The sequence below is a fragment of the Hyla sarda genome, chromosome 11 (genome assembly GCF_029499605.1).
Source record: "Hyla sarda isolate aHylSar1 chromosome 11, aHylSar1.hap1, whole genome shotgun sequence".
Taxonomy (NCBI): Eukaryota; Metazoa; Chordata; class Amphibia; order Anura; family Hylidae; genus Hyla; species Hyla sarda.
Window position 1 is genome coordinate 15965242 of NC_079199.1, and position 62641 is coordinate 16027882.

Below are 62641 nucleotides of genomic sequence, written 5' to 3' on the forward strand. Positions count from 1 at the left end.
ACCATGACTGGATAACACCACCATACCATGACTGGATAACACCACCATACCATGACTGATAACACCACCATACCATGACTGGATAACACCACCATACCATGACTGGAGAACACCACCATACTATGACTGGATAACACTACCATACCATGACTGGATAACACTACCATACTATGACTGGATAACACTACCATACCATGACTGGATAACACTACCATACCATGACTGGATAACACCACCATACCATGACTGGATAACACTACCATACCATGACTGGATAACACCACCATACCATGACTGGATAACACCACCATGCCATGACTGGATAACACCACCATGCCATGACTGGATAACACCACCATACCATGACTGGATAACACTACCATACCATGACTGGATAACACCACCATACCATGACTGATAACACCACCATACCATGACTGGATAACACCACCATACCATGACTGGAGAACACCACCATACCATGACTGATAACACCACCATACCATGACTGGATAACACCACCATGCCATGACTGGATAACACTACCATACCATGACTGGATAACACCACCATACCCTGACTGGATAACACCACCATACCATGACTGGATAACACCACCATACCATGACTAGATAACACTACCATACCATGACTGGATAACACCATTAAAAGTTTGAACCAGCCTCCTTTTAAAAAAAAGTTCAAATTAAATAATTTAGTTTTTATTTTTTTTATTTAAAAAAAAGCCCTTCCTGTAATAAAAACTAAAAAAAACAACAAAAAAAAAACACACCCTTTTTCCCATTAAATAAAAAAAAACTGTCATTTGACATTGAAAAAAGTATCGGTAACTGGTATCGGTGGGTACTTAAAAAAAAGTTAAAAAAATGGTATCGGGACTTCCCAATAATTATACATTGGACGTATATGTAAAGGACTTTTCCGGCACTTGATGTGCTTTCCATGTTTGCTGCCCTCACTTCTGAGTGAGCAGCTGGTGCCACCCCCTGCAAGGTGCCGCCCTAGGCACTAGGCCTCCAATGCCTAGTAGTAAATACGGCTGTAGATGACCCTAGGATAGCTTATAGGTTGCAAATGGAATAGGTCCAAACCTCTATGTCCACCATTAGTAGTGGGACTGTGCCAGGAACCAGGGTAGATTGGTGTGGACAACACAGCCATCATATACTTCATTCTCAAGGTAGGACGTATGAAAAACATGGCACTCACCACTATATCGTCTTCAATGTGTCTTTATTGTAACATCACAAATAATACATCAGATCGGGCTGGCTGACACGCCACGGGAGGAGGTGCAGGAGCAAGGCACCATCCGTTTCGTGTCGGAAGGAGACCGGAAGAAGCGTCATCTGACACGAAATGGATGATGCCTTGCCCCTGTACCTTTTTTAGGCCATTTTTAGGTTAAGGAGTAATTTTTGTCTGGAATCACATAGGTTATCACGTAAAGGGAAGTTGTTTGAAACAACAGTGACCGTGTAAGAACGCGGCAATGCAAATAGGGGGAAAAAAATATGCTGTGTCTGTCATCCAGGTGGCATCCTTGAGGGTTTAAAGGTGGATAACTTTTGCTTGTTTAGCTTCTGTTTTATAGGGTAGATAAAGATTCTCTATCTATCAGTTATGTTTGCAGGAGAAAGTTGTGAGAACAAAAGATTAAGCTGCATTCACACCTCGTTCTACGGTTTTAGGTCCGGTCCAAAACCGCATATGGGTCAAAACTGAGCCAACCGGAGTCACCGTTTGACTCAGGTCGGCTCATTAAAGTAAATGGAGTCACGGGCTGATCCGGCTGGGGTACGGGAGCGCCCAGTTTTCCCCTCCCCCAGCCAGATCCGGCACCCGAATGTAAAAAACGAGGTGTGAATGCAGCCTTAAAAATGTTTACAGACTGTGTGCAAACCCTATGTAGTCTGTATTCTTGCTAAAAGCGGGATCACCTGTACTAACCTGAATATACAGTACAGACATATAGTGCAGGTGAGTCGGGGCAAAGTGACATTGTGAGAAGCTGCCACTCTCTGCAAGTACCAACAAGTCAGTCCCCAATAGTGAGTACCCTATGCCCCCAAAGACCATCTATTTATAAATTATTTTTTATTATTATTATTATTATTTTACTTTATTTTTTTAAGTCAGAGCCCTAATGACCAAATTATATAGCTACTGATGTTACTTAAAAAAAAATTTTTTTAAATCATACGGACCATAGATATTCTATTTAATTGGCCAGGTATTTTTTCCACGCAAGTAAATGCAAACAATGTCACATTATGTATAAAAAAAAATTTAAATAAAAAAGGTGTATATTAATAAAATATTAATAAAAAATATTCACTTTCAACTCCTAATAAATATTTATAACATTTTAACCATGCGTTGTATTGCAGTGAAATATTAATACACTTTACACAGCTAAAAGACTATAGGGGGAATTGATCATTGGTTATTGTCTTCATTTTGGGGTATATCTTTCACCTTTTTTTTTTTTTTTTTTGCATGTGATATTTTGTGCAAAAATTAAGCAAAATGTTAACATTTAATTTTAACATCCCTGCATCTCTGATTTTTTTGCAAAACTGACTTGGAAGGTGTTTTTAACAATTGTGCATGTAAAATTTATGAAGTGAAAATGTTGTGACATTTGGCACAGATACATTGGAAATGGTCCAAAAATTCATGCACCCCACACATCTGATGAAATGGTCCACTGCAGAACCTCTGATCTAGTGGCCACCAGTCAAGCGGTGTAGACTGATGTAAGCGGGGAAGTAGGCAGTAATAAAGAGAACATAGGCTGGACTTACCCAGACTTTTGATATGCTGAGTAAAGCCCCCTGGACTATTGCCATGCTGGGGCAATCCCCCTAGGCTCTTACCATGCTGAGGAACACCCCCTAGGCTCTTGCCATGCTGAGGAACGCCCTCTGGGCTGTTGTCATGCTGAGGAACACCCCCTAGGCTCTTGCCATGCTGAGGAATGCCCCCTGGGCTCTTTTCATGCTGAGGAACACCCCTGGGCTCTTGCCATGCTGAGGAACACCCCTGGGCTCTTGTCATGCTGAGGAACGCCCCCTAGGCTCTTGCCATGCTGGGGAACATCCCCTGGGCTCTTGGCATGCTGGGGAATGCCCCCTGGGGTCTTGCCATGCTGGGGAACGCCCCTTGGGCTCTTGCTATTTTAGTAAATAACCCTGGATCCCTGGACTTGCTAGGGCACGCCTCCTGGGCTTTTGAGCATTATTTGCATAATGACAAAAAGCCTTATATCTACAGTAGGTGGTGGAAAGGAATAGGGAGATAAAACAGGATGTCCTAAATCCTAGTAAGAAGCTCTATCTAGCCATGGGCTTATTTACACCCCTGTCCTTCTGCTGACAGATCTACTTTAAAGGGGTACTCAACTGGAAAACATTTTTTTAAATCAACTTCAATCAATCTTAATCCTTCCAGTACTTATCAGCTGCTGTATGATCCACAGGAAGTTCTTTTCTTTTTGAATTTCCTTTCTGTCCGACCTTAGTGCTCTCTGCTGACACCTCTGTCCATATCAGGAACTGTCCAGAGCAGGAGAGGTTTGCTATGGGGATTTGCTTCTACTCTGGACAGTTCCTAAAATGGACAGAGGTGTCAGCAGAGAGCACTGAGGTCGGACAGAAAGGAAATTCAAAAAGAAAAGAACTTCCTGTGGATCATAAAGCAGCTGATAAGAACTGGGAGGATTAAGATTTTTTAATAGACGTAATTTACAAATCTGTTTAACTTTCTGGCACCAGTTGATCTAGAAATGTTTTTTTTTCCAGTGGAGTACCCCTTTAAGTAGCTGAGGACTGTACTAAATGTATGGTGACCTTTTCATGCTCCATTTTCCATCTCTAATATAATCCCTGTCAGTTTTTAGCAAGAACGTTTTATAGATTTTGTGTCCTACGTTTCCAACTCCATCCTGCCTAACCGGATTCATGCCTTAAGGTCATTTTATTATCCAGTTTAACCAGGGGGAATCCCACATGGCAAGATGATTTCATCACAAGAAATAATAATAATGATTAATGATTCATTCAGGAACACAAAACATAAACTCTAGTTTGTATTCATTTGTGCAGCAACTTAAAATAAGCTAGTTTTCTCTGTTATCAGCCATGTCAAGCTGCAGAGAGATTGTAGTATACCGTACTTCAATGTGGTCATTGACAGAATTTCCAAAACAAACTCCTTTCCCCCAATGATCTGTACCTCACCTCATAATTTTATCCTTACATTCTTTACACATATTGTAAAGCAGAAATTTTCTGCATACAGGTAGAGATGAGCGAATTGTTGAAAAATTCGATTCAACTGATTTGCCGAATTTTCCAAAACAATTTGGTTCGGACCGAATTTATTCGCAGTGAATCACTATTAAAAACAACTATTTCTGGCCTACAGAGAGCCTCAATAGGTAAGAACACTTTGCCTTGCTGTAACACGCATTTGGTGTGCACTGGGTTAGTGAAATAATACTGTTATTCAGTATCTTGCAGATCAGAGGCGTCGCTATTAGAATCCCTGTCGCAGAGTGGCACAATGACACAGCGTGGAGGTGGCAGCAGCATGGGGAGACCACATAGTGGCTGAATGACACAACCTGGAGGTGACGAGAGCATGAGGAGACCATATAGGGGCTGAATTACACAGCGTGGAGGTGGCGGGAGCATGAGGAGACCATATAGTGGCTGAATGACACAGCCTGGAGTTGGCGTCAGCATGAGGAGACCATATTGTGGCTGAATGACACAGCCTGGAGTTTGCGGCAGCATGAGGAGACCATATAGTGGCTGAATGACACAACCTGGAGGTGGCGGAAGCATGAGGAGACCATATAGTGTCTGAATGACACAGGATGGTGTTGGCAGCAGCATGAGGAGACCATATAGCAGCTGAATTACACAGCGTGGAGGTGGCGGGAGCATGAGGAGACCATATAGTGGCTGAATGACACAGCGAGGAGGTGGCAGCAGCATGAGGAGAACATATAGTGGCTGAATGACACAGCCTGGAGTTGGCGTCAGCATGAGGAGACCATATAGTGGCTGAATTACACAACCTGGAGGTGGCGGAAGCATGAGGAGACCATATAGTGTCTGAATGACACAGGATGGTGTTGGCAGCAGCATGAGGAGACCATATAGCAGCTGAATTACACAGCGTGGAGGTGGCGGGAGCATGAGGAGACCATATAGTGGCTGAATGACACAGCGTGGAGGTGGCAGCAGCATGAGGAGAACATATAGTGGCTGAATGACAAAGCCTGGAGTTGGCGTCAGCATGAGGAGACCATATTGTGGCTGAATGACACAGATTGGAGTTGGCGGCAGCATGAGGAGAACATATAGTAGGCTGAATGACACAGCCTGGAGGTGGCGGAAGCATGAGGAGACCATATAGTGGCTGAATGACAAAGCCTGGAGTTGGCAGCAGCGTGAGGAGAACATATAGTAGCTTAATGACACAGCCTGGAGTTGGCGGCAGCATGAGGAGAACATATAGTGGCTTAATGACACAGTGTGGAGGTGGCGGCAGCATGAGGAGACCATATAGTGGCTTAATGACACAGCGTGGAGTTGGCGGCAGCATGAGGAGAACATATAGTGGCTGAATGACACAGCCTGGAGGAGGCGGAAGCATGAGAAGACCATATTGTGGCAGTATGAGACAGCTTGGAGCTTTCATCAGCATGAAGAGAACATATTGTGGCAGAATGAGGCAGCCAGGAGGTGGAGTCACCAGCATCAGGAGTCCTGAAAGTGACCTGGTGACAGAATGGTGTGGTGGGTGGCCCTTATGAGGGCAGGACAATGCGCTCCAGTATGCTTAAAACAGTATTTGTGTACAACAACAGCAGGTGAGTACTTTTGGCTGGCCTTTCACAGTATTTAGGCCCTTAAGACTTTAACAGGAACAAAATAGTACACCACTTAGATGTACATGTGTGGTATGCACTTATGAGTGAGGACAATGTGCTCCAGTACACTTAAAACAGTATTTGTGTACAACACCAGCAGTACACACCAGTGCTGCAGCAGACAGTCCCTGTATGCTACACGCAAAATTGCACTCTCTCTCAATCTCACTCCCTTCCCTCTCAGTGCTTCTAGGCTGGATTTGGGCTTGAGGTGAATCGCTGCTGTTCTGTGCAACACACTGCTCTCTGTCCCTCTCTGTAATAGAACACAGATGTGACTGGGAGGGGAATCACTGCAGTAAAAATGCTTTTCTGTGCAACACACACTGCTCTCTGTCCCTCTCTATCTCTCAGCAATAAAAGGCTGAAGTGACTGGCCGCAAGATGGCTGCCGATTATATAGGGATGTGACATCACAGGGGTGGCTGGCTGCTGATAGGCTGCATGCTGCATGTGATTGAGGGTCATCCCGCCTACCCTTGTTCCCGCCTTCCCAGGAGTCCTTGCCCCATGTCCTCATATGTGGATCCGCCATTTTAGATGCCCTGGAGCCTTGATCGCACTAAATGGAGTTTAATTAAGCGATTTGCGCAATCGAATCGCGGCGATATTTGCATCCGTTGCAAATCACATTTTTCCTGAAATTCGTAACGAATTTGGATTTGTCAGATTCCATTCTCTCATATCTACATACAGGTTTCCCTATATGTATGATATAGATAGATAGATAGATAGATAGATAGATATGAGATAGATAGAACGATAGATAGATGTGAGATAGATAGATAGATAGATACATAGATATGAGATAGATATGAGATAGATGGATAGATACATAGATATGAGATAGATAGATACATAGATATGAGATAGATAGATAGATAGATAGATAGATAGATATGAGATAGATAGATACATACATACATAGATATTAGATAGATATGAGATAGATAGATATGAGATAGATCGATAGATAGAAATTAGATAGATATGAGATAGATAGATATGTGATAGATAGATAGATAGATATGTGATAGATAGATATGAGATACATATGAGATAGATAGAAATGAGATAGATAGATAGATAGATATGAGATAGATTCTGTACTCAGAAAGAGACAAAAAACAATGGTAAGATTCCCAACTTTGGGAAAAAGTACCAAACCTTTTTTCCAGGATCTGGTACCTTTTAATTCCTTTATGTTCTGAATTCAATCTTTATTCTGTGGATAATACAATAACAATACCAGAGTTATATGGTTTTTGCTTTGCCTATGAAGCTCATTTTTTGTGAGACGATCTGTAGACTTTTTTTTTACTTTTCTGAGATGTGATATAACAAAAAAATCAGTAATTCTGGCATTGGGGTTTCTTTTGTTTACACCATTAACCATGCAGACAGGGATAAAAGAGTTTTTTGTGGAACGTCCAACCACTGGGACTTCCATCAAGAGGACGCACAAGAAAATACAGTGCTCGGCTATTGCCATTAAAGGGGTATTCTGGCTTTATACATCTTATCCCCTTTCCAAAGGATAGGGGATAAGATGTATGATCGCAGGGGTACTGTCGCTGGGGACCCCCACAATCTTGGCACAGGGGGTGGCCAAATCTTGGCCGGGGGCTCCGCCAAGATCGCGGGGGTCCCCAGCAGTGGGACCCCTGCAATCATACATCTTATCCCCTATCCTTTGGATAGGGGATAAGATGTACAAAGCCTGAATACCCCTTTAAGGAGTGAACCTACTTCTCCACTCACTTAGGGACTGTCATTCTTTTATGGGTGTAGGTGTTGGCGGGCAGCCCACTGATGATTAGCTAGAGAAAAGACTGCTTCCCCCTCCTTATGCCTTGCAATGCCAAGAATGGCGTTGATCGCTCCATCAGAAGGGTTAAATGGCTGGTTTTGGATTTGCTGTCAGTCACAGCGCCCCCAACCATAACTGTGTCACTGTAGAGCACTGGACCATAACTACAAGCAATCTGTGCCTCACCTTATGTCCAATGGCACTAAGAGGTTAAGAGGAAACTATCCCCTTTGTGATATTATGTGCCAACTGGAAGTTCACAAACCTTAAATATCTGTTATCTGATCATTTCTGATCATTCTCTATCAAACAAAAGTAACGGTCGAGGTTTCAGCATAGAAATCCCCATACGAGTTACATAATAAACAAAGTTGATGTCTGATGTTAGAAGGAACCAATACACAACCAAAAGGAACCTAAACCAAGAGGAAAGTCCCCGTACAGCACATGACACCACATATACATAAATCCTGTAATATCAGGTGCAGAAGAATGAAGGGAGGCATTGTCTGCTGGAGCGCACCTCAACAAGTAGGATTGTTCTCCCAAAGTAGGAAAAAGGGAAGCAGAGTTATGGGTATCATAAAGTAGATACCAGATGGGTTCGCAGCGCTGGATAGAGGATGTATTCATTTACTTTGGCTCCTTTCCTGAGTAAAGTTATACCTCACCATTAAAGGGGTCCTGCAGCCAAAACTAACTTATTTCCTATCCAGAGGATAGGGGATAAATAGCTGACAGCGAGGGGTACGACCTCTGGGAACCCCCGCGATTTCCAGAACTGGACCCGGTCTCGCTAAGTGAGGAGCGTGTCTCATCTACCGCTAGATGGCATGCGCTTCATTCAATTCGCTCAGGTCTCATCAAAGCTACCATAGAAATCAATGTAGTGCGTGTCGTCTACTGCACACGCTCACTCAGAGCCGGGTCCCATTCCAGAGATCAATGGGGTCCCAACGGTCGCAAACCCCCCAACCCGCCACACCACCGAACCCCAACTAAACCCTAAGCCGCGATCAGCTACTTATCCCCTATCCTGTGGATAGGGAATAAGTTCATTTTTGATGCAGTACCCCTTTAACTTCTTATGTGCTGTGGACACTAAGGAAATTTAAAGGGGTACTCCCCCCCCCACCCCCATGGACATGAATGGAGGGGGCTGCCCGAACCCAGTGTCCTGAATATAATTTTCAGAACATCAGAGGTGTCTGCACGAAGATAGCGGGGGCTCTCAGCGGCCGGTCCCCCACGATCAGACATCTTATTCCCTATCCTTTGGATAGGAGATAAAGTGTCTAGGGGCGAAGTATCCCTTTAATGGACATGTTTTGGTGGGTTTGTTCTCAAAGTGTTACCCTTAAAAAAGGGGTTATTTGGGGAACAGAAAAGAATGTACATGTTTTGCTCCCTGGTACTTACTTCCACCTTCCTGCTCTTCTCGAAGTTTACCTTCCAAGATGAAGGGCTGGGGGGGGGGGGAGCCGGTCACAATCATCACGTGTGAGTGAAACCATCCCACATGCCATGTTCAATAGCTGTACAATGTCTATGCGACATCATGACTGGCACATCCGAAATATGTAGGGGGCAGAAGGAAGCGCCGGAGAGCCGAAGAGTAATACCTTCTGTCAACCCCTTTAAAGTTGTTGAACTATGCACAGGAAAGGTGATAATTTTTTGATTGTAAAGGGTCTGACGCCTGGAATCTCAAGAACCGGAGCCCCTTGCTCCCTGAGAGAACAGAGTGGCTGCTACACTATTCCTTTGCTATGGGATTGCCGAAGATAGTTGGCTTTCTTTGAGAGTCCCATAATGCTTGACTTGGCTATCCTTGGCAGTCCCATAGCGAGTGAATGACGGACTCAACCTCTCTTAATTGGTTGAGGGGTCCCAGTGGTTAAACCCAAGGATCAGATCCTTGTCACCTATCCCTATCTTTGGATTCATTTTAAGTAGTTGTCTCATGAAGACGACAAGGAACCTTCTCTAGGACATCCATTTGGAATTTTTTTTGCACTGACCATGTGAAATTTGGAATGGGGTAATTTAATACTTTAATACCAAATTCATTTTTATTTCTTTTTCTTCCATTGTTTTTTATTTGGAAAATGAGAAGGGCAGGGGGGGGGGTGATTTGAATTTTATACTTATCAGAACTTCTCTCCTTTTTTTATTTTATTTTTTTTACATTTTTGCTACCCCTCCTTCAACTCTACCACAAGGGCCCTTTTATAAGCAATTGTTTGGTTGCTTATATAGAACCAATTGGTAGCCCTCGACTCCATCATGGTCTGCCAATCAGACCACTGGACCATTAAGTAGACCATAACTGTTTAATGAAATGTTGTGATTGCTGGTACCTGCTGCACATTACATGGGTCTGGCTCCTGAGTGCATTATAATTCCTCACCGGACCCATGACATAATTGTGCGTCGTTGGTCATGAAGGGGTTAACCCATGTTAGAAAGACCTGACAAAAACCTAGGCACCAGGATAAAAGGTGTCATGGCGCCTGGGATTTGTCTAACGCTTCCTTAATATGTCCAGGTTAACCTTATTTTGTGGGTCAGTAAGAATACTACAATACCAAATTTATATAGTTTTTGTTATGTTTTACAACTTTTATAACATAAAAAATAAACACTTTGCTTTCTGTCACCATTCTCTGTGATACATAACTTTTTTAAATTTTTTCGGCAATTGATCTGTGTCAAGGCTTGTGTCTCTATTGCGCGCCCCCAGCTATAGCTTATATTGCCCCTTTTTGAGGTGTATATGACTTTTTGATTACTCCTTTTTTTAGGTGACAAGTTGAACAAAAACAGCAGTTCTAGCATGATTCTTTGAACACTGACGCAGCGATAGCAATTATATTTATTTATTATAGTTCATGATTTTATTTATGTTTTGAACTTTTATTATTTATGTTTTGGCAACCAGTTTATATCTTATAGCAACTTTTTAATATGTTTTTGTGGCAACAATTTCCTCTATTTCCAAATGTGTTGTTGAGAGGTTTGGAAATCATTTCAGGCTGATGAAAGTCACCCTAAACTTCTCTAAAATCCAGGTTGTTGTCCAGGTTTTTGTTGTCCAATAGAACAATGATCAAAAGCAGAATTTTATATAATACCAAAAAATTAATGAGAAATAATTATACAGACCCACACGAAATCATTTGGGCACAAGGAAAAGTCAGGAAATTAGCAGCGGGAAAGACACAAAAAGAAACAAAATCCCTTCTCAGCTGTAGATATGTTTTAAACGTAGTACCATGTACCTGTGTGCTCCCTCTCCCCTCTCACAGGCTGAATTCTAGAGACTGCAGCATCATCCCCCTCCTCCCCTCCTCCTTTCCTCTCCTCTGTGTCTTGTTAATCTTGTAAAGAAGCATCTTAGTTTGTGAACATTTACAGGCATGAAAGGGGAATACTACCTAAAGATGGAAAACAAGTGTACAAAAAGTTGGATTTTTTTACTATTGTTATGTTTCCTTGAGATATCATCAAAAGTTGAAACAATAAGCATGTTTGGCTAAGTAAAAGCAAGAATGGCAGGAGTTGTCTGGTTTACAAGAATGGTGTCTCCTCCTTTTAGTCCCCTCGTGTATAGGCCTCATATACAGAGACGGAGAGCAGGAGGGGCCACCATACTGCGTATTACAGTTATCCCTGAGCTCATGTCTCATAGATGTTCATTCCCGTTCTCAGACAAGGATAAGAGACTGTGCCACCGGTGATGTAAGTGCCCTCTAATTCAGTATGCATACAACTTACCTACTTTATACCTGAGGGTTACACACAATTGTGGAAAATAGGATTGTGAGAACAAAGGAAGGAAGGAAGGAAGGAAAGAAAGAAAGAAAGAAAGAAAGAAAGGAGATAGATAGATATGAGATAGACAGTTAGATAGATATGAGATAGATAGATAGATAGATATGAGATAGATAGATGTGAGATAGATAGATAGATAGATATGAGATAGATAGATAGATATGAGATAAATAGATATGAGATAGATAGATAGATATGAGATAGATAGATAGGAGATAGATAGATAGATAGATAGGAGATAGATAGATAGATAGATATGAGATAGATAGATATGAGATAGATAGATAGGAGATAGATAGATATGAGATAGATAGATATGAGATAGATAGATAGATAGATATGAGATAGATAGATATGAGATAGATAGATAGATATGCGATAGATAGATAGATATGATATAGATAGATAGATTCTATCTATCTATCGCATATCTATCTATCTATCTCCTATCTATCTATCTATCTATCTCATATCTATCTATCTCATATCTATCTATCTATCTATCTCATATCTATCTATCTCATATCTATCTATCTCCTATCTATCTATCTCCTATCTATCTATCTATCTCCTATCTATCTATCTATCTCCTATCTATCTATCTATCTCCTATCTATCTATCTATCTATCTCATATATATCTATCTCATATCTATCTATCTATCTCATATCTATTTATCTCATATCTATCTATCTCATATCTATCTATCTATCTATCATAGATATGAGATAGATAGAAAGATAGATAGATATGAGATAGATAGATATGGGATAGATAGATATGGGATAGATAGATAGATATGAGATAGATAGATAGATAGGAGATAGATAGATAGATAGATAGATAGATAGATATGAGATAGATAGATAGATAGATAGATAGGTATGAGATAGATAGATAGATAAATAGATATGGGATAGATAGATATGAGATAGATAGATAGAAAGATATGGGATAGATAGATAGATATGAGATAAATTGATATGAGATAGATAGATAGATATGAGATAGATAGATAGATAGATAGAGATGAGATAAATAGATATGAGATAGATAGATAGATATGAGATAGATAGATAGATATGAGATAGATAAGAGATAGATAGATAGATATGAGATAGATAGATATTAGATAGATAGATAGATAGATATGAGATAGATAAATATGATATAGATAGATAGATATTAGATAGATAGATAGATATGAGATAGATAGATATTAGATAGATAGATAGATAGATAGATAGATATGAGATAGATATGAGATAGATAGATATGAGATAGATAGATAGATAGGAGATAGATAGATATGAGATAGATAGATATTAGATAGATAGATAGATATGAGATAGATAGATATGAGATAGATAGATATGAGATAGATAGATATGAGATAGATAGATAGATAGATAGATAGGAGATAGATAGATATGAGATAGATAGATATTAGATAGATAGATGGATATGACATAGATAGATATGAGATAGATAGATATGAGATAGATAGATATTAGATAGATAGATAGACATGACATAGATAGATATTAGATAGATAGATATGAGATAGATAGATAGATATGACATAGATAGATATTAGATAGATAGAGATGAGATAGATAGATATGAGATAGAGTAATGATATAGCATTTATCATATTGTTTATCTTTAAGGAAAGAATAAAGACAAATAAAGGAAGTTTCTCTATATTTGGCCTTTAGAGTCTGTTTTTTTCTTCTCGCAGCCTATAAATTTCCCAGGCGGGGTTAATCATTTTGGGATAACAGAAGAGAAGTGTACAGGGGCGGAGCAGACTGTGGTGCAGCAGCAGGCACGAGAGTCACAGCCTGTCTATACCCGGGACAGCAGAGATGCCACGTGCAGCCGGGCAGGGGGGCAAAAACATCATCAAGAAGGCGCTGAGAAGATTCATCAAGGGGCCTGCCCCCGAAGTGTGCCCCCTCCTGTCCAATAAAGACCGCTCCAAAGGAAATCAATGCCTGAAAAAATTCAAGGAACATTTAACATTTGAGGTCCCGATCACGAATTCCATAAAACGGAAAAACAAGGGGACTCTGGACGATGAAGTTCAGGAGGGCGGCATATCTAAAGGTCTGTTCCTTTAAATCTGTTTTATTCACACAATATTGGGGGAGGATTGCTAATGTGGGCGATTTCTATTTTCGCATTTTATATAAATGACGTTTATAATATTATATATAAGTATTTGGGAAAAGTTCTACAACTTTCTAATAGAGACTGTTTCTATCCCTCACCATTTTAAAGATCTCTGCTTGCTGTCAGTGAATACATAAATAAATAAAAAAAATTAAGTGTTGAAGCTGTAAACCAATATAAATCTATTCCTGCCCACATTATGTGAGTCAGTGTTTCCCAACCAGGGTGCCTCCAGCTGTTGGAAAACTACAACTCCCAGCATGCCCGGACAGCCGTTGGCTGTCCGGGCACGCTGGGAGTTGTAGTTTTCCAACAGCTGGAACCACCGGAGACATTGCTATGAGCTATACAACCTGGACTGATACATTGCAGCAGACGTGTTCAGCTGCCTATGTATGTGTATCACAGCATTGCCAAGATTGGATACAATTGTATCCACTTCCGTGCTGCATGCACAACGTTTGCTGCCTTGGCTGTAAAGGTGGCGGCGGGCAGCACTGATGTCAGAAATCAGACTAGGGAAACAACCCCACCCATCTCACAGACTGACCGGCCCATGGCACATCTGCCCGGCAGATGGTAAGTCCGGGCCAGCATATGTGTAATAAACATCTGGGCATGGCGCTTGGAAACAATGTATGAACAATGGACTGAGCCCAAAAGTTTCAACAGCAAGCAAGACATATGAGGACCGTTCTGGAGGGACAGCATTTAAAAAACAGGACTGTCCCGCCGGATCCGGGACGGTTGGGAGGTATGTAAAGAGTGGTTTCATTCACTGCCAGCAAGCAGTGGTTTTATAACTAGCGAGGAATTGAAACACAAGAAGCTGGCAGATTTACTTGAAGGAGTGGTACAGGTTAATAAAAATGATTTCCTATCCAAAGGATAAGGGATAAGTGTCAGATGGCAGGGGTCCGACCGCTAGGACCCCCACAATCTCCTGCCCGACACCATGGCTCCTCCCATGCCAGGAACTGTGGTTGCGGTCCACACCCCCCTCCCTATGCATCTCTACACGAATCTAGTGCTTTAGCTCTCCCATAGAGATGCATGGAGAGCACAAGGAGAACAGGAGCGCCGTGCAGGAGATCACAGGGGTCCCATCTTCCCTGCGTTCTTAAAGGGGTATTCCAGGCAAAAAACTTTTTTTTATATATATATATATATATATGAACTGGCTCCAGAAGGTTAAACAGATTTGTAAATTACTTCTATCAAAAAATCCTAATCCTTTCAGTACTTATGAGCTTCTGAAGTTAAGGTTGCTCGTTTCTGTCTAAGTGCTCTCTGATGACACGTGTCTCGGGAAACGCCCAGTTTAGAAGCAAATCCCCATAGCAAACCTCTTCTAAACTGGGCGTTTCCCGAGACAGGTGTCATCAGAGAGCACTTAGACAGAAACGAACAACCTTAACTTCAGAAGCTCATAAGTACTGAAAGGATTAAGATTTTTCAGAAGAAGTAATTTACAAATCTGTTTAACTTTCTGGAGCCAGTTGATATATATAAAAAAGTTTTTGCCTGGAATACCCCTTTACATTTTCGTAAACTGGATGACCCCTTTAGGACTGGCATTTTAGAAATCAGCCCTTTGCCAATTTCTGCTGGAGTAAAGTTGTAACAAATTCATTAATCCCATTAGTGACTGGCCATACGCATTTTTACTGCAGTCGCTATGGGGCTTTGGGCCTGGCTGCCACATGGGATTCCCGTGCCGGGATCACAAGAGTTCGGCTGTCTGTATGGGGTATGTTCACACCAGAGCGGAATCCGATTGCAGCAGCCTCCTCCGGAATCGGCACTTCATTTTTGAGCATTAAAGGACAAGTCACATCATCAAAAACGTATCCCCTATGCGAAGGATAGGGGATAAGTTTTAAATCACAGGGGGTCTGAGCGCTGGGGCCTCCTGCGATCTCCTGAACGGAGCCCCAGTGCGCTAGCGGGTGCGTCACGACCCCCACGCCACCTCCATATAGATTTATGGGAGAGCCATTCTGCAATCTTCGGCTCTCGCATAAAGTTATATTGAGGAGGCGTGGCGGCCTACGCTTCAGGTGGGGGTCGTGACGCGCTCTTGTGCTAGTGGGAGATCGCGGGGGGCCCGAATGTAGTCTTGAATGGCCCATTCACTACAGTGACTCAACCAGAATATTCGGCATGTTTAGAGTGTTCAATCTTCTGGCTGGGAGTTGTACCGAACTAAGCAGCAGATTCCCACTGAAATCAATGGGAAGCTGCTGCAAGGGGAATTCGGCAGGAATTTCCTTGTAGGAATTTCAGGCAGAATTTCCCTAGTGTCCCCCAGGCCTGTCATGTATGTGACGGTATACAGCTGTTTGAGCGGCATGCTGACAGGCATAATACACTGCTCTACAATAGTACTAGAGTATTCTACTGTGTTATGGTTCTGTGATACTGACACAATTGACGGTGTAGACTTGGTGTCTGTTCTCAGTTTTCATCCCGACTCAGATTTGCAGTGTCAGGTATTGCATGTCGGACACCTGTAAGTGCATTCAAACCGAAAACCCCATATACATTGTGAGAATCCGTAACGTGTGTGGGCACCAACCTACAGACAAGTTCTGCAATAATACTACCCAACCAGGAAATGCTACTACTACTGCATTACGTATTATGATTTAATATTACTGCCATATAGCAACAACATTACAGTGGCTTTTCTACGATATTCAGGGGAATAACTTAACATTTCTAGGCATCAATGACACATAAAGAATAAATAATACACAGTGATGTCACAGTACAGGGATAATACACAGTGATGTCACAGTACAGGGATAATATACACAGTGATGTCACAGTACAGGGATAATACACACAGTGATGTCACAGTACAGGGATAATACACAGTGATGTCACAGTACAGGGATAATACACAGTGATGTCACAGTACAGGGATAATACACACAGTGATGTCACAGTACAGGGATAATACACAGTGATGTCACAGTACAGGGATAACACACACAGTGATGTCACAGTACAGGGATAATACACACAGTGATGTCTCAGTACAGGGATAATACACACAGTGATGTCACAGTACAGGGATAATACACAGTGATGTCACAGTACAGGGATAATACACACAGTGATGTCACAGTACAGGGATAATACACACAGTGATGTCACAGTACAGGGATAATACACACAGTGATGTCACAGTACAGGGATAATACACACAGTGATGTCACAGTACAGGGATAATACACACAGTGATGTCACAGTACAGGGATAATACACAGTGATGTCACAGTACAGGGATAATACGCACAGTGATGTCACAGTACAGGGATAATACACACAGTGATGTCACAGTACAGGGATAATACACAGTGATGTCACAGTACAGGGATAATACACACAGTGATGTCACAGTACAGGGATAATACACAGTGATGTCACAGTACAGGGATAGTGATGTCACAGTACAGGGATAATACACAGTGATGTCACAGTACAGGCATAATACACAGTGATGTCACAGTACAGAGATAATATACACAGGGATGTCACAGTACAGGGATAATACACACAGTGATGTCACAGTACAGGGATAATATCCACAGTGATGTCACAGTACAGGAATAATACACAGTGATGTCACAGTACAGGGATAATACACACAGTGATGTCACAGTAAAGGGATAATACACAGTGATGTCACAGTACAGGGATAATACACAGTGATGTCACAGTACAGGGATAATACACACAGTGATGTCACAGTACAGGGATAATACACACAGTGATGTCACAGTACAGGGATAATACACACAGTGATGTCACAGTACAGGGATAATACACACAGTGATGTCACAGTACAGGGATAATACACAGTGATGTCACAGTACAGGGATAATACGCACAGTGATGTCACAGTACAGGGATAATACACACAGTGATGTCACAGTACAGGGATAATACACAGTGATGTCACAGTACAGGGATAATACACACAGTGATGTCACAGTACAGGGATAATACACAGTGATGTCACAGTACAGGGATAGTGATGTCACAGTACAGGGATAATACACAGTGATGTCACAGTACAGGCATAATACACAGTGATGTCACAGTACAGAGATAATATACACAGGGATGTCACAGTACAGGGATAATACACACAGTGATGTCACAGTACAGGGATAATATCCACAGTGATGTCACAGTACAGGAATAATACACAGTGATGTCACAGTACAGGGATAATACACACAGTGATGTCACAGTACAGGGATAATACACAGTGATGTCACAGTACAGGGATAATACACAGTGATATCACAGTACAGGGATAATATCCACAGTGATGTCACAGTACAGGGATAATACACACAGTGATGTCACAGTACAGGGATAATATACACAGTGATGTCACAGTACAGGGATAATACACACAGTGATGTCACAATACAGGGATAATATAGACAGTGATATCACAGTACAGGAATAATACACAGTGATGTCACAGTACAGGGATAATACACAGTGATGTCACAGTACAGGGATAGTATACACAGTGATGTCACAGTACAGAGATAATACACACAGTGATGTCACAATACAGGGATAATATACACAGTGATGTCACAATACAGGGATAATATACACAGTGATGTCACAATACAGGGATAATATACACAGTGATGTCACAGTACACGAATAATGTACACAGTGATGTCACAGTACAGGGATAATACACAGTGATGTCACAGTACAGGGATAATATGCACAGTGATGTCACAGTACAGGGATAATACACACAGTGATGACACAGTACAGGGATAATACACACAGTGATGTCACAGTACAGGGATAATACACACAGTGATGTCACAGTACAGGGATAATACACACAGTGATGTCACAGTACAGGGATAATATACACAGTGATGTCACAGTACAGAGATAATATACAGTGATGTCACAGTACAGGGATAATACAAACAGTGATGTCACAGTACAGGGATAATATACATATATATAATATAAATTATTGGCACCATTAACTTAATATTTGGTTGCACACCCTTTGGGATAAAAAAACTGAAATCAGTGGCTTCCTATAACCATCAATAAGCTTCATACACCTCTCAGACGGAATGTTGGACCACTCTTCCTTTACAAACTGTTCCAGGTCTCTCTTATTGGAAGGCGCCTTTTTCCAACAGTAATTATAAGATCTCTCCACAGGTGATCAATGGGATTTAGATCTGGACTCATTGCTGTCTCTTCAGAATTCTCCAGGGCTTTGTTGCCCTCCATTTCTGGGGGCTTTTTGATGTATGTTTGGGGTCATTGTCCTGCTGGAAGACCCAAGATCTTGGACACAAACCCAGCTTTCTGACACTGGGCTGTACAGTGCGACCCAAAATCCATTGGTAATCCTCAGATTTCATGATGTCTTGTACACATTCAAGGCCCCCAGTGCCAGAGGCAGCAAAACAACCCAAAACATCATTGAACCTCCAGCATATTTCACTGTAGGTACTGTGTTCTTTTCTTTGTAGGCCTCATTCCGTTTTCGGTAAACAGTAGAATGATTTGCTTTACCAAAAAGCTCTATCTTGGTCTCATCTGTCCACAAGATGTTTTCCCGGAAGGATTTTGGCTTACTCAAGTTCATTTTGGCAAAATGTAGTCTTATTTTTTTATGTCAGTGTCAGCAGTGGGGTCCTCCTGGGTCTCCTCCATAGTGGGGTCCTCCTGGATCTCCTCCATAGTGGGGTCCTCCTGGGTCTCCTCCATAGTGGGGTCCTCCTGGGTCTCCTCCATAGTGGGGTCCTCCTGGGTCTCCTCCATAGCATTTCATTTCAGTTAAATGTCTATGGATAGTTCGCGCTGACACTGATGCTCCCTGAGCCTGCATGACAGCTTGAATATCTTTGGAACTTGTTTGGGGCTGCTTATCCACCATCCGGACTATCCTGCATTGACACCTTTCATCAATTTTTCTCTCCCGTCCACCCCAGGGAGATTAGCTACAGTACCATGGGTTACATACTTCTTGATAATGTTGCGCACTGTGGACAAAGGCAAATCTAGATCTCTGGAGATGGACTTGTAACCTTGAGATTGTTGATATTTTTCCACAATTTTGGTTCTCAAGTCCTCAGACAGTTCTCTTCTCCTCTTTCTGTTGTCCATGCTTAGTGTGACACACACAGACACACAATGCAAAGACTAAGTGAACTTCTCTCCTCTTTATCTGCTTTCAGGTGGGATATTTATATTGCCCACACCTGTTACCTGCCCCAGGTGAGTTTAAAGGAGCATCACAGGCTTGAAACAATTTTATTTCTACACAATTTTGTGAAAGGGTGCCAATAATTTTGTCCAGCTTATTTTTGGAGTTTGGTGACATTATGTCCTATTTGCTTTTTTTCCCTCCCTTTTTTGGTTTAGTTCCAATACACACAAAGGGAATAAACATGTGTATAGCAAAACATGTGTTACTGCAATCCTTCTCTGTGAGAAATACTTCATTTTCTCGAAAAATTTCAGGGGTGCCATCATTTACGGCCATGACTGCGTGTGTATATATATATATATATATATATATATATATATATATATATATATGATTTTTCACCCACTACATATAGGCAGTCTTTAAAATACTGAATCTCTTTTATTTTGTTTCCACAGAGGAAAAGCTCAAAAGTCTAATAGACAAAAACCAATACTACGACGCCTGTTTATTGATCCATGATGTGGAGCAAACAGGACAATTGGATAGTAGTGAATTGTATGACGTCCTAGCCCAGGAGATGTGGGGATCCTTGACCCTGGCGCTTGATGGTGATCACAACCGGATTGCGAGTCTTCAGTTTATCTCTCAATGTATTCAATGGACAAAGCAGCAAAAAGACAACAAGGGTCCGGACTGGAGGCCACAGAACTGGGGCACTGAGATGGAGAGACTGTTCGAGAATGATATAAAGAAGCGGAGTCCAAGACATGACCCCAAAAGAGGCCTGCACTATTATCTGGAGGAACTTGAGAAGAACATTTCAGACACTATACTGAGACTTGAGCGATTTCCAGAGGTCCTGACAGCCGCCTACCTGAAGTGCCTCCATGTTGTGTTACTGAGTCACCTCACCTCATTGGTCAATGAGAAACAGAAGTATGAAGAGTATGTGCTGCTGCTTAAATGGGCCCATAAGGAACATAGAAGGTAGGATATATATATAACGGTAATACATATATGTCTCTCATTCTGATATGACAAGTTAAAGGGGTACTCCGGCCCTGAGACATCTTATCCCCTATCCTTTAAGATGTCTGACCACGGGGGTCCTGCCGTTGGGGACCGCCGCAATCTTTCATTCGGCAACCCCTCTTTGAGCTGCACGCCCCGCCCCCGCTATGCAAGTCTATGGGAGGGGGCGTGACGGCCGTCACGCCCCCTCCCATAGACTTGCATAGCGGAGGCAGGGCGTGACGTTACACGGGGCAGAGTCGTGACGTCACGATACTCCGGCCCCGTGGTCGGCACCCGGCAGTTTGTGAGCTGGTAGCGCGGCGTGCAGCTCAAAGAGGTGGGTGCCGAATGCAAGATTGCGGGGGTCCCCAGCGGCGGATCCTTTGGATAGGGGATAAGATATCTGAGGGCCGGAGTACCCCTTTAAAGGGGGTGTCTAGGATTAGAAAAACATGGCTGCTTTCATCCAACACCAACACAGGTTGTGTCTGATATTGCAGCTCAGGTCCATTGCATTGAATAGAGCTGAGCAGCAATACCCACAAATGTTACAGGTACGGCGTTGTCTTTGGAAGAAAGCAGCCATTTTGTTGTGATCCTGCACAGGCCATTTAATTGTATCTCACATACATAATGATACCCACTATACTGTCAGCCATGGCAGTATTGCAGTGCTCAACTAAAAGTTCCCATTTACTTAAGTCAAAAGTTGTCTGAACAGCTAATATGGTGGCCCCTGACTCCCTGATGATGTTGGAGGAGTAAGGGGCCGGACCTGTTAGGCTCGGTTCACATATGTCTGGCGTCACCAATGCCACAATGTAACAACCAATGCCACAACTGATGATAATGTGCAAATATTAGTATCAGTTGTTTCGGATTCAGCGTCCACTATTTCTGAATGCCGGACAGGGGAGCGCAGAAAGATGATTTTCCCAGTCCGTCCATCGCGCACCATGTCCAACCATCTGGCGCTCAAATTGAGGTGTTATATGAATGGGAACTGTTCTATTCATATAAACAGGATCCGTTATAACCTCTGTTTACCTCTCATGCTTTTCCTACAGCACCGGAGGGACCATAGATATCAACTGCCCAATCTTGATGTTCTCAGATTGATGAGCCATCACCAGAGCCATCTGGCCATAATAAATGTTCATGTGTATGGAGAGTTCAGAAGGGACAGCTGTCAGCTGAACAAATGGCAGACTCTCCTAGAAGTGGGCAGATACAGGCAAACTGTACTGGCAGAGAACAGATACAGACAGACTCTACTAGCAGAGCTCAGATACAGACAAACTCTACTAGCAGAGAGCTGATACAGACAGACTACTAACAGAGCTCAGATACAGACAGACTCTACTAGCAGAGCTCAGATACAGACTCTACTAGCAGAGCTCACGTACAGACAGACTCTACTAGCAGAGCTCAGATACAGGCAGACTCTACTAGCAGAGCTCAGATACAGACTCTACTAGCAGAGCTCAGATACAGGCAGACTCTACTAGCAGAGCTCAGATACAGACTCTACTAGCAGAGCTCACGTACAGACAGACTCTACTAGCAGAGCTCAGATACAGGCAGACTCTACTAGCAGAGCTCAGATACAGGCAGACTCTACTAGCAGAGAGCAGATACAGACAGACTCTACTAGCAGAGCTCAGATACAGGCAGAATCTACTAGCAGAGCTCAGATACAGACAGACTCTACTAGCAGAGCTCAGATACAGGCAGACTCTACTAGCAGAGAGCAGATACATGCAGACTCTACTAGCAGAGCACAGATACAGGCAGACGCTACTAGCAGAGCTCAGATACAGGCAGACTCTACTAGCAGAGAGCAGATACATGCAGACTCTACTAGCAGAGACCAGATACAGACAAACTCTACTAGCAGAGCTCATATACAGGCAGACTCTACTAGCAGAGAGCAGATGCAGACAGACTCTACTAGCAGAGCTATGATACAGGCAGACTCTACTAGCAGAGAGCAGATACAGGCAGACTCTACTAGCAGAGAGCAGATACATGCAGACTCTACTAGCAGAGCGCAGATACAGACAGACTCTAATAGCAGAGCGAAGATAAAGGCAGACTCTACTAGCAGAGAGCAGATACATGCAGACTCTACTAGCAGAGCGCAGATACAGACAGACTCTAATAGCAGAGCGAAGATAAAAGCAGACTCTACTAGCAGAGAGCAGATACAGACACTCTATTAGCAGAGTGTAAAATACAGGCAGATTCTACTAGCAGAGCGCAGATACAGACAGACTCTTATAGCAGAGCGCAGATAAAGGCAGGCTCTACTAGCAGAGAGCAGATACAGACAGACTCTAATAGCAGAGCGCAGATAAAGGCAGACTCTACTAGCAGAGAGCAGATACAGACACTCTATTAGCAGAGTGTAAAATACAGGCAGATTCTACTAGCAGAGCGCAGATACAGACAGACTCTTATAGCAGAGACCAGATACAGGTAGGTTCTACTAGCAGAGTGTAGATACAGGAAGACTCTAATTGCATAGTGATGATCAGTGAATGCAACCCAAGCAGTGCTTATAAAAGTACTCTAGAGGGACTTAGAAAGTGTGTTTTAAAGTATAACACCCACCCACTTACCTCCAGTAAAAATATTATCTTTTAATGACCACAGATAAATTTTTTTTTTTTACGGTGGCCATTAAGGGTACTTAATCTAGCCTCCCAAGTAGGATTTGATGCTGGTTGTATAAACTGTAGCACATCTCGAAAACTGCTGAATTTTACATGATTTCTACCATCAGGTTGCTGTAACCGCATGCTCGGAGTTAAAGGGGTATTCCAGGCCAAAACTTTTTTTTATGTATCAACTGGCTCCGGAAAGTTAAACAGATTTGTAAATTACTTCTATTAAAAAATCTTAATCCTTCCAAGAGTTATTAGCTTCTGAAGTTGAGTTGTTGTTTTCTGTCTAACTGCTCTCTGATGACTCACGTCCCGGGAGCTGTGCAGTTCCTATGGGGATATTCTCCCATCATGCACAGCTCCCGGGACTTGACATCATCATTGAGCAGTTAGACAGAAAACTTCAGAAGCTAATAACTATTGGAAGGATTAAGATTTTTTAATAGAAGTAATTTACAAATCTGTTTAACTTTCCGGAGCCAGTTGATATATATATATAAAAAAAAAGGTTTTGCCTGGAATACCCCTTTAAAGTTTTGCAACATCCAGAGGGCCACAGTTTGAGACCACTGTACTAAGAAGGGAAACTTAAAGTGAAACTGTCTGGTGACTGGGAGTTCCCAGAGGCACTCCCAATGTATCTGGTGGTCTGGGAATTTCCTGGCTGATTTTATCTGGACTCTTAGGCTAGGTTCAGACTACGGAATCCCGGGCAGAAAATTTCCGCCCGGAGATTCCGAGTGCAGCCAGCCCTGACTGAATCAGTTGGCGCTAGGACCGCGCGGACACTGCGGTCTCCAATAGACTGCAATGTGTTCCGCGCGGATTTCCGCCTGAAGAAAGAGCAACCCCTTTCTTCAGGCGGAAATTTCCAAGCGGATTTTCCATTCACAAATTCCGCTTCACAAATTCCGAAGTGTGAATTTGTGAACGGAAACCCATTCACTACACTATACATTTTAGCAGGCGGAATTTCCGCCTGCAATTCCTCTTGAAATTGCAGGCGGAAATTCCGTAGGGTACGTTCACACGTGCGTATTTTTGCTGCAGATTTTTCTGCCCATTGACTTCAATGGATAGCAAAATCTGCTGAAGAAAATCTGCAGCAGAAAATATGCACGTGTGAACGCACCCTTAAATGGCAAATTAGGGAAACAGGGAGTTCTTTCCACAAGGCGGGTTGCCAGACGATATGTCAGCAATACAGTTACACGTTCTTTCCACTTAAGGATGCAGCCAAGTTTTGTTTTTTTACTTTCATTTTCTCCTCCTCGCCTTCTAAGAGCCATAACTTTTTTTTTTACTTTTCAATCTGCATCGCTTTGTGAGGGCTTATTTATTTATAGGACAAGTTGTATTTTTTAATGACACTATTTATTAAACCGTATAATTTATAGAGAAACATTTAAAAAAATATTTATTTTGGAGGCTTCATATTGATATGTTGAAAGAGGCTCAGTTTAAAGGGGTTGTCCAGAATTGGAAAAATGCTGCTTTTTTTTTTTCTTGCAAAAGCAGCACCCCTACTGTCCACAGGTTGTGTGTAGTACTGCACCTCAGTCCTATTCACGTCAATGGAGTTGAGTTGCAATTGCGTTGGCTGTCCGGGAATGCTGGGAGTGGATGTTTTGCAACATCCGGAGGGCCACAGTATGAGACCACTGTACTAAGAAGTGAAACTGAAAGTGAAACTGTCTAGTGACTGGGAGTTTCCCAATGTCTCTGATGGGCTGGGAATTTTCTGGCTGATTTTATCTGGACTCTTAAATGACAAATTAGAGAAACAGGGAATTCTTTCCACAAGGCGGGTTGCCAGACGATATGTTAACAATACAGTAATACGTTCTTTCCACTTTTTTTCTTGAAAAAACAGCACCCCTACTGTCCACAGGTTGTGTGTAGTACTGCAGCTCAGTCCTATTCACGTAAATGGAGCTGAGTTGCAATACCAGACACAACCTGTGGGCAGAAGTGGTGCTGGTTTTGCAAGAAAGAAGCAGCATTTTTCTAATCCTGGACAAGTCCTAAGATATGTTCCCCAGAAGATCCACTGTTGAATTCAGTGAATCATGCAGTGGGGGCGGGGCATCGCAGGGGTCGGTGCCTAGTGACTCCATTTCACTAGAATGTGAAGTTACAGACAATGAATATGTAAATTGCGCCGATGAAGCCCCACCCCAGCGAAGCCCCACCCCCACTGCCGATTCACTGAATTATGTGTGGGGGACATATCTCAGGACCTACTGGACATATTTAAGTAAGTGACCCCTTGTTGGACTCCTGTTCACCCACACTTCTCAACAGCTAATAGCAGTTTAATGTAACCTTTTCCTTGCTGTGATCCTGCAGCTGCTTCTATTTGTTATTCTCACTTGGCACTGTGTAAACACAGTGCATCAGTAACCCTTTCTTTCTCCACATGCCATCTATAGTAGTGTAAGGGAAATGAAGCCCTTTAGGTACACTACTGGCAAACAGCCCAAACTTGGTCCCAGACCCTAAACTGGAGAGAAAGAGAAATAGTTGCCCCCATGGAGGGGACTCTTAGGGGCACAGTAACAGACAACAAACTAATAGAACCATGCAGGTTTTTATAAATCTTTTGAAACAATAAGTACATTTTACCAATGTTTATAAACTAGCACTGGAAAGACGAAACACCAACTGCAATGCTGTATTCTAAGCGATATAATACTATGTATATTCCTTTGCAGGCTGTGCGTACTCAGGGTTGGCTCAGAGAACTTTGATCCTTTGCTATTTGGAAACTGGTTTTCAGACAGTGGGAACAAGATTGTATCTGCTAGACGGGTAAGTAGCTTCACATTTACACACAATAATAGGCCGGGATATGGAGGAATGAGGGAACAGGCTATACGACATGGTATATTGATAACCAGATCTTATAATATGCTGCCATTATTAGCATCCTCACCAGTAGAGGTAATGACCAAAAGAATAAGTCAAAAGAAGGCCCCCCAAAAAATGGCTGAAAAAAATGCTGTATAATTAGACCAAATGGTGTTTGGTATCTTTTTTTCAGCTGTTTTGAGGGCAATTTTTGAGGTTCCAAAAAATGTCTGAAAGAAAAACTATGTGGTGTGGTGCACAGCTTTGTTTGTTTAATAAATATATTACTCTCCAGTTGCCCTAAACACTATCACTACTCTTTCATTTGACTTCATAACATGTTTGCATATCAGTTATCACTGGCTGGGGGCTCGTCCGGGATGCTCCAACTGGGAAAGTCCATTCCTATTTGAGGGGGAAAAGAATAATATGGGCTCGTTCAGAATGCCGTTGTGCTTCGGTAAATGGAGCTCTATCAGTTAGTCCCTTGAAAGGACGGGAGTTTACAGCATATAGGGGGTTGTATATGATGTTTGTTTGTTTTTTTGGAGGGGGGTTATGTTTAGTTTTTTACAGATACTGCACCACTCTTCTGACTCTCTCTACTATTCCAGTGTAGTTGCATAAACAGCCTATAGGCAAGAGTGTTGCTGTTTCAGGGAAAAACAAATATTGATTGTATATATACAGTACATTGAATAAATATTAAAGTAGATCATAAATTGTATTTACAGTAATGAAACCCATCATCTTTCCATTACAGGATATAATGTACAGGACATTCGTGGAAATTCTACAGAGCGAAATTGTGTGGATTTCGTATCCGAAACATGAGGTTCGGTATTATTTCACCGATGTCTTGGAGGTAACATATGACCTGGATATGTTATTGTTTCTATATCAGTTTGCTATTTCATAATTGTATGTCAATACATGGATTGAATGATGGCTGCTTAAAGGGGGACTCCAGAGGATAATCTGGACCTTAATCAAATTAACTGGTGGCAGAAAGTTAAACAGATTCGTTAATTACTTCTATATAAAAATCTTAATCCTTCCAGTATGTATCAGCTGCTGTATGCTCCACAGGAAGTTGTGTAGTTCTTTCCAGTCTGAACACAGTGTTCTCTGCTGACACCTATGTCCGTGTCAGGAACTGTCCAGAGCTGGAGAAAAAGCCCTTAAAGGGGTACTCTGCTGCTCCAGAGGTCGGAACATTTTGTTCCGATCACATGGAGCAGGTGGCGGTGTTGTGACATCACTGCCATGCCCCTAGTGACATCATACCACGCCCCCTCAATGCAAGTCTATAGGAGGGGGCATGGCAGCTGCCACTCCCCCTCCCATAGACTTTCATTGAGGGGGCCTGGTGTAACATCACGAGGGGCGTGGCAGTGATGTCACGACCCTGCCGCCAGCGTTCTGAAGGAACGCTAGGTGCTGCACAGAGATCGCGGGTTTCCACGACCCCTGCGATCAGACATCTTATCCCCAATCCTGACAGAGAATTAAGGAAACTGAATCGTGTCCTCTCTTCAAATTTAGGAAGGAACTAGGATACGCAAAGCAGTGGAAGTCCTTGGGGACACCATAGTTTCTAGGCTACAATCCTTATTTTGGGAGGAGTTTTTGCACTTTGTGACCAGGTAATAAATAATATGTGTTTGCTGATTAAATCATTTTCATATATACCTTACACTATAATGTTGCTTAAACGAGTATTACAGTTTTCAGCAGATAAACATTGTTCTTTGTATAATAAACAGAAATACAATTTTCCAATACATGAGCTGATGCATGAGATTTTGTCAACTTCACAAACTATGTAACTATGTAACCTCCATGACCTTCCATGGCAAGGTGGGGAGCACAAGGTCTCTAACATCAACCAGCTCTGTGATGTCATCATGGAGGAGGGAAGAGGACTCCAGGGACAACCTGTGAAGAGCTGGTGAACTCCATGTCCAAGAGGCTTAAGGCAGAGCTGGACAATAATGGTGACCACACAAAATATAGACACTTTGGGCCCAATCTGGACGTTTTCACCTAAGGTTGTCTTCACTTTTGTGGCAAAGGTTTAGATATTTATGGTGTGTGTTGAGTTATTTTGAGGATACACATATAATGTGAGGGGTGGAGTCACTTATGGGAGATACTGTATATAATGTGAGGGGTGGAGTCACTTATGGGATATACTGTATATATAATGTGAGGGGTGGACTCACTTATGGGAAATACTGTATTTATAATGTGAGGGGTGGACTCACTTATGGGATATACTGTATATATAATGTGAGGGGTGGAGTCACTTATGGGAGATACTGTATATATAATGTGAGGGGTGGACTCACTTATGGGATATACTGTATATATAATGTGAGGGGTGGAGTCACTTATGGGAGATACTGTATATATAATGTGAGGGGTGGACTCACTTATGGGAGATACTGTATATAATGTGAGGGGTGGACTCACTTATGGGAGATACTGTATATATAATGTGAGGGGTGGAGTCACTTATGGTAGATACTGTATATAATGTGAGGGGTGGACTCACTTATGGGAGATACTGTATATATAATGTGAGGGGTGGAGTCACTTATGGGATATACTGTATATATAATGTGAGGGGTGGACTCACTTATGGTAGATACTGTATATAATGTGAGGGGTGAAGTCACTTATGGGAGATACTGTATATAATGTGAGGGGTGGACTCACTTATGGGAGATACTGTATATATAATGTGAGGGGTGGAGTCACTTATGGGATATACTGTATATATAATGTGAGGGGTGGAGTCACTTATGGGAGATACTGTATATATAATGTGAGGGGTGGACTCAGTTATGGGAGATACTGTATATATAATGTGAGGGGTGGACTTACTTATGGGGGATACTATATATATAATGTGAGGGGTGGACTCAGTTATGGGATATACTGTATATATAATGTGAGGGGTGGAGTCACTTATGGGAGATACTGTATATATAATATGAGGGGTGGAGTCACTTATGGGATATACTGTATATATAATGTGAGGGGTGGAGTCACTTATGGGAGATACTGTATATATAATGTGAGGGGTGGACTCAGTTATGGGAGATACTGTATATATAATGTGAGGGGTGGACTTACTTATGGGGGATACTATATATATAATGTGAGGGGTGGACTCAGTTATGGGATATACTGTATATATAATGTGAGGGGTGGAGTCACTTATGGGAGATACTGTATATAATGTGAGGGGTGGAGTCACTTATGGGGGATAGTGTATATATAATGTGAGGGGTGGACTCACTTATGGGATATACTGTATATAATGTGAGGGGTGGACTCACTTATGGGAGATACTGTATATATAATGTGAGGGGTGGACTCACTTATGGTAGATACTGTATATAATGTGAGGGGTGGAGTCACTTATGGGAGATACTGTATATATAATGTGAGGGGTGGACTCACTTATGGTAGATACTGTCTATAATGTTAGGGGTGAAGTCACTTATGGGAGATACTGTATATAATGTGAGGGGTGGACTCACTTATGGGATATACTGTATATATAATGTGAGGGTTGGAGTCACTTATGGGATATACTGTATATATAATGTGAGGGGTGGACTCACTTATGGGAGATACTGTATATAATGTTAGGGGTGAAGTCACTTATGGGAGATACTGTATATAATGTGAGGGGTGGACTCACTTATGGGATATACTGTATATATAATGTGAGGGGTGGACTCACTTATGGGAGATACTGTATATATAATGTGAGGGGTGGACTCACTTATGGGATATACTGTATATATAATGTGAGGGGTGGAGTCACTTATGGGATATACTGTATATATAATGTGAGTGGTGGACTCACTTATGGGAGATACTGTATATATAATATGAGGGGTGGACTCACTTATGGGAGATACTGTATATATAATGTGAGGGGTGGACTCACTTATGGGAGATACTGTATATAATGTGAGGGGTGGAGTCACTTATGGGAGATACTGTATATAATGTGAGGGGTGGACTCACTTATGGGGGATAGTGTATATATAATGTGAGGGGTGGACTCACTTATGGGAGATACTGTATATAATGTGAGGGGTGGAGTCACTTATGGGAGATACTGTATATAATGTGAGGGGTGGAGTCACTTATGGGAGATACTGTATATATAATGTGAGGGGTGGACTCACTTATGGGATATACTGTATATATAATGTGAGGGGTGGAGTCACTTATGGGAGATACTGTATATATAATGTGAGGGGTGGACTCACTTATAGGAGATACTGTATATAATGTGAGAGGTGGACTCACTTATGGGGGATAGTGTATATATAATGTGAGGGGTGGACTCACTTATGGGAGATACTGTATATATAATGTGAGGGGTGGACTCACTTATGGGAGATACTGTATATATAATGTGAGGGGTGGAGTCACTTATGGGAGATACTGTATATAATGTGAGGGGTGGAGTCACTTATGGAATATACTGTATATAATGTGAGGGGTGGACTCACTTATGGGAGATACTGTATATAATGTGAGGGGTGGAGTCACTTATGGGATATACTGTATATATAATGTGAGGGGTGGACTCTCTTATGGGAGATACTGTATATATAATGTGAGGGGTGGAGTCACTTATGGGATATACTGTATATATAATGTGAGGGGTGGAGTCACTTATGGGATATACTGTATATATAATGTGAGGGGTGGACTCACTTATGGGAGATACTGTATATAATGTGAGGGGTGGACTCACTTATGGGAGATACTGTATATATAATGTGAGGGGTGGACTCACTTATGGGATATACTGTATATATAATGTGAGGGGTGGAGTCACTTATGGGAGATACTGTATATATAATGTGAGGGGTGGACTCACTTATAGGAGATACTGTATATAATGTGAGAGGTGGACTCACTTATGGGGGATAGTGTATATATAATGTGAGGGGTGGAGTCACTTATGGGAGATACTGTATATGTATGTATGAGTGTGTATACAGTAGATATATATATATATATATATATATATATATATATAGGGGAGACATACTTGGTTATCTGAGTTCACAAAACACAAGAAACAAGATATGTAGAGATACGGAAACATTCAATACAACAGGGAAATGCATTGATACTTGGAAATATAGAATTATATTTAGTAGGTAAAAAGGGGATGTGTGATGAAGGAATCTATCCAGTGGTCACAGCTACATGATCTGCGCGGAACAGACTTTCAGTTCATGATTTCTGTCATAAAACAATTGAAAACCACAAACTGTAAACGACAGCCGACTGCTCTATAGTATTCCCTGGTATCTGCTAGACGTATGTGACATAATTATATTTATATTACATTATATTATAAACTTATATTACATTACTAGACCTATATTACATTGCTATATTTATATTACATTCACAGACTAAGTTTCTACTTGTTTTTTTTATTTTTATGGAAAAACGCCAAGAAAAATGCCAATTCTGCCGCATGGCGTTTTTTCGGCCAAAAAACGCTGCTGGTAGATGTTAGCTGTAAATCAATGAGAAATCGCAAAATTCTTTTTCCACTTGACGTTTTTCAGTTTGGCGTTTTTTTTTATCCTTTTGGCGTTTTTTCATTCTTTTTTGGCATTTTTCAGCTCCTTGGCGGTTTTGCAAAATCGCAGCATATTTCCCTGAAATCTTGGAGTTTTTCTCCCATAGAAGTCTATGGGAGTAAAAAAAACGCCAAGAAAAACGCCATGTGGCTTTTAACTTTAGAGTTTTTTCAATTGGACAAAAAAGTGATGGAGATACTTTTTTAATAACATTTCGTAGGGTACCATTAAAAAAATAATAATAAAAAAGACACAGTAGTGATGGAGAAAATTGTATTTAATGAAATTGATTTTTTTTATAACAAAATTTTTATTAATTTTTAAACAGGGATCAATTTATGTGGGCGGGCATGGCACTAAAAATGTAGCCGGCAATAATAAAAATGTAGTGTGTGTGTGTGTGTGTGTTTCACTTATTATTCTTTATTTTTTAGGTGGTATTACTACTCCCCAGCAAGGAACACACACTGTTCCATAATGGGAGTAGTAGTACCTGTAATAATTGACAGATCGCCCCAGATTCGGTTGTGATCTTTCTGTATAATGTATAGATGTGGCCGGCCGCTCCTCTATGGTCCCCGTATATATACACCTATTCATATTTCCCGCAGAGAGCTGTGATTGGCCATATGGTTCCAGCCAATCACAATTCTGCGGGAAATATGAGTAGGTGTATATATACTCCAGGGGAGGGGACCATAGAGGAGCGGCCGGCCGCATCTATACATTATACAAGAAGATCACAGCGGGTGTCAGGAGAGACATCCGCTGTGATCTTTCCTTAACTGCAGGTGCTACTACTCCCAACATGGAACAGAGTGTGCTCCATGATGGAAGTGATAGTACCTGCATTAATAGACAGATCACAGTGGGTATCACTCCTGACACCCGATGCGATCGTCCTATCTATAGCAGAGATGTAGAGCGGCTCTATACAACACTCACATTTCTGCACTATACTCCGGCCAGTGATGTGAATAGAACATCACTCATTCATATTTCCCGCAGAGAGCTTTGATTGGCTGCAACCATCCGGCCAATCACCACTCTGGGCGGAAAATATGAATGAGTTATGTTCTATTCACATCACTGGCCGAAGTATAGTGCAGAGATGTGAGCGCTGTATAGAGCCGCATCTCTGCAATATTATGGACGATCGCAACGGGCGTTATGGCTATTAGTACCAGTACTACTACTCCCATCATGGAACAGTGTGTTCCATGCTGGGAGTAGTAGTAATACCTTAAAAAAAAAAAGTGAAACACACACACACTTTATTAAAAATTTATAAAAATTTTGTTGTAAAAAATATAAAGTTAAATACATTATTTTTCCATCACTGCTGCATCTATTTTTTTTTTCTTGTGGTACCCAACAAATTTTGGGTCCCAAAAAAAAAAAAAAATGGGGCTGAAGGGGCCATAAATGCAATTTCCACACAAATGAAAAAACACCAGAAAAAACGCCAGACGCAGGAAATTGCACTGGCGTTTTTTCAGTCGTTTTTTTTTTCAAACCAAAAAACGCAGGACAAAAAACCAAGTAGAAACTTAGCCTTAAAGTGCACTCCAACTTAAGCCTCATGCAGCCATCATAGGGCTCTGTTTTCTCTGGATCAATCTTAGGACAAGAATGGCGCTGTGTATAGAAGTGCCAGCAACTACTTGTGTCTAACTGCGGCAGTAGGAATGGGCATGGAGCAATGTGTGCAAAAAAAAAAGTCTAAATATTATGGTTTCACAGTTCAAACTTTTCAGAATTGGGAACAAACAAACTGCACAAAACTGTGACCAGGAGGGAAGTGTATAATGCAGCGCGGGAGCGGGAACGCCACATGAGCCTACACTGGGCTAATATATATATCTATGTGTATGCTTTCTCTATAGATATAAAACATTCCTAACTGAGAAACTAGGAGGACTGACCTCTGAGAATGGGATTTGCGTTGGGATAAGAATTGTTAAGAATTGCTGCATTTTACGGTAATTGCCATTTATGTCTTTAATATTTTAAAATTTGTCTCTATCTATCTCATACAGTGGGGATCAAAAGTTTGGGCACCCCAGGTAAAAATGTGTATTAATGTGCATAAAGCCAAGGAAAGATGGAAAAATCTCCAAAAGGCATCAAATTACAGATTAGACATTCTTATAATATGTCAACAAAAGTTAGATTTTATTTCCATCATTTACACTTTCAAAATAACAGATAACAAAAAAATGGCGTCTGCAAAAGTTTGGGGCACCCTGCAGAATTTATAGCATGCACTGCCCCCTTTGCAAAGCTGAGTCCTGCCAGTGTAATGGATTGTTCTCAATCATCATCTGGGAAGACCAGGTGATGTCAATCTCAAAGGTTTTAAATGCCCAGACTCATCTGGCCTTGCCCCAACAATCAGCACCATGGGTTCTTCTATGCAGTTGTCTAGAAATCTGAAACTGAAAATAGTTGATGCTCACAAAGCTGGAGAAGGCTATAAGAAGATAGCAAAACGTTTTCAGACGTCAATATCCTTTGTTCGGAATGTAATTAAGAAATGGCAGTCATCAGGAACAGTGGAAGTTAAAGCAAGATCTGGAAGACCAAGAAAAATATCAGACAGAATAGCTTGCAGGATTGTGAGAAAAACAATTCAAAGCCCACGTTTGACTGCACAATCCCTCCAGAAAGATCTGGCAGACACTGGAGTTGTGGTACACTATTCCACTATAAAGAGATACTTGTACAAATATGGTCATCATGGAAGAGTCAACAGAAGAAAACCTCTTCTACGTCATCACCACAAAAATCAGCGTTTGAACTTTGCAAATGAACATATAGACAAGCCTGATGCATTTTGGAAACAAGTTCTTTGGACCGATGAAGTTAAAATTAAACTTTTTGGCCGGAATTAGCAAAGTTTGGAGAAGGGGAACAGAATTTAATTAAAAGAACCTCTGTCCAACGATTAAGCATGGGGGTGGATCAATCATCCTTTGGGGTTGTATTGCAGCCAGTGGCACAGGGAACATCTCACGAGTAGAAGGAAAAATGGATTCAATACATTTCAGCAAATTTTGGATGCTAACTTGATGCCATCTGTGAAAAAGCTGAAGTTAAAGAGAGGATGACTTCTACAAATGGATAATGATCCTAAACACACCTCAAAATCCATGGGGGATTACATCAAGAGGCGTAAACTGAAGGTTTTTCCATGGCCTTCACAATCTACTGACCTCAACATAATTGAAAATCTATGGATAGACCTTAAAAGAGCAGTGCGTGACAGACAGCCCAGAAATCTGAAAGAACTGGAAGACTTTTGTAAGGAAGAATGGGCAAAGATACCTCAAACAAGAATTGAAAGACTCTTGGCTGGCTACAAAAAGCGTTTACAAGCTGTGATACTTGCCAAAGGGGGCAGTACAAGACATTAACTCTGCAGGGTGCCCAAACTTTTGCAGACGCCATTTTTTTGTTTTCTGTTATTTAGAAAGTGTAAATGATGGAAATAAAATCTAACTTTTGTTGACATATTATAAGAATGTTTAATTTGTAATTTGATGCCTTTTGGAGATTTTTCAATCTTTCCTTGGCTTCTTTATGCACATTAATACAAATTTTTACCTGGGGTGCCCAAACCTTTGATCCCCACTGTATCTATCTATCTATCTCATATCTATCTATCTATCTCATATCTATCTATCTATCTCATATCTATCTATCTATCTATCTCATAACTATCTATCTCATATATATCTATCTATCTATCTCATATATCTATCTATCTATCATATCTATCTATCTATCTCATATATCTATCTATTTATCTATCTATCATATCTATCTATCTATCTATCTATCATATCTATCTATCTATCTATCTATCTAAAGAAAAAATCTTGTCCACAGCACCAAAGTTCATGAAAAAATATGTGTTTTTTATTCCATAAAAGGTGTCAATACAACAGCGACGTTTCAGTCAGCTCAACCTGACCTTTCTCAAGCATCAGGTTGAGCTGACTGAAACGTCGCTGTTGTATTGACACCTTTTATGGAATAAAAAACACATATTTTTTTATGAACTTTGGTGCTGTGGACAAGATTTTTTCTTCTGTTTGAACGATGATCCCCTAACCAAGGATCCAGGAGCTGCGTGCACCCCCTTACGATAATAATTTTTTTCTTCTATTGGCTGTGCTGTTCTTCTTCTACTACTATCTATCTATCTATCTATGTATCTATTCATATAGAAACACACAAACCATAAGTTCTGTGGAATATAAATGACAGAATGATTTATACAGTAATAAGTAATGTAGATTTATTACCTTCACTGTTCCCCGATCCCTATGTAAACAACGATCATAGGAAATTATTGTTTTACTATGACCCTAATGACGTGTCCTAAATGTGGAGACGACTCTTCCTGTAAATACATATTTCTGTTTCCAAAGCACAGCAATGACAATCCAAGGTGCTCGCCAATCTGTCGTTGTATTGATAGACAATGGGGGAGATTGATCAAAACCTGGGCAGAGGAAAAGTTGCTGAGTTGCCCATAGCAACCAATCAGGTCACTACTTTCATTTTTGAAAATGCCTGTGAAAAATGAAAGAAGCGATCTGATTGGTTGCTATGGGCAACTCAGCAACTTTTCCTCTGCACAGGTTTTGATAAATCTCCCCTATAGACCAGTGGTGTCAAACTGTGGCCCTCCAGATGTTGCAAAACTTCAACTCCCAGCATGCCCGGACAGCCAACGGCTGTCCGGGCATGCTGGGAGTTGAAGTTTTGCTACCACATGGAGGGCCACAGTTTGAGACCACTGGTCTTTAGGGGAGGTTTACATCTGGAGGGCCACATTTTGAGACCACTGGTCCATAGGGGAGACTTAAAGGGGTATTCCAGGCAAAAACTTTATTTATATATATATATATATATATATATATATATGTATATATATATATATCAACTGGCTCCGGAAAGTTAAACAGATTTGTAAATTACTTCTATTAAAAAATCTTAATCCTTCCAATAGTTATTAGCTTCTGAAGTTGAGTTGTTGTTTTCTGTCTAACTGCTTTCTGATGACTCACGTCCTGGGAGCTGTGCAGTTCCTATGGGGATATTCTCCCATCATGCACAGCTCCCGGGACGTGACATCATCATTGAGCAGTTAGACAGAAAACTTCAGAAGCTAATAACTATTGGAAGGATTAAGATTTTTTAATAGAAGTAATTTACAAATCTGTTTAACTTTCCGGAGCCAGTTGATATATAAAAAAAAAGTTTTTGCCTGGAATACCCCTTTAAATAACAAATATTTGGCTGCTTGCAGCCACCACTAGGCCTAAAGCAATGGGATCTATATAAATATGTGCTTAGTGTGTAGTGTATTTATCATATAACTTGTATTATATTACTTTATGCTTGGAGATCTGTCACCCAATAGGTAGTGCACTTACTAAACTGATGACTATGAGCCGCCTAACACACTCTTGGCCCCCGGGTGGTACCAAATTGCCCAAATTTAATGCCAGAATGCCAATGCAGATGGATCATATACTTGTACTCAGGTTTATGTATGGTAAATGAATACAGCAGATAGCATATTCATATTAATGTTTCAATATCAGGCCCCTTTAATATCCTGTTAAGGTCGGCTGCTGGTGAGGCCTTAAAATGTGAGTGACTGCCGCTGTAAACTGCTGAGTGTCGACACAAGCAAAAAACACCAAAATGTTGGTTTATATCTCCTTCTCAGCATACTGGCTAAGGAAATGTCCCAAGGAGTTCTGTTTATCATACGGAAGTAGATTGGCTTTTACATTTGTCAAAAAAGGGGAGGTTAGTTATCACCTCAAAATCATCATGTTATGTTTTGATTGGATATATGAATATTGCATCTGTATATATTAGCATATTAGGCATTCATTTCTTTCTTAGCCATAGGTCACTTATGTTGCCATTTTCCTATTCTACCAGAAAATTCAGGATGTATTCGTCCTTCTGCACAGTCTATATTTCTTCAAATGTATTGTCTCTAACTTCCAACTCCTTCTTTATCTTGCGTCTTTTGGCCTCATCCCAAGGTCCTCATCTTTGTTACAAGCAAATAGCAAGCTGATATGTCTCATAAGGAAAATTATATATTATTTTTAATATATTTATATTGATCAGCAATCAAAATCATAATGGTCATCCTTATCAATCTTAAGGATCCTCAGTTTCAGATTGTGGGGGTCTGACCGCTAAGGCGCCCCCCCCCCCCCCCCTCGCGCGATCTCCCGTACGGGGCCCCGGTTCTCCATCCAAATGGCACATTGACCACCGCACAAAATGGCGGCCAACACACCCCCTCAATGCAGCTCTATAAGAGAGCCGGAGATTGCTGAGTGCACCTCTCTCCCATAGAGCTGCATTCAGGGGGTGTGTCGGCTGCCGCTTCGTGTGGTTGTCCACGCAACATTTGGAGAGCTGGGACCCTGTACGGGAGATCCAACTGCTGGGATCCCCCGCAATCTGAAACCCATTAGGATAGGGGTTAAGTTTTAATATACCGGAGATCTCCTTTAAAGGGGTACTCTGGTGGAAAAAAAAAATTTTTAATCAACTGGTACCAGAAAGTTAAATATATTACTTCTATTAAAAATCTTAATCCTTCCAGTACATATTAGCTGCTGAATACTACAGAGGAAATTCTTTTGTTTTTGGAAGACTGTGCTCTCTGCTGACATCACGAGCACAGTGCTCTCTGCTGACACCTCTGTCCATTTTAGGAACTGTCCAGAGCAGCATATGTTTGCTGTGGGGTTTTTCTCCTACTCTGGAAAGTTCTTAAATGGAAGTGTCAGCAGAGAGCACTGTGCTCGTGATGTCAGCAGAGAGCAAAGTGTTCGAAAAAGAATAGAATTTCCTCTGTAGTATTCAGCAGCTAATAAGCACTGGAAGGATTAAGATTTTTTTAATAGAAGTAATTTACAAGTCTGTTTAACTTTCTGGCACCAGTTGATTTAAAAAATAAAAATAAATTTCCACCGGAGTAGCCCTTTACGTTGGCCATACACATAAGTTAGTGTGCGCCAGTGACAGGAATGGTGGTTGGGGATCGCTATACTTTTCCAAAAGTACCTGTTGAATGTGGACACCAGGTTTCAGAAAGGAGATATGGGAATCCAGAGATAGATAAATCCTTGACGAGATTTATCTTGCTAGGGAATTTGGTAAGTCATGTGATCAGGCCTGGATTTTTATGAGATGAAATGCGGGTTTGGCAGTGGGGCCTTTCATTCCCTTCCTGGCGCAGATTAGCATTAAAAGCATTGACGTTCAACAAGATGGTTATAGAATATCGCTATTGGCCATGCTATAGCAGAAGAATAGTACATCAGTATGACAGATAACGTTCTGCACAGCTGTAATATGGAAAGTGACAATAACCAAGAATGCGGGGGAGCTCATGTGATGCTTAGATTTACCATAAACCTATTTTGGGTATGAGAGAGTTAAGTTAGGCTGTGAAATGAGTGTGTGGAAGGCAACTGAAAAGCAAATAGTAACATCTGTTACCAAAACTATAGCCTTTTATTTGGATCCAGTTTCCAATCTCCTGGGGAGGCTATCTGCTAGACCAGTGCTTCCCAACCAGTGTGCCTCCAGCTGTTGCAAAACTACAACTTCCAGCATTCCCAGACAGCCGTTGGCTTCATAAACAGCAGAAGCCGGCTGCAATTTACAGCTGAAACCCACCTGCAGTGGCTGGGATCAGAGATATCTTAAATTCCAATTGAAGGAGTACTGTAGTGAAATTAAAGGGGTACTCCGGTGGAAAACTTTTTTTTTTATCAACTGGTGCCAAACAGTTAAACATATTTGTAAATCACTTCTATTAAAAAATCATAATCCTTCCAATACTTATTAGTGGCTGTATACTACAGAGGAAATGCTTTTCTTTTTGGATTTCTCTTCTGTCACGACCACAGTGCTCTCAGCTGCCCTCTACTGTCCATTTTAGGAACTGTCCAGAGCAGAAGAACATCCCCAAGCATTTCCTATCGCTTAAAATATCACACTATTGCCACCTCTACATGTTTCGCCGTATCAACAGCTTTCTCAAGAGGCAATGGTGGCCACCATTGCCTCTTGAGAAAGCCGTTGATACGGCGAAACATGTAGAGGCGGCAATAGTGTGATATTTTAAGCGATACCTGATTGTTCAATTCACAGCGGCAACTGCAGGGCTGCATTATTAGAAAGCGGAGAAGTGTTCTCCTTATATTAAGTGTGTTACATAGTTACATAGTTAGTTACATAGTTAGTATGGTTGAAAAAAGACATACGTCCATCAAGTCCAACCAGGGGATTGAAGGGAAGGATGTAAGGGGATAAGGGAAAGGGATGTAGTTTTATAATTCTGCATAAGCATTAATGTTATTTTGTTCCAGGAATGTATCTAACCCTGCTTTAAAGCTGTTAATTGTTCCTGCTGTGACCAGTTCCTGAGGTAGACCGTTCCATAAATTCACAGTCCTCACGGTAAAGAAGGCGTGCCGCCCCTTTAGACTAAACCTTTTCTTCTCCAGACGGAGGGAGTGCCCCCTCGTCCTTTGGGGGGGTTTAACCTGGAACAGTTTTTCTCCATATTTTTTGTATGGGCCATTTATATACTTATATACGTTTATCATATCCCCCCTTAAACGTCTCTTCTCAAGACTAAACAATTGTAACTCCTTTAATCGCTCCTCATAGCTAAGATGTTCCATGCCCCATATTAGTTTAGTCGCGCGTCTCTGCACCCTTTCCAACTCCGCAGTGTCCCTTTTATGAACAGGCGACCAAAACTGAACAGCATATTCCAGGTGAGGCCGTACCAATGCTTTATAAAGGGGGAGTATTATGCCCCTGCCCCTCGAGTCCATGCCTCTTTTTATACATGACAATATCCTGCCGGCTTTGGAAGCAGCAGCCTGACATTGCATGCTATTTTGTAGTCTGTGATCTACAAGTACACCCAGATCCTTCTCTACCAGTGATTCTGCCAGTTTAATCCCCCCTAAGACATACGACGCATGCAGGTTATTAGTACCCAGATGCATAACTTTACATTTATCCACATTGAACCTCATTTGCCAAGTGGATGCCCAGACACTTAGTCTATCCAAGTCATCTTGTAACTTATGCACATCCTCTATAGACTGTACCGTGCTACAAAGCTTGGTGTCATCTGCAAAGATAGAAACAGAGCTGTTAATACCATCCTCTATATCATTGATAAATAAATTAAACAGCAGCGGGCCCAGTACTGAACCTTGGGGTACACCACTAATAACCGGGGACCAATCAGAGTACGAATCATTTACCACCACTCTCTGGGTACGATCCATGAGCCAGTGTTCAATCCAGTTACAAACTAAAGTTTCCAAGCCCAAGGACCTTAACTTACCTGTCAGATGTCTGTGAGGGACAGTATCAAATGCTTTGGCAAAATCCAGAAACACTATATCCACAGCCATTCCTCTGTCAAGGCTTCTACTCACCTCTTCATAAAAGCAAATTAGATTGGTTTGACAACTTCTATCCTTAGTAAACCCATGCTGGCTATCACTTATAATACTATTATCCCCTATGTATTCCTGTATGTAATCCCTTATAAATCCTTCAAACAATTTACCCACAATGCACGTTAGACTTACCGGTCTATAATTGCCTGGCGAAGACCTAGAGCCCTTCTTGAAGATTGGTACCACATTAGCCTTGCGCCAGTCCCTTGGCACAATACCAGACACCAGAGAATCTCTAAATATCATGAACAAGGGTACAGATATTACTGAACTTACCTCTCTAAGAACTCTTGGGTGTAGTCCATCCGGCCCTGGAGATTTGCTTACATTTACTTTACTTAACTTACCTTGTACCATCTCTACATTAAGCCAGTTCAATACATTATATGATGTGTTACCAGCACTGACCTGACCAATGTCAGCTCCTTCTTCCATAGTATATACAGAACTAAAGAACCCATTCAGTAGCTCCGCCTTCTCTTGATCGCCCGTGACAACCTCCCCATTATCATTATTAAGGGGTCCTACATGCTCTGTCCTTGGTTTTTTTGTATTTATATATCTAAAAAAATATTTAGGATTAGTTTTGCTTTCTTCGGCCACCTGTCTCTCATTTTGAATTTTTGCTGTTTTTATTACATTTTTGCAGATTTTATTAAGCTCTTTGTACTGTTTAAATGTTATAGCTGACCCATCAGATTTGTATTTTTTGAAGGCTATTTTTTTGTTGTTTATTGCTCTTTTAACCTCATTTGTCAGCCATGTAGGATTTAGTTTTAATCGTTTATATTTGTTCCCCTTTGGTATATATTTAGCTGTATAGTTATTTAGAGTAGATTTAAAGATGTCCCATTTACCTTCTGTATCAGTATTTGAGAACACCTCCCCCCAGTCTATGTCCTGTAATGCAGCCCTCAGCCCAGGGAAATTTGCCTTTTTAAAGTTATATGTTTTTGCTTTCCCCGTCTGTCTTTGTTTTCTACATTTTAAGTCAAAAGTAACTATATTGTGGTCGCTATTACCAAGGTTTTCCCTCACAGTTACATTACCAACCAGCTCTGCGTTGTTGGAAATGATCAGATCCAACAAGGCATCACTTCTTGTTGGGTCCTCCACAAACTGGCCCATAAAATTATCCTGCAATAAATTTAGGAATTTTCTCCCCTTTGTAGTTTTAGCCAGCCCCGGACCCCAATCTATATCTGGATAGTTAAAATCTCCCATTATTACCACTGTACCTGCCCGGGCGGCCCTCTCTATTTGTTTATACAGCCGACCTTCTATCTCTTCAGTGATATTAGGGGGTCTGTAAATTACACCAAATATTATTTTTTCAGTATTTCCCTCCTTTTGTAATTCTACCCACAGTGATTCCACCTCCTCAGAATCATCACACACTATGGCATCGTTCACATTGACTTTCATACCACTTCTTACATACAGACAGACTCCACCACCTTTTCTGTTCATTCTATCCTTGCGAAACAATGTAAACCCCTGCAGATTAACAGCCCAGTCATGCGAGGAGTCCAGCCATGTCTCAGTGACCCCAACTATATCAATATGTTCCTCCAGTATCAAGGCCTCAAGCTCCCCCATTTTATTTGCTAGGCTTCTGGCATTTGTGAACATACACTTTACATTTCCATTAAGTTTTACACATATAGTCTCACTAATGGGATTTTCAGAGTTATTGGGGTTAATGTCATTTTTTGAGTTATAAGGGCTAATTGTACTATTTAAGTTATTGGGGCTAATGGGATTTTTTGAGTTATTGGGTCTAACGTTATTATTTAAGTTATTGGGGCTAATGGGATTTTTTGCGTTATTGCGTCTAACGTTGCTATTTAAGTTATTGGGGCTAATGGTATTTTTTGAGTTAATGGGGCTTATTGTAGTTATTGAGTTATTGGGGCTAATGGAATTTTTTGAATTATTGGGATTACAATTTTTCGGGCTACATTTATTTTTACAGCTGGTTTGTAACGCATGAATCTCCTTATCCACTGTTCTTAACCTCCCCCCACAGGACTCCTCTCCACCCGCCATTATGTCCTGACCCCTCTCTAACCTATCCATCCCACTGTCTGCTTTCATTGCTTTATTATCCTCCCCCCACTCACCTAGTTTAAATACTCAGCCACCCCTTCCAGGATTCTCTCCCCCAGCACAGCAGACCCCCTTCCATTCAGGTGCAAATTATCCGTAGAATAGAGTTTGTACCCCAATGAAAAGTCAGCCCAGTGCTCTAAAAACCCAAACCCTTCCCCCTCACACCACGACTTAAGCCATGCATTTAACTCCCTAAGCTCCCGCTGTCTTTCCTGCGATGCGCATGGCACAGGAAGTATTCCAGAGAACACAACCTTAGAGGTCCTTCCCTTCAGCTTGGCACCTAGTTCCTTGTAATTATTCTTCAAGGACCTCCACCTACCATGTATTCTGTCGTTGGTTCCCACATGGACCACGACAGCTGGGTCATCCCCAGCCCCCCCTAGTAATTTGTCCACCCTTTCCACCACATGCCGAACCCTGGCACCAGGGAGACAGCAAACCATTCGGTTGAGGTGGTCTTGGCGACAAATTATTCTATCCGTCTTCCTGATTATAGAGTCCCCTACCACAACTAACTGTCTTGGCCTACCTGCGTTACCATCCCCCACACTACTAGTTGAGCTGTTCCCCCGGCTGTTAGGGAGACCAGTATCCACTAGGGTTGCCATCTCTGATACTGAGGCCCTCGCATCATCGCCCAACTTGGCAATTTTACTTGGGAGATCAGAAGCAGAAGTGACCTTCCTTTTCCTTGCCCCCTTTCCAGTCCCTCTAACTACATTAACCCAGCTCCCTACTTGGGCCTCCTGGCTAGTTTCTCCAACCTCCATTTCTGCCCCACTAACTGCTTGCTCTGTTAGATTGTCAATCGCCCTCAATGTTGCATTTTGCTCCTCTAGATCTCTAATACGAGCTTCCAGGTGGGCAACATGCTCACATTTGTCACAGCGGTATTCACCCTGAAGCTGCTGCTCCAGAGATGTATACATGTGGCACAATGTGCACTGAAGAAAACCTCCAATCCTGCTGTCCATATCCTTGGTGACAAACAGCTGTTATTAACTATTAAGAAAAACTACTTTTATCAAGGGAGTGTAATACTTACAGTTACAGTGGGTCCTGCTTACAACTCCTGCTTTCTAAACTTCTGCTTATAAAACTTCTCAAATGTAACACTTAATAATACCACACTTTAGAATACAGACCCAGCTTCAGCTAGACTCAGTCAGAGCAGTTACATACTTGATCATCAGGTTATCAGTTTTAACCTATTTTTGCATAGGGATTTTCCATTTTAACAAATATTGAATAAAAGTCAAGTTTTAGGGGGCTTGCATTTGAGGTTTTTTTTACCCCGGGCTAAGGCCCTGGGGTTGAGTTAATTTTGTTTAACATTCTGGCACCAGTTGATTAAAAAAAAATAAAAGTTTTCCACGGGAGTGCCCCTTTAAACTTATCCCCTACATAAAGGATAGGAGATAAGTTATAGATCACATAAGTGGTCCAGACGCTAGGGTCACGGCAGTCCGCAGAAAGGGGGGGGGGAGACCCGTGCATGAAGCGGTGGCTGACACCTCCCCTCCATGTATCCATGCACCCATGGATAAATGTTCTGATAAAAACAAATTTCCCCTCCATTTAGAAACACAATGAATAATTTGGACGCAGCACCACAGGACCCAGGAATACAGAGAATTCGGAGACTACTTGGAGAATGTGAGAACAAAGGGATTGACCTCATACTGAGCAACTTGAAACCATCATTGAAGGTAACACTTCCAAAACATTGCGGTTTATATTCCCAAACAAACCACCATATTGTGCAACTGTGAGCTTATGCATTAGCACATTGTTTCGCAACCAGGGTGCCTCCAGCTGTTGCAAAACTCTCAGCATGCCAAAGACTGTCCGGGCATGCTGGAAGTTGTAGTTCTGCAACAGCTGGAGGCACACTGGTTGAAAAAACACAGTAATAGCAGATAACGGCGTCTTTCCTCATTTTCAGGAAGCTTTCAAAAATTACTTTCGGAAGAACTGCGGTCAGTACGAGAGCGTCCTCAGAAGCTTAAAGCGCATGATAGTAAAGGAGGATATTCAAAATGACCAGGTGAGGTGCTATTACTTATCATGTTTCATTTTATTGAGCAAAAAGTGGCTACAATGTGCATCAATCAAACTGGAGGACCTGGCTCTGCAATGCTTTGTTTCTCCAGTGGTGGTGCTGCAGGGAAATTGAACACCTATTGCTGAGTTCCCTATTAATTATCGCTGATTGCTAAAGGGTTCAGCAGCAGGGAAACTTATCATTGCGGTATCCTTCCAAAGAAAGTAGACAACTGCTTATTGTCACGATGCCGGCTGGCAGGTAGTGGATCCTCTGTGCCAGAGAGGGATTGGCGTGGACCGTGCTAGAGGATCGGTTCTAAGTCACTACTGGTTTTCACCAGAGCCCGCCGCAAAGCGGGATGGTCTTGCTGCGGCGGTAGTGACCAGGTCGTATCCCCTAGCAACGGCTCAACCTCTCTGGCTGCTGAAGATAGGCGCGGTACAAGGGAGTAGACAGAAGCAAGGTCGGACGTAGCAGAAGGTCGGGGCAGGCAGCAAGGATCGTAGTCAGGGGCAACGGCAGGAGGTCTGGAACACAGGCTAGGAACACACAAGGAAACGCTTTCACTGGCACTAAGGCAACAAGATCCGGCGAGGGAGTGAAGGGGAAGTGAGGTGATATAGGGAAGTGCACAGGTGTAAACACTAATTGGAACCACTGCGCCAATCAGCGGCGCAGTGGCCCTTTAAATCGCAAAGACCCGGCGCGCGCGCGCCCTAGGGAGCGGGGCCGCGCGCGCCGGGACAGAACTGACGGAGAGCGAGTCAGGTACGGGAGCCGGGGTGCGCATCGCGAGCGGGCGCTACCCGCATCGCGAATCGCATCCCGGCCAGAGGCGGTATCGCAGCGCCCCGGGTCCGTGGAACCGACCGGAGCGCTGCAGTGAGAGGAGTGTAGCGAGCGCTCCGGGGAGGAGCGGGGACCCGGAGCGCTCGGCGTAACAGTACCCCCCCCCTTGGGTCTCCCCCTCTTCTTGGAGCCTGAGAACCTGAGGACCAGACTTTTGTCCAGGATATTGTCCTCAGGTTCCCAGGACCTCTCTTCAGGACCACAACCCTCCCAATCCACTAGAAAGAAGGTTTTCCCTCTGACCTTTTTAGATGCTAAAATTTCTTTGACGGAGAAGATGTCCGAGGAGCCGGAGACAGGAGTGGGGGGAACAGATTTGGGAGAGAAACGGTTAATGATAAGTGGTTTAAGAAGAGAAACATGAAAGGCATTAGGAATACGAAGAGAAGGAGGAAGAAGAAGTTTGTAAGAGACAGGATTAATCTGGCGCAAAATCTTGAAAGGACCAAGATAGCGTGGTCCCAACTTATAGCTAGGGACACGGAAGCGGACATATTTGGCGGAGAGCCATACCTTGTCTCCAGGGGAAAAAATGGGAGGAGCTCTTCTTTTCTTATCCGCGAATCTCTTCATGCGTGAAGAAGCCTGTAAGAGAGAATTTTGGGTCTCTCTCCATATGATGGAAAGATCACGAGAAATTTCATCCACAGCGGGCAGACCAGAGGGCAAGGGGGTAGGGAGGGGGGGAAGAGGGTGACGGCCGTACACCACGAAAAACGGGGATTTGGAGGAAGATTCAGAGATTCTGAAATTATAGGAGAATTCGGCCCAAGGTAGAAGATCTGCCCAGTCATCCTGGCGGGAGGAAACAAAATGTCGTAAATAGTCACCCAAGATCTGGTTAATTCTTTCTACTTGTCCATTGGATTGAGGATGGTATGCAGAAGAAAAATTTAATTTAATCTTGAGTTGTTTACAGAGAGCCCTCCAGAATTTAGACACAAATTGGACGCCTCTATCCGAGACGATCTGCGTAGGCAACCCGTGAAGACGAAAAATGTGTACAAAAAATTGTTTAGCCAACTGAGGCGCTGAAGGAAGACCAGGAAGAGGGATGAAATGTGCCATTTTGGAGAATCGATCAACGACCACCCAAATAACAGTGTTGCCATGGGATGGGGGTAAGTCAGTAATAAAATCCATACCAATCAGAGACCAAGGTTGTTCGGGAACAGGCAGAGGAAGAAGAAAACCAGCGGGCTTCTGGCGAGGAGTCTTATCCCGGGCACAGATAGTGCAGGCTCGCACAAAGTCCACCACATCAGTCTCTAGAGTCGGCCACCAATAGAAGCGAGAGATGAGTTGCACAGATTTCTTGATGCCCGCATGACCTGCGAGATGGGAGGAGTGACCCCATTTGAGGATTCCGAGGCGTTGGCGTGGAGAAACAAAGGTCTTTCCTGGAGGAGTTTGCCTGATGGAGGCTGGAGAAGTGGAAATCAGGCAGTCAGGAGGAATGATGTGTTGAGGGGAGAGTTCAATTTCAGAAGCATCTGAGGAACGAGAGAGAGCATCGGCCCTAATGTTCTTATCAGCAGGCCGAAAGTGAATTTCAAAATTAAATCGGGCAAAGAACAGAGACCACCTGGCCTGACGAGGATTCAGCCGTTGGGCAGACTCGAGGTATGAGAGGTTCTTGTGATCGGTGTAAATAATAACTGGAAATCTTGATCCCTCCAGCAGATGCCTCCATTCCTCAAGTGCTAATTTAATGGCTAGAAGCTCTCGATCCCCGATGGAGTAGTTCCTCTCCGCCGGAGAGAAGGTCCTAGAAAAAAACCCACAAGTAACAGCATGCCCGGAAGAGTTTTTTTGTAGAAGGACAGCTCCAGCTCCCACTGAGGAGGCATCAACCTCCAATAGGAAGGGTTTAGATGGGTCAGGTCTGGAGAGCACGGGAGCCGAAGAAAAGGCAGACTTGAGCCGTTTAAAGGAGTCTTCTGCTTGAGGAGGCCAAGACTTGGGATCGGCATTTTTTTTGGTTAAAGCCACGATAGGAGCCACAATGGTAGAAAAATGTGGAATAAATTGCCTGTAATAATTGGCGAACCCCAAAAAACGTTGGATGGCACGGAGTCCGGAGGGGCGTGGCCAATCTAAGACGGCAGAGAGTTTATCTGGATCCATTTGTAGTCCCTGGCCAGAGACCAAGTATCCTAGAAAAGGAAGAGATTGGCATTCAAACAGACATTTCTCAATTTTAGCATAGAGTTGATTGTCACGAAGTCTCTGAAGAACCATACGGACATGCTGGCGGTGTTCTTCTAGATTGGCCGAAAAAATTAGGATATCATCAAGATATACAACAACACAGGAGTATAACAGATCACGAAAAATTTCATTAACAAAGTCTTGGAAGACAGCAGGGGCGTTGCACAGGCCAAAGGGCATGACCAGATACTCAAAGTGTCCATCTCTGGTGTTAAATGCTGTTTTCCACTCATCCCCCTCTCTGATGCGGATGAGGTTATAGGCGCCTCTTAAGTCCAATTTAGTAAAGATGTGGGCACCTTGGAGGCGATCAAAGAGTTCAGAGATGAGGGGTAAGGGGTAGCGGTTCTTAACCGTGATTTTATTAAGTCCGCGGTAGTCAATGCAAGGACGTAGAGAGCCATCTTTTTTGGACACAAAGAAAAATCCGGCTCCGGCAGGAGAGGAGGATTTACGGATAAAGCCCTTTTTTAGATTCTCCTGGACGTATTCAGACATGGCAAGAGTCTCTGGGGCAGAGAGAGGATAAATTCTGCCCCGGGGTGGAGTAGTGCCCGGGAGGAGGTCGATAGGACAATCATAAGGCCTGTGAGGAGGTAGAGTCTCCGCTTGTTTTTTGCAGAAAACATCCGCGAAGTCCATATAGGCCTTAGGGAGACCGGTTACTGGAGGAAGCAGAGAGTTACGGCAAGGGTTACTGGGAACCGGTTTTAGACAGTCCTTGGAACAAGAGGGCCCCCAACTCTTGATCTCCCCAGTGGACCAATCCAGGGTTGGGGAATGAAGTTGAAGCCAGGGAAGTCCAAGGAGAATTTCCGAGGTGCAATTGGGGAGGACCAAAAGTTCAATCCTCTCATGATGAGATCCGATGCTCATTAGAAGGGGCTCCGTGCGGAAACGTATGGAACAGTCCAATCTTTCATTGTTTATACAATTGATGTAAAGGGGTCTGGAGAGACTGGTCACTGGGATGTTGAACCTGTTGACGAGAGAGGCCAAAATAAAATTTCCTGCAGATCCAGAGTCCAAGAAGGCCACAGAAGAGAAGGAGAAGGCAGAGGCAGACATCTGCACAGGCACAGTAAGACGTGGAGAAGCAGAGTGGACATCAAGGATTGTCTCACCTTTGTGCGGAGTCAGGGTACGTCTTTCCAGGCGGGGAGGGCGGATAGGACAATCCCTCAGGAAGTGTTCGGTACTAGCACAGTACAGGCAGAGGTTCTCCATGCGGCGTCGTGTCCTCTCTTGAGATGTCAGGCGAGACCGGTCGACCTGCATAGCCTCCACGGCGGGAGGCACAGGAGCAGATTGCAGGGAACCAGAGGAGAGAGGAGCCGAGGAGAAGAAACGCCTCGTGCGAACAGAGTCCATATCTTGGCGGAGCTCCTGACGCCTTTCGGAAAAACGCATGTCAATGCGAGTGGCTAGGTGAATAAGTTCATGAAGATTAGCAGGCATCTCTCGTGCGGCCAGAACATCTTTAATGTTGCTGGATAGGCCTTTTTTAAAGGTCGCGCAGAGGGCCTCATTGTTCCAGGATAATTCAGAAGCAAGAGTACGGAATTGTACGGCATACTCGCCAACGGAAGAATTACCCTGGACCAGGTTCAACAGGGCAGTCTCAGCAGAAGAGGCTCGGGCAGGTTCCTCGAAGACACTTCGAATTTCCGAGAAGAAGGAGTGTACAGAGGCAGTGACGGGGTCATTGCGGTCCCAGAGCGGTGTGGCCCAAGCCAGGGCTTTTCCGGACAGCAGGCTGACTACGAAAGCCACCTTAGACCTTTCAGTGGGGAACTGGTCCGACATCATCTCCAAGTGTAATGAACATTGGGAAAGGAAGCCACGGCAAAACTTAGAGTCCCCATCAAATTTATCCGGCAAGGATAGTCGTAGTCCAGAAGCGGCCACTCGCTGCGGGGGAGGTACAGGAGCTGGCGGAGGAGATGGTTGCTGGAGCTGTGGTAGTAACTGTTGTAGCATAACAGTCAGTTGAGACAGCTGTTGGCCTTGTTGCGCAATCTGTTGTGACTGCTGGGCGACCACCGTGGTGAGGTCAGCGACAACTGGCAGAGGAACTTCAGCGGGATCCATGGCCGGATCTACTGTCACGATGCCGGCTGGCAGGTAGTGGATCCTCTGTGCCAGAGAGGGATTGGCGTGGACCGTGCTAGAGGATCGGTTCTAAGTCACTACTGGTTTTCACCAGAGCCCGCCGCAAAGCGGGATGGTCTTGCTGCGGCGGTAGTGACCAGGTCGTATCCCCTAGCAACGGCTCAACCTCTCTGGCTGCTGAAGATAGGCGCGGTACAAGGGAGTAGACAGAAGCAAGGTCGGACGTAGCAGAAGGTCGGGGCAGGCAGCAAGGATCGTAGTCAGGGGCAACGGCAGGAGGTCTGGAACACAGGCTAGGAACACACAAGGAAACGCTTTCACTGGCACTAAGGCAACAAGATCCGGCGAGGGAGTGAAGGGGAAGTGAGGTGATATAGGGAAGTGCACAGGTGTAAACACTAATTGGAACCACTGCGCCAATCAGCGGCGCAGTGGCCCTTTAAATCGCAAAGACCCGGCGCGCGCGCGCCCTAGGGAGCGGGGCCGCGCGCGCCGGGACAGAACTGACGGAGAGCGAGTCAGGTACGGGAGCCGGGGTGCGCATCGCGAGCGGGCGCTACCCGCATCGCGAATCGCATCCCGGCCAGAGGCGGTATCGCAGCGCCCCGGGTCCGTGGAACCGACCGGAGCGCTGCAGTGAGAGGAGTGTAGCGAGCGCTCCGGGGAGGAGCGGGGACCCGGAGCGCTCGGCGTAACACTTATCCTTCATTGGTTATAATTCTTTCCCTCAGTCCTCCACCTTATCTTGGGCAAACTCTTAGAAATTAGATTTTTGTAAGGCTTCTTTCACACTACAAAATCCTCCGTTTTTAAACATCTGTAGGAAGATCCGTGTGAAAATCAGCTGAAAACGGCAGTAACAAAATTCTATACGTCCATTAGAAAATCCAATTATAGTCTATGGGATTTTCTAATATCCGTATGAGTCCGTTATAGACCGTTATTGATAACGGAGGTTAGTTTGTAACGGAAGAAATAGTTCATGAGCTATTTCTTCTGTAACTGTCTTCCGTAACAAACTAACGTCCGTTATCAATAACGGACGATAACGGACTCATACGGATATTAGAAAATCCCATAGACTATAATTGGATTTTCTAACGGACGTATAGAATTTTGTTACTGCCGTTTTCAGCTGATTTTCACACGGATCTTCCTACGGATGTTTAAAAACGGAGGATTTTGTAGTGTGAAAGAAGCCTAAGTGGACACCAGTCAGAGACAGTGACACCGTTTAAATGTGGGGCTTCTCCTGCAGTTCATTGTCCAAAAATAAAATACAGCTATATTCACATTGGCATAAAACAAATCAAGTGGCTTACTACCAGCCACTCGACAAAACAAAAGGAGTAACCTCCCACTTTTTAAGGCTGCAGATTGTGAGGACCCTCTCGGCCTCTCTAGCTTTTAGTTCCTTGCTGGATTTCCCACACATCATCCAGCTTTCCCCAGATGTGATATGCGCCTTCTGAAACCTGGTTGCTACATATGAAAAGTACCTTGGGGAAATATAATGACCCCCGACCACCATTCCTGTCGCTGTCTCACACTTTCAGTCAACAGTTCCTGCATGTCTGAGACCAACTGAACCCAAAGTTGCCCAAAAATTGGGACACTCAATTATAAGCAAAAGCGGAGAGCTACTGCAAAGTTTTTGACCTTTGTATTTCATGGTTGCTTATTTATTTGAAAGGCCCCCAACCATGTAATACTACACTTACCCTGCAGTGGCCGCTGTAGGTGGAAATGTGTGCTCTCCCACAGTTTCCCCTGATCATATCACCTGATCACTGGACCAGAAAGAAATCAGCTCAAAGGGGTACTCCAGTGGAAAACATTTATTTTTATTTTATTTTTTTTAAATCAACTGGTGCCAGAAAGTTAAACAAATCTGTAAATTACTTCTATTAAAAAAATCTTTACCCTTCCAGTACTTTTTAGCAGCTGTATGCTACAGAGGAAATTATTTTCTTTTTGAATTTCTTTTTTGTCCTGTCCACAGTGCTCTCTGCTGACACCTGATGCCCGTATCAGGAACTGTCCAGAGCAGGAGAAAAACCCCATTGCAAACCTATTTTTCTCTGGACAGTTCCTGACACGGACAGAGGTGTCAGCGGAGAGCACTGTGGACAAGACAAAAAAGAAATTAAAAAAGAAAAGAATTTCCTCTGTAGCATACAGCTGCTAAAAAGTACTGGAAGGGTAAAGATTTTTTAATTGAACTCATTTACTAATCTGTGTAACTTTCTGGCACCAGTTGATCTAAAAAAAAAAAAAGATAATTCCAACGGAGTACCCCTTGAATCCTTCCAGTACTTATCAGTTGCTGTATACTCCATTTTGAGGTTTTCTTTTTGAATTTCCTTTCTGTCTGACCACAGTGCTCTCTGCTGACACCTCTGTCCATTTTAGAAACTGCCCAGAGCAGGAGAGGTTTTCTATGGGGTTTTCTACTCTGGACAGTTCCTAAAATGGACAGAGGTGTCATCAGAGAGCACTGTGGTCTGACAGAAAGGAAATTCAAAAAGAAAAGAACATCCTGTGGAGTATACAACAGCTGATAAGTCCTGGATGGATTAAAATGTTTAAATAGAAGTAATTTACAAATCTGTTTAACTTTCTGGCACCAGTTGATTTAAAAAAAATGTTTTCTAGTGGAGTACCCCTTTAATACAAGGGGGTTGTGAATTTTAAGTTAAGGTAATAATAATAATAATACGAATATCTTTTTTTCTACAGACGTTGGTTACACTAATTCACCACCGACTTGTCGTCCTATTCATTCACTCATTTTTGAAATGGTCAAAAAAATTATCCAATCAAAACGCAGGAGAGATATTTTCGAATGGAAGCAAAAAACTGCAGGATTTTTTTTCGGATATGGTGGGTATATAAAATACTTATCTAAATAAAGGGGTTTCCAGTCTTATTGACTTATGTCATTGAAGCTTAAAGGAGAACTGTAGTGCAATATAACTTATCCCCTATCCTTCGGATAGGGGATAAGTTATATTGCACTACAGTTCTCCTTTAAAGGGGTACTCCAGTGGAAATTTTTTTTTTTTTTAATTAACTGATTCCAGAAAGTTATACAGATTTGTAAATTACTTCTATATAAAATCTTAATCCTTCCAGTACTTTATCAGCTGCTGTATACTACAGGGCAATTTCATTTCTGTCTGACCACAGTGCTCTCTGCTGACACCTCTGCCCATGTCAGGAACTGTCCAGAGCAGGAGCAAATCCCCATAGCAAACCTCTCCTGCTCTGGACAGTTCCCAACATGGACAGATGTGTCAGCAGAGAGCACAGAAAATAAATTAAAGGGGTAATCTGGTGGAAAACATTATTTTTTTTTTCAATCAACTGGTGCCAGAAAATTAAACAGATTTGTAAATGACTTCTATTTAAAAATCTTTACCCTTCCAGTACTTTTAAGCAGCTGTATGCTATGGAGGAAATAATTTTCTTTTTTAATTGCTTTTTTATGTCTTGTCCATAGTGCTCTTGGCTGACACCTGATGCCCGTATCAGGAACTGTCCAGAGCAGCTTAGGTTTGCTATGGGGATTTTCTCCTGCTCTGGACAGTTCCTGATAAGGGCATCAGGTGTCAGCAGAGAGCACTGTGGACAAGACAAAAAAATAAAAATTAAAAAAGAAAAGAATTTCCTCTGTAGCATACAGCTGCTAAAAAGTCCTGGAAGGGTAAAGATTTTTTAAAAGAAGTAGTTTACAAATCTGCTTAACTTTCTGACACCAGTTGATTTAAAAAAAAAAAAAATTCCACCGGAGTACCCCTTTAAAAAAGAAAATAACTTCCTCTGGAGCATACAGCAGCTGATAACTACTGGGATGATTAAGATATTTAAATAGAAGTAATTTACAAATCAGTTTAATTTTTTGGCACCAGTTGATTTTTGAAAAACTGGGAGTTGTAGTTTTGCAACAGCTGGAGGCACCCCTGGTTGGGAAACACTGACCTATACTATATACTACTATATAGTCCAACATGCTGGGAGTTGTAGTTTTACAACAGCTGGAGGCACCCCTGGTTGGGAAACACTGACCTATACTATATACTACTATATAGTCCAACATGCTGGGAGTTGTAGTTTTCGTTTGGGGCAGCTGCTGAGCCACAGGCTGTATCAGGGCATGCTGGGAGTTGTAATTAGTAACTAACTGCAACTCCCGAATTTAATAAATAAAAAAAAAGCAATCACAAAGTGACATCGAAACAAAAATGGTCCTGTTAAAAACTACAAATGGGGGCGCAAAAAATGAGCCTCATACAGGCCCGAATAAGGAGAAATAAAAAGGTTATAGGGGTCAGAATAGTACAAAATTTCCCCCACATATGTGTATCCTGTGATGTCAGGCCTGTATAATTAATTATGAAAATTAGCATGCCCAGTATTTTTTTATCAAGAAAGGTGGCAACAAGCCCCCTGACCGCAACTGTCATGCCCAGTCTACTTGAAGGTTCCATACCCTTAGCTTGTGTTTCCGTTGTTTAGTGTGGTAGAGGGTGTGAGAGGCAGGGCAGATGGAATTACCCTAGGGGCAGATGGCATTAACCCCTTGTATTCGTGACGCCAGGGCGTGGTTTATCCTCAATACCAACCGAAGGTATACTGCTGGATCCTGGGCTAGGCATGAGGGCAAATAATGACTCCGACGTCAAGTTACGGACAATGGTAGCTTTACTGGGTGACAGATGGTACAGTCTATACGGTGTAGCCGGGCCCAAGGAGGTGACCAGTGACTTCAGAGACCTTAAAGGGATTATCCAGGAAAAAACTTTTTTATATATATCAACTGGCTCCAGAAAGTTAAACAGATTTGTAAATTACTTCTATTAAAAAATCTTAATCCTTTCAGTACTTATGAGCTTCTGAAGTTAACGTTGTTCTTTTCTGTCTAAGTCCTCTCTGATGACACCTGTCTCGGGAACCGCCCAGTTTAGAAGCAAATCCCCATAGCAAACCTCTTCTAGACTGGGAGGTTCCCGAGACAGGTGTCATCAGAGAGGACTTAGACAGAAAAGAACAACCTCAACTTCAGAAGCTCATAAGTACTGAAAGGATTAAGATTTTTTAATAGAAGTAATTTACAAATCTGTTTAACTTTCTGGAGCCAGTTGATATATATAAAAAAAAAGTTTTTTCCTGGTAACCCCTTTAAGGGCTTTCTGGGACTTGCAGTGGTTTTGGACAATTTAGTGCAGGCCACGTTGACTTGACAATAGATGACAGTGACTGACTTGACTGGATACAGACTAAGCTGTGACTGTAGTTACTTGTAGACTTGTATCTTGTGGCTGCAGACTTGACTTGAGGCTCCTATCACTCCAGACTCTTAGGCTCGACTGCACCTCAGCAAAGACTCAGGAACTAAGAGAGAGAAGAGACTCCTCCCAGGGCTTTTATGGGGGAGACTGTGGTGGGTCCCATTGGTCACCCTAAAGTCACCTGGTCACTGATACCTCCTGGGTAACAATCACATGACAACTGGTGATCACATGTTATCCTTTCTTAAAGATACAACATTCTTATATACATAACATAGGGGATAATATACAATTACAGTAGAACAGATGTAGGGGGGGGGGGGCTCAGGGGGGGCTGCCTGACAGGGCAGCAAGGGTACGGGGTAACAACTCCTGTACTGGGCCACCACATTAGTATAACCATATTTCTCTTATGAAGGTCTTAGATAATCATCTCCTGCCCAGTAATCCACTGAATTTTATATCGGAAATGCTGACAGCAAATGACCACCAGGCTCTACGTACAACAACCATCTTCTTTATTGAGGAACACCAAGACTTAAGGTAAGAAAGATACGTTTTCACGTAATTTATATTTTTTGGCCATTTCCTCAGGGTATGTTCACACAGCAGAATTTTTGCTGATTTTTCACCTGAAAATGTTTTGCCGGTCATTCCGCAGACAGCATGTGTCAGCAAAAAAACTTGTTGGCGTTAGGGCTGCTTGGAAATGGAGACAGCAACGCATTTCCAAGCTGATTCTGCAGAAAGAATTGCAACGTCGATTCCTTCTCCGGAGGCTGAAATTTAAACTTCCGCAGCAGATGTTTCCACTGCGAAAATTCCGCCATGTGCCCGCTGCAACAGAATACAGTGGAAAATCCTAGCAGAATTCTGCTGTGTGAACGAGGCCTAACACTACACTTCACACTACAGAAAGTTCATTCGGATTTTCCACAAGGAAATTCTCTCCAGATTTTGCTTTCGTCAGACTTCTAGTGATTTTTAAGTGATCCTCTTGCTTAGTTCTTACTCCGTAGCAGAACGAGTACCGTATTTTTCGCCGTATAAGATGGACTTTTTCTTCCCAAAAATTGGGGGGGGGGGGGGAAGTTGCGTCTTATACGGCAAATACACATTAAAACCGACAGTCCCTGCCGCTATCAATAGCCGGGACCCGCGGCTAATACAGGACCTCACCGATCGCGGTGATGCCCTGTATTAACCCTTCAGATGCGGCGATCAAAGCTGACCGCCACGTCTGAAGCGAAAGTGACACTAACCCGGCTGCTCAGTCGGGCTGTTCGGGACCACCGCGGCGTCCCGAACAGCTTACAGGACACCGGGAGGGACCTTACCTGCCTCCTCGGTGTCTGCTCCATGCCGGGATCCCCTGCATGGCCGGCACTCTCCTTTGTCATCATCACGCCGTCCCGTCATCCAATAGGAGCGGTGTGTGTAGCGGCGTGATGGCGGCGTCGGAGAGCGAGGATACCGAGCAGCAGAGACATTCCGGAGCGCCGGGGACACCCCGGGGACGCGCGCGACAGCGATGGAGGGCGACATCAAGGGCAGCGGTGACGGTCCGGGCTGGGACAGGTGAGTATTACCTCCTATACCAGTGGTCTTCAACCTGCGGACCTCCAGATGTTGCAAAACTACAACTCCCAGCATGCCCGGACAGCCAACGGCTGTCCGGGCATGCTGGGAGTTGTAGTTTTGCAACATCTGAAGGTCTGCAGGTTGAAGATCACTGTCCTATACTTTACATTGTATTTGGTTAAGAATCTTTATTTTCTAGATTTTTATGCTTTAAAATTGGGTGCATCTTATATGCCGGAGCGTCTTGTATGACGAAAAATACGGTAATTTGATTTTGCCGAAAAATTGAACATGTACCCTGGGGCTGCACTGTAGTCAATGTGTAGTCAAGTACTGATTCCGGTGCATTTAGAATGAAGAGGATCCATGCTGGACATTTAGTGAGGAAGTTCCTTGTGGATTTTCCGTAGTGTGAACTGGAAACAACAGGTCAAATGCACCTCGGTCCGACCGCTGGGACCCCCCACGATCATTGGGACGGGATCCGGCGCTCAGAAAGGAGCGCGTGCTGGAGCCTGCACATACCCCATTCATTTCTATGGGAGCGCTGAAAAGACTTGACTACAGCTCTTGGCATCATCGGTCGGGTGCTCCCATAGAAATGAATGGAGCTCCTCACTGAGAGCGCCGGGGTCCCACCCCAATGATCAGCATACCTGGTCAGCTACTTATCCCCCTGATGGTTTACTTGAAGATGCAGGGCCCCAGTGCAAAGTCTGTAACAGGGTCCCCCAACTATAATGCTTTATTTATAGTATTTGGCAATAAAGATGCAACGTTTCCAGCTGGACAAGTCCCATAAAAGACATCTGCAGCAAATAACACCTTATCCCCTATCTACAGGATAGGGGATAAGTGTCTGATCGGGGGGGTCTGATGGCTGGATCCCCCCGCGATCTCCTGTACGGTGCCACGGCTCTACTGCAGCTTTCCCGTGCCTCCCCGCCTTTCCCATAGAACTATATGGGGAGGGGGCGGGGAGGGAGCATACCGTCAGGTTGAAGCTACACTCATTAGCCGCTCACATAGAGCAGAAATGCGGGGGCCCCTTTGGGAGATCGCTGGGGGGCCCATTGGTCAGACCCCCCCCCCCCGCGATCAGACACTTATCCCTTATCCTGTGGATAGGGGATAAGTTGTCTTTTGCTGCAGATGTCCTTTAAAAAACATATCCACTTGACACGGGCAAACAAGAACAGGACTAGCGCATTTCGATCCTCTGAGACCTTAAAGGGGTATTCCAGGAAAAAACTTTTTTATATATATCAACTGGCTCTAGAAAGTTAAACAGACTTGTAAATTACTTCTATTAAAAAATCTTAATCCTTTCAGTACTTATGAGCTTCTGAAGTTGAGTTGTTCTTTTCTGTCTAAGTGCTCTCTGATGACACGTGTCTCGGGAACCGCCCAGTTTAGAAGAGGTTTGCTATGGGGATTTTCTTCTAAACAAGGTGGTTCCCGAGACAGGTGTCATCAGAGAGCACTTAGACAGAAAAGAACAACCTTAACTTCAGAAGCTCATAAGTACTGAAAGGATTAAGATTTTTTAATAGAAGTAATTTACAAATCTGTTTAACTTTCTGGAGCCAGTATATATATATATATATATATATATATATATATATATATATATATATATATATATATATATAAAATTCCTGCATAACCCCTTTAAAATTAGGAGATAATTATTTAAAGTACATAATTGCAAATGACAGTTTTCGTATATTTAGTCAGTGATTATATTGACTTTACATCTGCGTTTTTAAAAGGGAGGAGCATCTTATCGCCATCTTGAATATTAAAGGGAACCTCAGCAGTAAAGATAAAGAAGATCTTTTATATTACATACGCAACAGGGTGATGGACCGCGGCCAAAACAAACTGCGTTTCTTCGAAGGTATTCAGAAGGACCATAGTAGACTGAAGGATTTCTTATGCTGCTTATTCTAGTCCGTCTGTGTCTGTTATGTCCGGATATAATATTTTTTTGTATTTATTGTAATTTAAACCTGAGTGCACTATGTACAGAAATAGAGTTTATTGGCTTATCGATGACCTAGAAAAATAAAAGATGGTGTTTTTACATATATTTGCCATATTTATGTGTGTTTTATTTGAATTTTTGCGTAAATTTGCCAAAACATTTTCATACCACTGTACACACACATTTCTGCATTAAATAAATAAATGGATAAATAGGCCACTCATTTTAAAATACTAATTTTGGGGGAAGATTGATCGAGCTGTTTTATAGTAAGGGTCACACTATGGACAGCCATTGGCTGTCCGGGAATGCTGGGATTTGTAGTTTTGCAACAGTAAAACTACAATACTTAGTATGGGAGTTTTCGGCATGGTTTCCCAACCACGTTGCCTCCAGCTGTTTCAAAACTACAACTTCCAGCATGCCTAGACAGCCGAAGGCTGACTGGGCATGCTGGGAGTTGTAGTTTTGAGACAGTAAAACTACAATACTTAGTATGGGAGTATTCTGCTACAAGGGGAAAGTGCATAAATGCAGTGTTTCCCAACCAGGGTGTCTCCAGCTGGTTCAAAACTACAACTCCCAGCATGCCCATACAGCCTTCGGCATGCTGGGATTTGTAATTTTGCAACAGTTAAACTACAATTAAACTACAGTTATTATGTTTCAATGGGCAAGTGCATAAACCAGCATTTCCCAACCAGGGTGCCTTCAACTGTTTCAAAACTACAACCCCCAGCATGTCCAGACAGCCTTTGGATGTCCTGGCATGCTGGGAGTTGTAGTTATGCAACAGTAAAACTACAATACTTAGTACAAATTTTTCTGCTATAATGGGTAAGTGCATAAACCAGCGTTTCCCAACCAGGGTGCCTCCAGCTGTTTTAAAACTACAACTCCCAGCATGCCCAGACAGCCTTTGACTGTCCTGGCATACAGGGAGTTGTAGTTTTGAAACAGTAAAACTACAATACTAAGTATAGGGGAATTCTGCTACAATGGGCAAGTGCATAAATCAGCATTTCCCAACCAGGGTGCCTCCAGATGTTGCAAAACTACAACTCCCAGCATGCCCGGACAGCCTTTGGCTATCCGGGCAAAAATTTTAATCCTTCCAGTACTTACCAGCTGCTGTATGCTCCAGAGGACGTTGCATAGTTCTTTCCACTCTGACCACAGTGCTCTCTGCTGACACCTCTTGCCTGTCTCAGGAACTGTCCAGAGTAGGAGCAAATCCCCATAGCAAACCTATCCTGCTCTGGACTGTTCCAGACATGAACAGAGGTGTCAGCAGAGAGCACTGTGATCAGACTTAAAAGAACTCTAGAAAGAAAGAAAACTTCCTGTGGAGCATACAGCAGCTGATAAGTACTAGAAGAATAAAGATTTTTATATAGAAGTAATATACAAATCTGAGCTTTTACACCTTGTTCACACTGGTGTAGTGCTCTGCAGCGTCCATTGCTGCTGTGACACCGTGTCTATGGGAGGCACGGCCCTGGGACTGGTTTGAGTGGCATTGGGGCTGCTCTGCCAGTGGGTCGTTCCCCCCTATGGGCACTGGTGTTGGGGCGGTGGTGGTCACCACCTAGTGCTACGCCATTTCCTGCTAGGGACGTTAGGGACCCACTACTTACAGGTGGCCGTGACATGGCTAGTGGGCTTGCATTTCATGATGATAAAGTACACGAACGACCTGTTAGTTTAATAAATGTTGTTGAGAAGCTTTAGATCATTGTGCATGTTGTGGATGTGCGACCATGTCTGTTTTCTCTATTTGAATTAATTTACAAATCTGTTTAACTTTCTGGCACCAGTTGATTTGAAAAGGATTATTTTCCACTGGAGCACCCTTTTAACTTGTTTGATACATATAATGATATGGAAGGATGGATTGACTACTGGCTGATCACTGGTGCTCCACCCACTTAAAGGGGTACTCTGCCCCTGGCATCTTATCCCCTATCCAAAGGATAGGGGATAAGATGTTAGATCGCCGCGGTCCCGCTGCTGGGGACCCCCGGGATCGCCGCTGCGGCACCCCGCCATCATTACTGCACAGAGCGAGTTCGTTCTGTGCGTAATGACGGACGATACAGGGGCCGGAGCAGAGTGACGTCATGCCTCCGCCCCTCGTGACATCACGGCCCGTCCCCTTAATGCAAGTCTACGGCAGGGGGCGTGACGACCGCCACGCCCCCTCCCATAGACTTGTATTGACGGGGGCGGGCCGTGACGTCACAAGGGGCGGAGCTGTGACATAACGATGCTCCGGCCCCTGTATTGCCCGTCATTACGTGCAGAGCGAACTCGCTCTGTGCAGTAATGATAGCGGGGTGCTGCAACAGCGATCCCCGGGGTCCTCAGCAGCGGGACCGCGGCGATCTGACATCTTATCCCCTATCCTTTGGATAGGGGATAAGATGTCTAGGGGCGGAGTACCCCTTTAAAGTGTCACTGACCCTATTGACTGTGAATCATTTTCTTTCCTTGGGAAAATCCAAAGTTCGCCATTGCATCAGAATGACATAATGGCCATTAAACCAGTGGTGGGCGAGGCTGGATTGGCACAGGCATTAGAAAAGATAACAATTAGCTGGGCAGGAGTCACGCCATGTTTTTCTTCACCTCCATGTTATAAATAAGACCATTGTTAATTTTAACAGGTGCGGTAATGAACACAATGATGAATTTTTCTTCTTACCCAATGTCGGTATACTCCTTTGC

At 42.9% G+C, this 62641-nt stretch overlaps 1 protein-coding gene across 1 annotated transcript; it reads left to right on the forward strand.

Moving 5' to 3' along the window:
• Positions 1-13350: 13350 nt before the first annotated feature.
• Positions 13351-60217, forward strand: LOC130295223 (uncharacterized). Its single transcript, XM_056545740.1, has 11 exons — positions 13351-13718; positions 20469-21000; positions 26408-26504; positions 27307-27408; positions 28089-28189; positions 34066-34161; positions 45419-45545; positions 45782-45883; positions 53795-53938; positions 56765-56889; positions 59700-60217. Exons 1-11 carry the CDS (start codon positions 13478-13480, stop codon positions 59878-59880), a joined length of 1848 nt encoding a protein of 615 aa, XP_056401715.1. The 5' UTR covers positions 13351-13477; the 3' UTR covers positions 59881-60217.
• The last annotated feature ends 2424 nt before the right edge of the window (positions 60218-62641 follow it).

Bases quoted from the DNA above. Each gene is read 5' to 3' on its own strand.
- LOC130295223 (XM_056545740.1), top strand. From the start codon at position 13,478: ATGCCACGTGCAGCCGGGCAGGGGGGCAAAAACATCATCAAGAAGGCG. The intron at 21,001-26,407 runs GTAGGATATATA...ATTCCTTTGCAG, and splicing joins GCCCATAAGGAACATAGAAG to GCTGTGCGTACTCAGGGTTG. The intron at 53,939-56,764 runs GTGGGTATATAA...TCTCTTATGAAG, and splicing joins AGGATTTTTTTTCGGATATG to GTCTTAGATAATCATCTCCT.